The sequence below is a fragment of the Lactuca sativa genome, chromosome 5, assembly GCF_002870075.4.
Source record: "Lactuca sativa cultivar Salinas chromosome 5, Lsat_Salinas_v11, whole genome shotgun sequence".
Lineage (NCBI taxonomy): Eukaryota > Viridiplantae > Streptophyta > Magnoliopsida > Asterales > Asteraceae > Lactuca > Lactuca sativa.
In genome coordinates this window covers 267,737,824-267,809,912 of record NC_056627.2, presented here as the reverse complement: position 1 = coordinate 267,809,912, position 72,089 = coordinate 267,737,824, and the positions used below count along the sequence as shown (strand labels likewise).

The 72,089-nt window shown below is 36.4% G+C and overlaps 2 protein-coding genes and 2 pseudogenes across 2 annotated transcripts; 1 reads left to right on the top strand and 3 right to left on the bottom strand.

Annotated features, from left to right (window-relative positions):
- Positions 1-14,949: 14,949 nt before the first annotated feature.
- Positions 14,950-17,160, bottom strand: LOC111890079 (uncharacterized). The gene is made up of 4 exons (XM_023886262.3): positions 16,462-17,160; positions 16,280-16,372; positions 16,115-16,182; positions 14,950-15,218 (listed from the first exon to the last, which is right to left on the bottom strand). Exons 1-4 carry the CDS (start codon positions 17,101-17,103, stop codon positions 15,092-15,094), a joined length of 930 nt encoding a protein of 309 aa, XP_023742030.1. The 5' UTR covers positions 17,104-17,160; the 3' UTR covers positions 14,950-15,091.
- A 19,496-nt stretch (positions 17,161-36,656) lies between these two features.
- LOC111891356 (uncharacterized) lies at positions 36,657-38,283 on the bottom strand (annotated as a pseudogene).
- Positions 38,284-54,708: 16,425 nt separating this feature from the next.
- Positions 54,709-56,727, top strand: LOC111888238 (DNA mismatch repair protein MLH1-like; annotated as a pseudogene).
- Positions 56,728-66,763: 10,036 nt separating this feature from the next.
- LOC111889991 (uncharacterized) lies at positions 66,764-68,266 on the bottom strand. Its single transcript, XM_023886184.3, has 4 exons — positions 67,583-68,266; positions 67,401-67,493; positions 67,237-67,304; positions 66,764-66,981 (listed from the first exon to the last, which is right to left on the bottom strand). Exons 1-4 carry the CDS (start codon positions 68,222-68,224, stop codon positions 66,855-66,857), a joined length of 930 nt encoding a protein of 309 aa, XP_023741952.1. The 5' UTR covers positions 68,225-68,266; the 3' UTR covers positions 66,764-66,854.
- Between the last annotated feature and the right edge of the window lie 3,823 nt (positions 68,267-72,089).

The following is a 72,089-nucleotide window of genomic DNA, read 5'->3' as shown; positions in this document are numbered from 1 at the left end:
ATAGCTCTCAAAGACGCTATCGAACTCTGATCTTATCAGTAACCTGTCCTTTAGATAAGGGATCGTATAGTCCTCTGTTTTAGATATCGTGCTAACAATCTCATGAAACATTGTCATACTTATTATCCAACAGTTAGTTTCTTGATCTCTGATTCATTTGACATAGAACTTAATTGAACACATCAATTTAGTCCTGACCGGGCCCGACACATAAGTCAAATCAAATCATCGAGGGGCCCTGATATCGTTTTTACTCTCTTAGGATAAAAGAAACAGATAAACTTCGACTTATATGCATTTACTATTCACTAATCAATTATACACAACAATGTGTTTTATGACATCAATTTACTGATGCGGTTTCGCATTATCAATGCACAATTAATTATTAAACAATAAACCATATATCTTGGTTTTAAGACCATATGATATTATCGTCTTGCGATCACTTGAGGCAAATTCCATGAAGTGATTCCAGCAAGCACGGGTTTATTCCAATGCTCAAAAACTTTTCATAAGCACTCATGAATGTTGTAACAAACTTTTTTTATGTCTAATACCTTTCAGACAATCTACATACCAATTCATGACAATCTTCATTCATACCTACTTCCAACATGCAAAGTGAAAAAATAGTTAAACAATTAACATAAGACAAAAACCTTTAAATAATACCCCTTTATTTAATAATCAAATGTCAATTACATTTATCTATTACATGTTTCGAAACTATCTAATCCAAACTAATATCGTCCTTCAGCCCAACGCTCCTAGCGTGCTGCAAGTGCTTAACCCTACTCAGCCCCTTCATAAGCGGATATGCTGGGTTATCCTCTGACGATATCCTCTAAACTATGAGGAGTCCTTCTTCTACTCGATGTCTAATAAAGTGATATTTTTTGTCGATATGTCGACATCTACCATGATCCCTCGGTTCCTTGGTCAAGGCAAACGCTCCCTCATTATCACAGAAAATTTCCATAGGCTCCTTTATGGCAGGTACAACTCCAAGGTCTCCAATGAAGTTCTTTAACCATATCGCCTCCTTTGATGCTTCGCTCGCTGCAATGTACTCGGATTAGCACGTTGAATCAGCTACGGTTTCTTGCTTGGAACTTTTCCAAGTCGCTGCTCCTCCATTGAGGGTAAAGACCCAGCCTGGCTGCGAACGGTAGTTGTCCCTGTCAGTCTGGAAGCGGGCGTCACTATACCCTCACACATTTAAGTCATTACTCCCTCCGAGGACTAAAAACCATTCCTTGGTCCTCCGAAGGTACTTAAGGATATTCTTGACTGCGGTCCAATGTGCTCTGCCAAGGTTCCCTAGATATCTACTGACCATGCTCAAAGAAAAGGCCACATCAGGGCGAGTACAAGTCATAGCATACATGATTGAGCCAACTATGGAAGCGTAAGGTACTCGGCTGATCTCTCCTTTCTCGGCTTCGGTACTCGGACTTTGAGTCTTACTCAACTTGGCATTACTTTGTATCAGTAATTCTCCCTTCTTCGAGTTTTCCATACTAAAACGTTTTAGTACCTCATCCAAGTAAGTATTCTGACTAAGTACTATTAGTCTCTTACTTCGCTCTCTCACTATCCTTATTCCCAAAATATAGGAAGCCTCTCCGAGGTCCTTCATAGTGAAGCACTTCCCAAGCCAGGACTTAACCTCCTGCAGAGTCGGGATGTTGTTTCCTATAAGTAGTATGTCATCGACATAAAAAATGAGGAAGCTAACTATACTCCCACTGGCCTTGACATATACACATGATTCATCTTCACTTCGTACAAATCCAAACTCTTTGACTTTCTCATCGAAGCAAAGATTCCATCTACGAGATGCTTGCTTAAGTCCATAAATGGATTTCTCAAGCTTGCAAACTCTATTGGGATGCTTCGTATCGACAAAACCCTCTGGCTGGGCCATGTAAACATCCTCAACCAACTTCCCATTAAGGAAAGCGGTCTTGACATCCATCTGTTATATTTCATAATCATGAAATGATGTAATGGCTAGCATCACCCTAATAGACTTTATTTTAGCAACTGGCAAAAAGGTCTCATCATAGTCAACTCTGGGAGTTTGAGTAAGGCCCTTCGCAACGAATCGCGCCTTATACGTGTGCACATTCCCATCCATGTTGGTCTTCCTCTTGAAGATCCATTTGCACCCAACCGTCTTACGTCCGGGCACATTGTCAACCAAATTCCAGACTTGGTTGTCATACATGGACTGAATCTCGTTGTCCATCGTTTCTTTCCATTTCGTAGACTCTGGGCCTGCCATGGCTTCCTTATAGCTATTAGGTTCATCTAGATTTACTAGTGTACCATCGCTAATATACGTGTCCCCATTGGTAGTAATATGAAAACCATAAAACTGGGGTTGAACTCTAACTCTTTCGGAACGTCTAAGAGGTAAGGACTCGTCAATTGGTTCAACCGGAGTTTCCTCCTCGGGTTGAGCGCCAGCGATAGAGGTTCCTTCATCACTCGACTCTTGAATCTCTTCAAGATCGATTTGACTCGCATTGTCTCCTTGGCTTATGAGTTCTCGCTCTCGTAGAACCCCTCTCCTCACAACGAAGACAACATTGTCACTCGGTATATAGAAGAGATATCCAAAGGATTTCTACGGGTAGCCGATGAAAATACATTGCTCACTATGAGGTTCGAGCTTGTCGTGAGTCTCTCGTCTTAAAAAAGCCTCGCAACCCCAAACCTTGATATGTGCCAACGAGGGAGCTTTCCTTGTCCACATCTCGTGAGGTGTTTTGGCAACCTTCTTTGTAGGGACTAAGTTAAGGATATGGGCAGCAGTCTCTAAGGCATACCCCCAGAATGAGATAGGTAGTGAAGCACGACTCATCATGGAACAAACCATGTCCAACAGGGTTTGATTACGCCTCTCATCCACACTATTCAACTGTGGTGTCCTAGGTGGCGTCAATTGCATAACTATTCCGCATTCCTTGATATAGTCGTGGAATTCAAGACTTAGGTACTCTCCTCCTCGATCAGATCAAAGCATCTTGATTTTCCTACCCAATTGATTCTCCACTTCTTGTTTGAACTCTTTGAAATTTTCAAACGTTTCTTACTTGTGCTTGATTAAGTAAATATACCCATATCTACTATAATCATCAATGAAAGTCACATAGAAGCGGTTCGCATCCCTTGTGGTGGATCTAAAGGGCCCACACACATCAGTGTGTACGAGATCTAATAAACCCCCACCCCTCTCACAAGTGCCAGTGAAGGGTGACTTGGTCATCTTTCCAAGTAAATAAGACTCGCACGTGTCATCGTCCCTAAGGTCGAATGACTCCAACACTCCATCCATTTGGAGTTGGGCTATGCGTTTATTGTTGACATGTCCAAGACGGCAATGCCACAAGCATGCTTTATCCACACCATTGTAAGAATCCATACACAATACATCATTTCCTAGGTTATCCACAACCATAATAGTTTCATAAATTCCATTACAAGGCAATGCTTCAAAATATAAAACACCATTTAGATAAGCATAAATCGAACCATTCTCATTATTAAATGAATATCTAAATCCTTGTCTAAACAAACCATGAAATGAAATGATGTTTCTTGCCATATCTGGCAAGTAGCAACAATTATTTAAATCTAAACCTAATACATTACTAAGCACTAGAGAATATACTCCAATCTTGGTGACAGACGGCGATCTTCTGTTCCCCATGATTAGATTTATTCTTCCACGCTCCACATCCCTAATTCTTCTTAGTCCCTGCAAATCAGAACATATGTGATAACCACATCCTGTATCAAGAACCCAAGAAATAGCATGCGATGAATCATTAGATTTAATTGTGTAAATACCTACAAAAGATGGATTGATCTTCCCATCCTCGATGGCTTGCAGATATTCCGAGCAGCTTCTCTTCCAATGCCCTATTTTGTGGCAATGGTGGCATTCTGCCTCTTTTGGGTTTGAGTTGGGCTTGGTAGGACCAACTTTGGTCCCACTAGAAGAGGAACCATCTTGGGACTTTCCCTTGTGGTGGCTCTTTGAAGGAGCCTTCCTTTTCTTGCCCCTCCCTTGCCCAATAGTCAAAATTGGAGCAGCGAGTGGAGTGGGAGTTAATGAAACAGACTTGTCCTTGAGGTTGCTCTCAACAGTCCTTAGGAGCCCTTGGAGTTTGCTTAAGGTGACCTCTTCCTTGTTCATGTGGTAGGTCATCCTAAATTGGTTGTAGCACCAGGGCAAGGAGTGAAGAACGATGTCGATTGCCAAATCTTCCCCAAAGTTAACATTTAACTTGCGAAGACGATCAACATACCTTTGCATCTTTTGCAAATGCACGGTTAGAGACTCTCCACTTCCTATCTTAGCGGTGATCATGTTTGTGATGATCTCATAGCGCTCTTGCCTTGCGCTTTGGTGGTATCTCTCCATCAAGTCTTGATGCATTTCATACGGATACATGTCCTCATAGGACTTTTGGAGTTCAAGGTTCATGGCATGTTTAAATGTATTGAGAATTCCTAGATTTCTTTTGAGATTCATTGAACTTTTCAATGGCATGTTTAAATCTCGATATGCCCCTCTCGTTTGTGACTGGGATGTCGAGGATCACAAAGTGGGTGTGAATAACCATGCAAATGTACATGGTGCCCTCATTGTTACAGTCACCTATTCGATGTGTCGGTTAACCACACACGCTCCATCGAACTATGACAAACAATGAGTCACCCTTTGCCACCTTTTCTTATAACCAATTAGTGTGTCGGTTAACCACACACGCTCCACTAACTTCTTAGCAAGGTGTAAAGTGTAATTTCATGGGATTGCATCAATTCAGTTTTGCCTAAAGTAACTAGGATTGGGAATTTGTAAAAGCGTTTAGTTACTTTGTATAGATTCATTATACTTATTAATGAAGAGAGGATTGCCCTATCCTACCCGTTCGGCTAACGACCCTCCACCAATCAAGGAAGCGGTGGGTAAGAGTGGATACCCATTAAATGGCCATTTACAGGCCATAACCTTATACCCCTCTTATAGATCGGCTTCGTGAATGAGGCCTACTAATGGTAAGACTAGCATTTTAGTTATACATACATATATATATATATATATATATATATATATATATATATATATATATATATATATCTTGTAATAATATAGTAGTATAGGGTGTAGTTTGAACATTTCAAAATACTAGGGTTTTAATCTCAATTTAAAATTTTCAAAATTTAAGACCTTTAAATTAAAATTTTAAATATTAAAACTCTTGATTTAATAATTATCTTAAATTAAACTATTAATTTAAATTATTAAATCATAAGGGATTATTAAATCATATAGGATAATTACCAATTAAACAATTAACTTATCCTAATCCCTTTAATCCCTCTAAATTTCGAAAAACATGGGATGGGATAATTCAAAATCTTTAATTACCATATTTAACCATTAAAAGATAATTACAATATATGAGATTATCCAAATCCCTAAAATTTAGGATCTTATCTTGGGGAGGAGGCATATTTCGAAAATCCTAAGGTTTGCAAACCCTAGATTTCGAAATCCTGGGCATTAAGGAAAGGATTTGAAAACCTTTATCAAAATTTCGCAAATTAGGGTTTAGAAACCCTAATCTCGAAAATCCTTGCCTCCTAGGGTTTATTGGCTATAAACCCTAATATGTCAAGTTCATACAATTGTATAATACTAATTGAAAACAAATTAACCTAGCTCTGATACCACTGATGGGTTTTGTACAAATAATCCTATGTGTGCATGCAACCCTAGATTTGGATCTATGTTTTCTCTATTAGATACACAACATTATGAACACATGAAGAATCCTAGCATGCTCCTAGTATTTTTCGAAAATCCTGTAGTAGAATAGATCACATACCTCTTGTTGTTATATTGCAATAACAACACAAATCTTCAGTCTCTAAGTCTTGAAAGCAAGTACCACAAGTGTAGTACCTCTAATGGCTCACAAACACCACAAGCAAATGGAGAGGCAACAGAGAGAGAGAGGAGGAGAGGCAGAAATCGGCTCTAGGAACCCCAGGGATCAAGTGGCTGATTTCCTTAGCCTTAGGGGTCTTTATATAGGGTAGAGATTAGGGTTTCAGTCCTTATCCTTATCTAGTTGCTTGCCTACCAAGTAACCATAAGATAAGCCTTGAAAGCCTTATCCTTGGATGATTTCAAGGATCCTTATCCCTTGAATTCGTCCAACCTATCTCTAGGGTAACCATTGTCCTACTTTGCAACTATCATATAATTACAATTCAGCCCCTATAGTTTAATTAATTACACTTGATCACAAAATTAATTCCTAATTAATTATTAACCAATATTAATTAAACAAATATGATTTCTCCTTTAATGTATTAATCTTATAATATATTAATAAATCATAATAACATCTTTATTTCTCCAGTCAAGTTGCTTTTGTGAAGGCAACCCAAAAGGACCATGCACAACCGATTCAAGTACTTACCAAATATGGTTACGGGATTTGACGCTAATCCAACAGTATCATCAACAGAAAACACAAAATAATATCATAGGAGTGAGCATACATTTGTGTTGGTGGTTCTTTGAGTCTTCCCCAACTAGTTATCCTATTGAACCTAGACCATGGCATCTCCAATGTTGCTAGGTTTGGTTTCCGCTAGGTGGTGACTCATTGTGTTGGCTTTAAGCCCATTCCCCTCGATGTGAAGAGAACTTGCTCTCTACTAAGGCCTTTTTTCAAGGGATTAGCTATATTTTCCTTTGACTTTATGTAACTAATGGAAATGATTCCATTCTTCAGCAAGTCTCGTATTGTAATATGTCTACGCCTAATGTGTCTCGACTTGCCATTGTATATATGACTTTGTGCTCTAGTAAGAGAAGCCATACTATCACAATGTATGGAAATGGAAGTAACAGGTTGAGGCCACAGAGGAATACCCTCTAGGAAGCTTTTAAGCCATTCAGCTTCTTTAACAGCTTTGTCTAAAGCAACAAACTCTGCTTCCATTGTAGAACAAGTATTCACAGTTTGCTTAGATGATTTCCAAGAGATAGCAGCTCTGCCAAGAGTGGACACATATCCACTTGTGTATTTTGCCTCTGAAGTATTGGAAATCCAATTTTCATCACAATATCCTTCAAGAACAGGAGGATATTTCGTGTAATGCAGTCCATAATTCATTGTATGCTTTAAATATTTAAGCACTCTCACCAATGCATACCAATGATCTTTCCTAGGATTGTGGGAGTACCGACTCAATCTACTTACACTATAAGCCAAGTCCGGTCTAGTACAATTCATAATATACATTAAGCTACGAAGAACTTGAGTATATTCTAACTGAGCTACACTATCACATTTATTCTTCTTAAGATGACTTGAAGGATCAAAAGGGGTGACTACCGACTTGTCATCATAGTGTCCAAACTTCTTAAGTACACTTTCAATATAATGGGACTGGGTAAGAGTATAACCATCTGATCTTCTTTGAACTCTTACACCAAGGATCGCATCTACTACTCCCAAGTCCTTCATGGAAAAGGAGGAGTGTAGCATTTTCTTGGTTTGATTGATCACATCCAAATTAGTACCCATTATAAGCATATCATCCACATACAAGCATATGATGACACAAGCATTCTTGTATTGTTTAACATAAACACATTTATCACATTCATTAATTCTAAATCCATTAGAAAGTAATGTGTTGTCAAACTTCTCATGCCATTACTTTGGAGCCTGTTTTAGTCCATAAAGTGATCTAACTAACTTACAAACTTTGTTTTCTTCACCCTTAACCACAAACCCTTCAGGTTGGTTCATATATATTTCTTCATCTAGTTCACCATACAAGAAGGCAGTTTTCACATCCATTTGGTGTATTTCCAAATTGTGAATGGCTGCAATTGCTACTAATGTGCGAATTGATGTAATTCTTGTAACAGATGAATAGGTGTCAAAGAAGTCTTGACCCTCTTTTTGACGATACCCTTTAGCTACTAAACGAGCTTTGTACTTCTCAATGGTACCATCACGTTTAAACTTCTTCTTGAATATCCATTTGTGCCCAATTGGTTTTTGCCCTGGTGGCAAATCTACCAATTTCTAAGTGTTATTCTGCACAATGGAATCAATCTCACTTTTGATAGCCTCTTTCCAAAAGGGAGCTGCAGACGAATCCATAGCATCCTTGTAGGTTTGTGGTTCCTTATTCACTACATAGGTCATGTAATCAGGTCCAAAATCTTTGGCTATTTTGCCCCGTTTGCTTCTTCTAGGTTCTAAATTCTCTTCTTGAACCTTAGAAGAACTCTCTTCATTTGATTGTAAACTTTTGTCTGGAATGGTATCATTTAGTCCATCATCTAGAGGTCTTTTCCTAGAGCATGTAACCTCTTTCCCTTTATCCTTAAAAGGAAAAGTATTTTCAAAGAATTCAGCCTCTGCTAATTCCATGATGGTTTGGTTATGGATATCATCAACATGTGATTTAAACACAAGAAACCTATAGGTTGCACTATTCATGGCAGGGCCTAGATAGATGCAATCTATGGTTTTTGGTCCAAGTTTAGTCCTCTTAGGAAGAGGTACTTGTACCTTAGCAAGGCAACCCCACACTTTCATCCTTTTATAAGAGGGTAACCTCCCTTTCCACAGATGATAGGGTGATTTATCACTCTTTTTATGAGGAATTCTATTAAGTATTGAATTTGCTGTAAGACATGCTTCTCCCTACAGTTTGTGTGGTGCTCCAGAAGTAATTAACATTGAATTAATCATGTTTTTCAATGTTCTATTCTTTCTTTCTGTCACTCCATTTTGTTGAGGAGTATATGGAGCAGTTGTTTGATGTATAATACCATTTAAAGAACAAAATTCAGCAAAGTCTTTGGATTCATATTCTCCTCCTCGATCAGACCTTAGAATTTTGATCTTTTTGTCAAGTTGATTTTCAACTTCAGCCTTGTAATTCTTAAAATAATTCAAGGCTTCATCTTTGGTATTTAACAAATAAATATAACAATACTTGCTGCAATCATCAATAAAAGATATATAATAATTCTTTCCTCCTATTGTAGGTGTTGCTCTAAAATCACATAAATCAGAGTGGATTAAGCCAAGTATTTCATTAGATTTTTCAACTGATTTATGAGGATGTTGTGAAAATTTTGATTCTACACAAACCTCACATTTTATGTTTTTATCTAATGAACATTTTGGTAACATGCCAAGTTTTGCCATTCTTTGAATTGAACGAAAATTGACATGTCCCAAACGAGAATGCCACAAAATTGAAGGATCATGCATATACATAGAAGAGGGGCTAGTAATGCCCATTATTGCATTAGCATTAACATTGGTTACATCATTGCTTGGTGTTTCAACACCATAGTATAGAGGTAAGACACTGACTTTGAAGAGACCCTCACTAAGGTATCCCTTTCCAACATACACCGCACCCTTGGTGAGAAAAAACTTATCAGACTCAAATACAAGTTTGAAACCTTTGTTACTAAGAATAGGACCAGAAATCAAATTCTTAGTAATCTCAGGAACATGCAAAACATCACTTAAAATAAGTTCTTTTTCAGAAGTCAATTACAGCTTCACTTTTCCCTTTCCTTCAACTTTTGAAGTAGAGTTATTCCCCATAAACATTGGTTCAGAATCCGAGACTTTCTGGTATGTAGAAAACATGGTTCGAGAGTTGCAAATGTGCCTTGTGGCTCGAGTATCAATCCATCAATCCACACAATTGCTAACCATGTTGGTTTGAATCACAGCAACAAACTGATTTGATGATTCAACCATGTTGGCTTGACCGGAATTTCCTCCACCAGAATTGCCACCATTGTTTCCATTATTCCCTCCATTGTTCCCTCCATTATTTCCTCCATTGTTTCCTCCTTGACCCCTCCTGAATCTGCAATTTTTGGCCTTGTGTCCAATTTTGCCACAAACATAGCATGGACCAGAATTCTTCTTGTTAGGGCCATGATTTTTGCCATCTTTGGAGGAGTTTTTGGAGCCTTGCTTCCCTTTCTTGTTTTTGTGCTTTGTCCTTGAAGTACTTGCTTCTTCAACAAAGTTTACACTTGGTTCCAAGGAATTTGCATCTGCCTTCTCATTCAATCTGTTATCTTCTTCCACACGAATTCTCAACACAAGTTGCTCAAAACTCATGTCATCAGTTAAGTGTTTAAGATATAGTTTGAAACTCTTCCAAGAAGGAGGAAGTTTTTCAATGATTGAACCAACAAGAAAGTTAGAGTTTATACTCATACCTTCAACTTGAAGATCATGTGCAATGACTTGAATTTTCTCCACTTGTTTGAGGACAGATTTGGTATCCACCATCTTGAAATTCATGAATTTTCCAATCACGAATTTCTTGGAACATGCCACTTCTATTTTGTATTTCTTTTCCAGTGATTCCCATATCTCTCTTGCAGTAGTCATGGTAGAGTAGATATCATAGAGAGAATCATCCAGGACATTCAGAATATAATTTCTGCAATTATATTCATTTGTGTTCCAAGTTTCCACTGCCCTTTGATGTTCTGCCAATTGGGCTTCACTGGGTGGTGTTGTTCCTTCTGCAGTGGTTATACCAATAGGAGGAGAGGGAGAATCATCAGTGAGAACATTGGAAACATGAAGAGTTGTTAAATAAAACAACATCTTCTGTTGCCATCTCCGGAAATCTGAGCCTTTGAATTTCCCAGGCTTTTCCACATGTCTTTTAATGATGGAATTTTGATCCATTCTTCACTCTTTGATTTCTGTCTTAGAATGTTAATTTAGAAGTATACAATCAACAAATTAATTTAAATGAAACACACGAAATTCAAATATATATATATATATATATATATATATATATATATATATATATATATATATATATATATATTATACAAGAATAAGATTATAGAAAAACATACTTGAACGTTGATTACACAGGAAATTAAATCTCGAAATTATACAGATTGAGGTCTGCCTTTGCAGTGTACTAAGACAGAAATTTCCCTGGAATGGGTCTGTCTTGAGGATACAACAATCCAATTCAAGAACAGATCTTGAATCTGTCGAAATTCACCATGATCCCTTTTGACATCAAGAATGATTTTTCAGAGAAAGTGTTTGTGGTTTATTAGCCTCTTAAATTATGTAAGAAATCTTCCATTTATAGGCTTGCAATGGTGGTTATAAACCACCAACCGAAATTACCTTCTAAAAAACTAACTGTAATTAATCTTTTATCTAACATAATTTATTTTATAATTAATAAATATAAATTAATTAATGACTAACAAAATTCGGATTATATATATATATAAATATTATTTAGTCAAGAAGAGCCCTAAGGCCCAAGGCCCATGACCCTATCTTTGACCATTAATATTCAATCATCTAAGCCTACTACTAGCCCAATTTGACTAGTCCAACACCACAACCCACTACTTCATCCATTTGAATAAATGAGTGGGACAAACCTTATAAAGTGGGATAAATTTTTCTCTTCCACCAATGTGGGATAAGTCCCACATTGTAATCTTATAGAGCAAAGTTCCAACAAGTTTGACGGTGAGATGAGTAGCAATAGTGATTTGGGATTGCTTGTTGGTATTTGAAGAACCCTAATCGACCAAGAATGGCGGCTAGAGTGAGAACGATCAGAGAACTCGTGAGAGCAAAGGAAGCTCTGATACCATATAATTAAAGAGTATACATATCGTATATATAAATAATTTATAACATATATAAACGTGTAGTTTATATAGTCAAAGTACTAACAACTATGAGCACTATACTAAGAAAGTACAGAGAAATTACATCTGTTGTCTAACTAATTATTTACATTAGAATAACTACAATTTATAAAAGATATATATATATATATATATATATATATATATATATATATATATATATATATATATATATATATATATATATATATATATATATATATATATATATATATATATATATATATATATATATCTTATTTCTTAATAATCCAATATCCGAAATGTAGACTTTTCAAATTTTATTTATTATATTGAATTGGAAAATGCTACTTACAATTAATCAAAAATCATGTTTATGCCATTCAGAAGTTATTTGATATGTATTAGATCATTTTTTCTTTCTCTCTCTCTCTCTTTTTTTTTTTTTTTTTTTTTTTTTTAAGATTTGGAATGGATAAGCCGTTAATAGACAGGGAGAATTTAATCAACATGTAGCTTTTATGAACTCAATCTTATATTTAGAGAAATTAAATTACCTTCTACCTTTTTTGCCAATTATATATACCATAATTTGATAGATTTGAATTGAAATATGAAATGTTTACGACAATCATTGTACATCAAGAAATTTTGTCATTGTTAACTACACTTCCATATTTTTTCATTATTACATTTTGGTTATTATTCTTTTATAGCTTAAGCCTTATATGAAGCTCCTCTAAGATTAAACAATGTATTTTTTATTATAGTATATAATGGCACAAACAAATAGCTTCATGAATTTCTTTAGTTCCTACGTTTCCTACCCTCTTTCTTGGTTAAAGTTTTTTTTAATGTAAACATTAGTTGTTTAATTGTTGTTTATATTTTTATATTTCTTATGTACGAGTGTTCAAAGATGTGATATCCAAAGTTTATTCAGATGTTTTTTTTTCTTTGTCTTTTTCTCCCTATTAAACCACACCTCATCAAAAAAATTATTGCAAAAAATTTAAAAAAAAAAAATCAAAACAAGTATATTAAAAAAAGTAAAAATAATAAAAAAAAAACTGATAATTTAAAAAAATCTATTTTTTTACTTACTCCTAAATTATTCCTTAAACGAACATATTTTCATGATGAGACTAGAACCATCGACTTTTAAGGATGAAGGGTAATACCGGATACCACTATGCTACACATATTTGACAATATTTTAAAAAAATACTCATTTAATAATTTTTTTTCAATGACATCATTTTGGTCAAAAACTCATCATCAATTTGTCTACTTAGAAAAAGGATGCAACATCAATGTCATATTACCTTCACAACATTATTACTATCATATCATAAACTTACCTTCACAACATTATTACTATCATATCATAAGCTTTTAATACTATACATATTAAATTTAAAAAAAAAATTGAAAAAATATAACATTCTACTATTAAAAAATTACATAATTGAAACCCAAAAGTTACTATCAATTGTAATATCAAATTTGTAAACACGACTTCTTCAAAGTTTTATTGCTTATAATTTTCAATTAAGAATATTTAGTGCCAACGTGGGAATATATAGCCCACTTGGTAGAATTTGATTCTTAGATTGGAAGTCTTGGGTTCTATTTTGGACATTAATAAATAATAAATTTAACTAGTCTGATGATACTAACTTTTAACAACTGACAAACCTTAAAAAAATATTAAAAACATTTAGTATATTATTAGCTTAACCTAATTAATTAAATTATAAAAAAACAACAATAAAGATGAAAAATGGAAAAGGAGAAAACATGTATATTAATTAATTGATAGTTGAGTTGGGAAAATGACTTGGTCCAACCTTCGAATCCGCCACTCCACAAAACATCTACTAGTATTCGGGACGGTGTTCACTAAGATTCTACGTATAAAAAATCCATCATACCACATAATGCCTCTAACATTTGTTATTTGATGTCTATATTAGGATGTGTAGCTTCCAACACTTTGAGTTGCAAACAAATAAATTTTTTTAACCTATCGATGATAGTTGAGACCTGAGAGGTTTTGCGTGCAACATTTTCAACTAAAAAAGCTGACGCTCACGTTTGCTTACAAGATTAGTAGTCAGTAGGGAAGGGGGGGGGGGGGGGGGGGGGGGGATACCACCTACAAATGTATCCACATCGGATGCCGCGGACAACTTATATTGGACATTTGAATATATACAATACTCAAGCTTAGATGAATAAACTGTGGAAATTATCCAGTTAGTTTGTATGTCTTTCTTTGTGTCCGGTGTTTTCCCTTTAGGCCATGGTTTTAATAATATCTGCCGATTAAGAAGAAAAAAAATATAGTAAAACATAATAGTAAAGTAGAGTGGTTGAAGCTGGTGTTCAACACGATTTTTCGTCTTCTATTTATCTATTTCCAAAGATAAGACAGCTGGAAGAGTACTTATTGCTTGATTTGAAGCAACCTTGTTTACAAATTCATGAGAATTCATCATAAGTGGAATAGTGAGCGAATCTTGGTTTTTTGTAGCTTTGCTCTCAAATTCATTCTATAACGTGTGTAAGAAGTATCTCAAGTACAACTTTCCACATGAAAACACCATTATTTATTTGGGAAATGCTGGTTAAAACTAGTCACCTAACATCCAAGCACTTAACATAAGATCAAAAGGCTCAAACCTTAAAAAAAAAAATAAAAAAAAAAATAAAATAAAATAAAAATAGCGGCGATAATTGTCGCCACTAATTAATAACATTGTTTGTCACCGCTAAAGGCAATAACAGCGAAATGTTGTTGTCTCGTCGCCGCTAAAAATATTTGTCATTCCTATAGCTGTAGCAGAGACACCAAATACGGATTGGGAGTTGCTTTTAAAATTCTCTTTTCTTGTATTATGCTGCTCGAGTTATTTTTTTAATTAACTAATCAAATTAATAGTAACATATAATCGATATTTTTATTGATGACATACGCTTAGGATATGAATTTGAGTCATAACCATTAATATTTTAAATCCTACTTCTAAATTGCAACTAGTGAACTTGAGCACTTTTCTTCATGGAGGGAGAAGATCCTATCATACCTCTAGGCCTAATGCATGATGGTTCATAATCTTTTAAATATAATAATTAAGTCTTAATCACATAAATATATTCAGATATATGATAGAACAACACCTATAATGAAATCGGTTTTATTTTATTTAATAATTTTGAATCATTATGAAAATTATGGAAAAAAAAAACAATATACGTAGTTATGAAATTACAAGAGGTCAAAAAACACACTTAAACAAATACATGGTCTACATATTCATCAGTTCATTTATCTTTTCTGACACATTCAATAATACTTTTAAGGCGTTTGTTATATATGAATGGTTTCTCCAACGGTACTAGGTGCCCTGCATCCTTTATCCACTCCAAAGTTGTTTTTTCACCCAAGCGTCTGATACACATTAAAACATATTCAACATATAAGATTTATAACAACTTCAATTCCTAGATAGAATTTATTTTTAACCAACTTGAAACTTATAACACACTAAAACCTCAAATCGAAACGAATTTTAAACGAGCCTGAGTCGAGTTCAAGTTTAATTTAACTCGTTTATTAAACAAGCTCGAGCTCGAGCCTATGTCATTAAGCTTGATTAGGCTCGCAAGCCTCAACAAGCCTATATATAATATAAGTTAGTATTATTTTTATATATTAAAATAAAAAATACTTTGAGAATTAGAGATTTAGGGTATTGGTAAACAAGCTTCTTAAAGAGCTCGAACCGAGCTTGAGCTTATTTAGCATGTTAGACAAAAAACGAGCCGAGCTTGTATATTTCTTTACGAGCTTGAGCCGAGCTCGATACAAGAAACCTCAAATCGAGTCGAGCTTGAGCTCGAGCTCGAATCTCATATAACTTAAACGAGTCCGAGCCGAGTTGGCCAAGCTAGGGCACGACTCGTTCACACCCCTAGTAATCAAGGCTCGACCGTAGCGGCTGGGGGGGATCGCCTAGTGGCCCATGTCAATAAGAAGCTCAAAATTCCTAGAGTATTATGGTATAATTAAATAAAGAAAAAGCTAATTTATCTAAAAATGATATGAGAAGTTTTTTTTTTCTATAAATTAGTTGTTTTTATAATGTTTTCACCATATTTGTGTTTTTTAATATTAATAGAGAATTTTCTTCCGGTATATCTATTTTCGATTGAATTTTCATTATATTATTGGCTCACTATATCTTTGGCTCACTATATCTTTGAACTGCCCTATAGTGATCATACATAATATTGAATTTGATTAAATTGTTCTTTCTTTTTAATGAAGAAAGATATAGGACTTACATTTTCATCGTGTTAGCAAGGTTGAGATCAAAAATATTGTCCTCATCACCCCACAACATATGTATCGGCTGCAAAAAAGTTTAATTCAAACACAATTTATATAACCGAAGGTGTTTCATGCCCAATAATTTCATATTATATTAACTCGCTAAAAGTTTTAATTACGTGCGAGTAGTCGGGATCCGATGTTACATCGGTGTCGGGAACAACCAAGCAATCTAAGAGTTCGTTTCGTTCTTTTCGATTGCTAAACATTGTCTACAAATGTCAAAAAGATAACATCGATCATTACATAATTTGTAATATGATAGAGAGATTGGAGTACATGTAGTTAAGTTATGAGATACCTCAAGAATGTTCCGATAAAAGAAATCGGGAAGCCATGGGAGTTTATGAAACCCAACAGAAAACATCCTCTTCAACCCCTCTACGGTTGAGGGCATCAAAAGGTCCGACCAACTTGACAAACCAAGTCTCTTATACGAGTCAAGGCTAATGGATTCGGTTAACTCTGTAACAGTGGCAGACATAACCATAGACTTGACCAGATTTGGGTACAACTGAGCTATCTTGAATCCAATCATCCCTCCATAACTTAACCCAACTAGTGTCACGTTCTCCACTCTTAGTTTCTTCAACCCTTTAGCCACAAACTCAGCTTGAAAACTTGCAGACCTCTCGTTTCTATCGGTGATTGAGCCACCAAAGAACAAGAAGTCAGGCACATAGACGGAGTATTCACGTGTCAATGCCAAAACTTGTAAGAACCATGTGAAAATACCATCCATGGCGAAAGAGTGGAGGAGTAATACGGTCGGTTTGGTGGGTGGTACGTAGACGATTTTCCCATCATATTTGGTTACGATTTCTTTTGGAACCCATATATTCATTAAGGTCCCTGGCTCTATTTCTATGGTCTGCGGTGTTAATCCAGCTAGCATTACGATTCCATGAATCAAAGGTGTTAGCACGACAAACACATTTCCCATAATTTGTTTACTTCTTGGAATCTATGAGAGGCAAATGTGAAATGTGAGATTGTGACATCTATGATTTGCAATTTGTAACTTACGCTTTTCCTCTTAATTACAATTGAATTTGGTAAGGAAAGGAATTAAATCGCCACCCACATAATAAACACCTGCTACCCCACCCCGTTTCCCGTGATACGTACGTGATTAGTTTTTAAATATTTTACCGATTTTGTTTATCCAAATCCAAATATTTTGACTTGAAAAATCAGAGAATCAGAATTAAAATTAACATCAACATCATTTTTGTCGACCATGATAAATTGATTATCAACTCATGGCTTAAGTTACAATGATTGCCTTAGAAAATAATGAAATACCATCTATCATATTAATTTACTAGTTGTGTAACCTGTGTATGATATGGATTTTTAGAAAAATAAAAAAAATAAATAAATATGAAGATCTAAAAATTTATGAAGTTTGAATTTATAAAGAAAAAATTATTAAGTTATTTAAATGTAATGTTTAATTTGTTATTTTAAAATTTTTTATTTCGTTTTTAAATCTAAATAACCAAACAAATAAAATAACTGAATTCAATTTAGAAATTTAGAAATTAAAAAGAAAGTATCATTAATGTAATTGATATGTATTTATTATACATATATTACATTTGAATATTATGTGTAGGGATGGCAAAAAGCCCCATATATTACATTTTTCTTTTATCTAATTTAAACTCGTATATATATATATATATATATATATATATATATATATATATATATATATATATATATATATATATATATATATATATATATATATATATTCTCTTTGGTTGATCTATTTTACCTTAAATATTAATCTGATAATTTTTTTCTACGTGATTTTTCATGTATGTACTTAAATTTGGTAGAAAATTTATTTATATTTTTTATGCAATTTATGGGTACATATATATTTTATAAAATCTTTAAACTTATGCTGGTAAAATTGAAATATAGAGTTTTTTCTTACGTAAAAGTTTGCATGTTAAAAGAGAAAAAGAAATCCTCATTTCCCCGTTGGGGATCCCCGGTCCCCGTTGGGGGTGGGGATGGGGGTTTATATATATTCCCCGATGGGGATGAGGATTGGAATGAGGATTCGGGGATGGGGATGGGGATTGGGGTCCCCTGTGTTCCCCGCCCCCGTTGCCATCTCTAATTATGTGTAATTTAATAAAATGGAAAAAAAACCTTAAAATGACAAGTGATATATATATATATATATATATATATATATATATATATATATATATATATATATATATATATAGAGAGAGAGAGAGAGAGAGAGAGAGAGAGAGAGCGCTAGGTTCAATTGTTTAAAGTATTTATTGTGTTATTGTATGCATAAATGTGGGGCAATCATTTCAAAACGGTAAATATGTAATCTTACATTTAATTAATTATGGTAAATATATAAATCCATTAATACCCCTTTAATTTAGAAATATCAGTTTTAAACCTCATTTCTAGTATATATCCTCACGTCCGCCTTTTCCCTCTTCTATTCTATTCATCGCCGCCCCTAACCTTTTCCCTCTCATCTCCCTCTCGTACACCATCAGTAACCATCGAGAAACCTTCGTCGGATTTATCATCTTCTTCCTTTAAACACCACCAATTTCAAAAGGGTTATCTTCTTCTTTTAAACACCACCGATTTCAGAATCGGGAAAAACAATTTATCCAATGGAGGTCTTTTAGATCCAGATTATTGCCCACCATAACTCTATGTTTTACCAAAAGAAAAACCATTGCCATCTCCAGAATCAATTGCAAAAATCAACTTTAATTTCTCGGTCTGTTAATGATTTTTAATCATTGAGGATATCCACAAAAGCATATATTTCCTAAGTTGGGAAGAACAAGGATCTCAACTAAGTCTACTAGCGAAAGATTTCGGATCCCTGGATTATTTGGCAACAGTGTTTCTAATCGACGGAAGCACCCTATGTCCGATGGTCTCGGATGACCAAAAAAACGTACAAATATTCTATTACGCACCAAAAGTCTCCGAGAGCTGGAAAGGCCAGAAACTTCTTTCCCGAGCAGAGTTTCACGTCGGGGCCCACGTCACCCAATTTCTACGTTTATAGATGCTTCCAACCTCCAACTCCTCTCCATCAGATAAAACCAACCGTTTTGCACTTTTGTTTGGGACCTTGGATGGGAGCATTGGTTATATTGCACCTCTTGCTGAGCTGACTTTTAGGAGGCTTCAATCTCTACAGAAAAAACTAGTGGATGATGTTCCTCATGTTGCTGGTTTGAATCCCAGATCTTTTCGCCACTTCCATTCCAATGGAAAGGCTCATCGCCCTGGCCCTGATACCATTGTTGATGCTGAACTCATCTGCCAGTAAGTTTCTTTTTTACCATGTTTTTGCTATTTCGTTCAATTAACTGTTTTTTTTCAAGATTTTGTAGTTGTTGGACATGTTATATTATGCATTTTTTTATGTTTTGTTTGTGCAGTTATGATATGCTGCCTTTTGAACATCAGGTTGAGATTGCAAGCCAGATTGGGACAACACGTTCTCAGATTATTTCAAATTTAAGTGACCTGGCTCTTGGTACTAGCTTCTTGTGATTATTATCATGTTTCACAGTTGACTTGTTTGTTCACAGTTGACTTGGTTGCTTATAAGTCAATTGATTTAGTGTATGGATTGGAATTAAATTAATGATGTAGTGGGTTGTGTACTTGGGTTAGATGAGTTTGATTTAACATGCTTTCTGTATGAATTATGAAATGCTATAGGCTGATGCGTCCAAGATTACAGTAGTATCTTGATTGGCTTTTTTACGGTTGAATGTTTATTCCAATTCTATTGGAATGGAATCACGAATTCCAATTCTATTGGAATGGAATCATGAGTTCTAATTATCTTGGAATGGAGTGAATATTTTCTCACTGATTTATGCATGTTCTACGGTTCTTGTTTATTGGTTTTGGTGCAATTCACAAGTCCATATATTTTTCCAAAGGAATTTAGTTTTTAATTTTTCAGAAGTTGATTCTTGAAGAACGGACCACAAAATTGAAAATGATTATAAGCGACATTATTCTTTTAGAATGTATTAGTGTCGTTGTTAGATTTTGATGTTTTCTTTCCCGTTTTGAAAGTATTCTTAGTTTTATTCTTTAACAACAAATGTAATTCGTAATTGAGTTTTATTCTTTAACAACAAATGTAATTCGTAACAATTGTTACCCGTATTCTGTAAGAAATAATGTATTTTTTGTTTTTATTCTTCAATTGATTGTTCAAGAATTTGTTATTCTACAAGAAGTTTTTAAAGTCATGATCAAGAAATCGGATTTTTAAAACAATTATATTCTGTCAGAATGTTCGGAATTAAAAGAATTATAATTCGTAAAATCAGATTTTTAAAATTAATAAAATCTACGATCCCTTAAAATAAGCAATTTTCCTTTATTAAATCTATATTAATTACCTAAAATACCCTTGTAATTAAATTACATGATATTTTTCAATTACATTTAATTCAATAATATATATTAATCACTTTCTTAAAATATGTAAAATTGATTGGCCCACAATTATGCATACAATAACACAATAATTACTTCGAATAAAATAACCTAGGCTTATATATATATATATATATATATATATATATATATATATATATATATATATACACACACACACACACACACTCACACACATATTCTCTACTTTGATAAATAAAGATTTTTTTTTTCAAATATCATTATTTCCTTAATTTGAATACATGTTATTTTCTGGTATTTTTTTTAATAAATGTTTTTCTATGTCATTTTCTCACTTTTTTTTCTTTTGTTAATTAACACATGACATTTACACCTCAGTTAATAATTGTCTTAACCGAAAATAGTCAATAAATTACAATGTTACTACTCATATTGTATTTAATGTTTTTCCTTTTAAATTCAAATTTAAAATTTAAAAATTAAATAAAATTTTGTTTAAACCTTTATATTTAATTTTTGTTTTTCTAACCCGTATAATATATATGGGTCTCACAACTAATATATTTTTAAATGATATAGTTGATTAGTAGTTAAATATGTAAATACAAAGGAGTGATGGGTAATTATAATTTCTTAAATAAATTTTTGACTTTTAAGTCCGAATAATGACGATGAGAAATAAGCAGAGAAAATTCTCAAAAGGTTGAAAAGTCGCTCAATATTGGAAAATTTGATAAACCTGAGTTTGAGTTTTAAGATTGTGCGTTGTGGTAGGAGTTTAAGTAATAATTTGTATTGAAAGTACATTTCTATACACATAAAAACCCCATTAATTGTAGCATTGGCTTTTTCGATTTACTTGTTTTTCATAAAATCACATTGTACTTTACATTATAGTATTGTACTTAACGCATATATTGTTTATTGCATTATAGCATTGTACCTTCAAAGTACGATGCTTAAATCTTTAAAAAGCTAATTAATAATAAATAAGACATTGAAATTAAAGTACGATGTTGTATCAAAAAAAATAAATGAAAGTATATCATTATTGCTTGCATTTAGCATCCTATTTTCATTGTTTCTATTATATTTCTGTAATTACAAAAAAAGTACATTGCATGAATCAGTAGAAAGAGTAACGTACGTTGATGTTCTTTTTCATTTGACCTTTTTCCTTAATCACTATTCCATTTCACCTGTATTTAGATTTAACTATCAACAATTTATGAAACCATTATTTTATTGTAAAAAGAGAAGCAATGTCCAATGCCTCCTTTTTTTCAAAAAATGGAAATTACATAGTTATTTCTTGCATTAGGCCTCCAATTGTACTTCCATTGATGAATTTTGCATTGTAACACACACATACAATGAGAGCCACATAGACATACAAACATAACCATATTTATACACCAAATATACACACACAACTACCACCTAATCACACATAGATACACACTGTTTCGGCTTGTATTGAATATCTTCATAACCACTCACACATAATAGTTATCTATTTACAATTTTTACCCATAATAGTCACACTTAGGTTTTTACCCAGAATGGTAACGTACTTATGATTTTTTTACCTAAATATTAATTAACTTTGCTTTTAGAGAAAATAGCAATGTACTTACAATACCTAACATATAATAGCAATACATTTATAACTTGTTACCCACGATAGCATTGTACTTTCAGAGTTTAGAATAAGAAATGAAAGTAGAATGTTATATTAGACAATGAAATGAAAATACATTGCTATTTCTTGCATTCCGATTCGGCTAAGTGCAAGAAAATGCTTCATTGCATCGACAAATATAACATCTTGCTTTCATTTCATATTTTTAATCATTTAAAAAAAATACTTTAATGTCTAATAAAGCAATCTACTATGCTAGAATGGGTACATTGCTATTAGCCCATTATACTTTGAAAGTACAATGCCGAAAATAGGATAATGTTAGGATTTTATTTTATTTTTAAATTTACTTTTATTTCTATTTCTATAATTTTATTTTAATTTTTGCTTATTAAAAGAATTATACTTTGAAAGTACAATGCTATATGCCGGCATCAGAACACAAAGCCAATGACGCAACTGTTGGGTCCTACTTGACACTATTAACTTCACCTTGAAACTGAAAAAAAAAAGTTCAAATACCAAAAATAGTAACACAAATATGATTAACAAACTCATAACCCTAAATAAATATAACAAACCGTATCCCAGAAAAGATTTTCACAAATTTTAAAAGGGTGATTTTCACCGCTCTTGCAAACATGAATCATGTGAGCTCGGGTAAAATAAGACATAATTCCACTAATAGCAGACCAGTTGGGTCCTATCGTTTGATACATTGTCATCTTTTCTCGTACTTCAAGAATCTTACTTGTTGGGAGCTTGGTAAATATGTGACTCCACCCCTTATAAATATGTATTTCATTTTTTTTTAAATTATAATTTTCGATATTTATAGGAACAAACAAAACACTTTCTCCATTTTATGGTTGCTTATCAACAAATCTTTATGGAGTGTTTTATGGAGCTGGGATATGGTGCAACCTCTTTGTTTTAGACTTTCAGTAAGTATAATACCAATGAATTCATTTTTAGTTCTTGTTGAAGTATTTTAATCTTAAAAAGTTTGTATCATTAAACATCATGATACATGGTAGAGGCTAATGCAAGAAGATATGCAAATGGTTATAGTGGGTCTACATGATTGTTAAACAATACATTGTTATACATTTTAGAAGAGCATGAAAGAAAATGATTTATGATTTAGAATTTTTAAAAGAAAATGATCAATCTGATGTAGTAATAGAGCCAACAACCTTAATCGCCATAATTAACAGCAAACAATAAATAGAAAAGACCATAAAAAAATCAAAACCAATATGATAACACACAAATAAGACTTTTTTGAGTTTATCAACAATAAGCATGTAACACCCAAAGTCTTGAAAGTCCAGAAAGTAAAGGAAACCCTAGATTTAAGGGGGACTCGCCGAGTCCAAGGAGGAACTCGGCGAGTCGGAGCGGGATCTGGGTCGAGGAGTAAGTGACCAACTCGGCGAGTCGGCCAAGTGGACTCGGTGAGTCTGGTCTGTGCGAGGAAAACCCTAAATCCGGAGCTTGGAGCCTATTTAAACGTCTCAATCTTCTTCCTAGGGCTCCTTTACTGTCTCTCACACCCAAAACGCCGCACCCTAAGCCTCCATTGTGTTCATTCAAGCTTTTAGCCATTTTTGAGTGGTTTTAAGGAAGAAGAAGGAGTGGGAATCTCTGAAGCATCAAGGAGTGGCCTTGGATCCGAAGTTTGGGGAGCATTTCGGAGCGTTTGAAGGTATTAAGTCGTTTCTCTCCTCCAGGTTTTCCTTGGTTATGAGTTTTGGGGCTTTTAGGCCATGTTTAAGATCAATCTTGAGCTTGAGGTCCAGATCTGAGGTTGCTACCTCAGATCCATGCTTGTTTTGGTTTAGAATCCCGTAAAGTATCAGTCATTGAGTGGATTATGGAGCCTCTTGGTCTTAAACCCTAGTTTTTGGTGCTTTTTGCCTAGATCTCCCTCTCTACGCGTAAAGTTTGCAACTTTACGTGGGGGATGGGCTTGGGAAGGGTAGATCTACAGTTTGGAGTCCATGCATGACTCGAAAGTCCTCTGCATGTATGTAGATCTGAATGGACTCGGCGAGTCCTTCGAGTGGACTCGGCGAGTAGCTTGAAGATGAGGAGGAACTCGATGAGTGGGATGAACAGCTCGTCGAGTCGGATGAAGATAGGCATGAACTCGGCGAGTTGGATGAAGATTGTCGTGTGCTCGGCGAGTCTGTTATTGGACTCGACGAGTCAGGTCGCGTGGTCCCAAACCCTTCGATTTAAGTCTCGAGTCAGCGAGTCGAGCCAGGACTTAGTGAGTTGATCAGGTCAGGATTCGGGAATCAGTAGACTCGGCGAGTTAGGGGCTGACTCAGGCGAGTCAAGTCGCGATTAGATGGACGTTGAGCATAGGAACTCGGCGAGTCAGTAAGTGGACTCGGCGAGTAGGGTTGACTTGGAAGGTTGACTTTAACCAGGACTTTGACTTGACCAGAGTTGACTTGGTTCTCTGTCAGGGTCAGTATGACTCAGTGTTGTATTGATATTGGTAGCTCGGGGAGCTAGTGGAGCAGCAGTTCGGAGTCAGTGGTCAGGTAGCGGCCAAAAGGGATTAGCAGCAGCAGTTCAGTAGTATCAGGTGAGTTTCCCTTTGTATGAATGGGTCTACGGCTACAATGCCGGCCCATGTAGTTATGAGTAGAAGACCCGGGGGTTAGCCCTAGGCACAGTATGCTAGTATGATATTCGGACGAGGTCCAATGATAGAGGGCGGGTGCCCAAGGAATAGTTTATGCGATAGTTTATACTTGTTGTCTGTGTGATACTTGTATGTGCCTGGTAGGGAGGTGAGGGTGGGCGAGGTCCCGTATCTCACCAATACCAGAGTGTGGATGGTGTTCCACATCTCAGTAGCAGCAGCCCAGGGGCGAGGCCCAAGTTAGGAAAGGAGTGAGGGTGGGTTGGGCCCGTATCTCACTATCAGTAGGAGTATGGATGAGGTTCCATGACTCATCAGTAGCAGGACACGGGCGGGGCCCAGAGATAGGCGAGGCCTTAGAGCAAGAGCTGTTAGTATATGTTTAGCTTATGTGATGTTATGTGATATGTTTATGTGCTATTATATGTTAGTGGGCGAGGCCCTGTGACAGGCGAGGCCTAAGTGAAACAGATCTGTATCCGAGCGGGGCTCGAAGCCAGGCGGGGCCTGGAGCGGCGGGGCCGTTGTAGCGGGCGAGGCCCGCAGTAGAGGGCGGGGCCCAGGATAGCGGGCGTGGCCCAGTACTTGCAGTATGTGTTAGTTGCAGCTAGTTAGAGGGCGTGGCCCAGTATGTGCAGTGCGCAGTTATGCGCATGGTATGTGGTAGGGTGGGAAACTCACTAAGCTTCATGCTTACGGTTTTCAGTTTTGTTTTCAGGTACTTCCGGTAGCGGAGGGAGGAGCTCGGGGTGATCGCATGGCACACACCGTAGATTAGTCAGCCTGGGAATGTTTACTCTGATAATAAACATGTGTTTTGAAAACTTATACTCAGATTATGTTTTGGAATGATGTCTTTGCTTAAGGAAATGTTTTATTAAAAAGAAATTTTTGGTCTTGAATTTTGGGACGTTACAAGTTGGTATCAGAGCCTTGGTTTGAGGGATTCAGACATGCTCTCGGGTGTGTCTGAACTCAAACTGAGGAATTGGTATAAAAGTTTTCAAAATAGAAAGATAGTTTTGTAAAAAGAGAGTTTTGAGAAAGAAAACAGTTTTAGAAAAGCAAAAAGAATTCAGAAAGAAAAGAACTTTGAAAAGAGAAAAGAGGTGTGGTGCATGCAATCAACCGAGCTCAAGTAAGTACCCCAAAATACCCATACAAGTTTATGTTATGATTATCAGTTGATAGAACAGCATGCTAGAATAGGACTAGGGATCTAGGGATGATGCCTTATGTGCCTGTTATTTGTGATTTTGAGTTGTATAGTAGTGCTGAGTAGACAGTAATAGGATAGCCTGTTTAGGTTATGCCTGAGTTGTGAGTTTGTGTTGCATGCTAGTTCAGATTCTTGCTATGTGGATATGATTGCTTGAGTATGTTATGGTTAGATTTTTCCCTTGTTCGAATGCTGCTTGCTTTGTGCATTGTGGGATTCTGAGTGATGGGAGTTAGCCATTAGGTGGATACAACACGTCACATGCGATCAGGATTGAATAATCTCAGAGTGTTGGATTTGGTCCTATTGCGCAGACCGTTGTAGGGACGAGTCTTTTACTTGAAGGATTATCTGAGCCTCGTCACATGTGATGGTATCCAGGTGATGGCTAATTGGCATCACAAGGAGACCTTCAGCAGCTGAGGACTGGTTTGAGTTGAGTCAGAGGTTTCCCTAGGGTAAGCCTAGGATGAGATAGTGTTGGGAGCAGTATTAGTGGATAAGGGACCTGGTGGAGTCAAAGCAATTCCTGAGGAAAGTACGGATAGATGTGGAAGGTAGTATGGGCCCGTACTACTGAAAGCAGAGGATCCGTACTCGATTCGGGAAGGGCAGAGACAAGACCGGGAACCTGGTAGGGCATGTTTGGTCTCACATCAGTGATGAGTATTCTGATAGTGGTTGTGGTATATTTTCAGCATGGTGACATTGCGAGAGAGACCAGCGGGCGGATCAGGCGCCAGAGAGGGATCAGGCTCGGGTTTAGGGACCGAGCAGCTCGAGGAGCGGATGAGATAGTTGATATCAGCTGAGGTTACGCACAGTATTCTAGCTCAGACTCCTGTGATCTTTGGCACGGTCAAGGAGGGGATACTGGAGATTTTGGATGAGAGGCTGGGAGCCTTCTGTACTGAGATGATGGCATTGATGGGAGCGCGTACCTTGACATTTCGAGAGTTCAGAGCCTGCGGGGCACCAGATTATCATGGGGCTAGGGACCCCATTGCTAGCAGCAGATGGTTGGCGGATGTAGCCAACGCTTTTCGTACGAGCAAGTGTCCCGAGGGGGACAAGGTTGGACTCGCTTCCTGTCTTCTGAAGGACAGAGCGAGGGATTGGTGGGAGGAGATTGGTCATGCTTTGGGGGATGATGTCGCGTTGGACGCGATGACTTGGAGCGATTTCTCGGCCAGGTTCAGGGTGGAGTTTTCGCCAATTATTGAGGTGCAGCAGCTGGCACGAGAGTTTTAGGATTTGACGCAGACTACTGAGACTGTGGCGGAGATCACCGCCAAGTTCAAGGAGAGGGCTCTTCTTGTACCGCAGTATGTCGCGGATGAGGAGATGAAGAAGGCCCGATACCATGAGATGTTGAGAGCCGACATCAGGGAGTTCGTGAGCAGGTCCGGCTGTAAGACGCTGGAAGATATGATTTCTCGGGCTAGAGAGAGGGAAATTGATTTGGAGCAGATCCGGAAGAGGAAGCCGGACGAGGTTCAGGTAGCTACAGGTTCGGGCAAAAGGCCCAAGGGATCGGATTCGAGATCGAGGGACTATCAGGACCGCAGTTGATGCGGGAAGTGTGGCAGGACGCACGGGGGCGCGTGCAGGAGTGGTAGCGGTGGTGAGTCTGGCTGTTTCAGGTGCGGTCGGACTGGTCATTTCAGTAGGTATTGTACTGCTACCACCGCACTGGGATCCGATTTGTTATGTTTTCACTGCAACCAGCGGGGCCACAAGAAGGCCCAGTGCCCCAGTTTGTTTTCAGCAGGACAGGTGGTGGCACCCGCCCCTGCAACCTTGAGGATCATGGATGGCCGTCAGGGCCGGGTAGAGGCACCTGCAGCAAGGAGCAGGGCTTTTCAGATGACGACCTTGGAGACGCGAGCATCGCTGGACATTGCAGGTATGCAATTTCCATTTTCAGTTCTTTATTTGTGCATGATTATATTGTTATGGTTCCGCATCATTTTGGTATGAGTATTTGTTTTGAGTGGTTGATTTTGATCGAGTTATATGCCATCTGCATACCTTGGATATTTGTATGGTAGTAGGGGATGTGCTCTATTGAAGAAGGTTTCAAAGGAAGCAGTAAATGTAGCATGCGTGGAAGGGATTTGGTGCGTCTTGTTAGTTCGGAATGGTTCAGTGATAGAGATGGATTGGTGAAATCCCTAGATATGGCTGGCTTGGGTTCCTCAGTAGATGGATTATGGAATGGTAGCAAAGATCGAGGTCTTTTTTGAGTTTTGAGCAGCAAGGGGTAAGCAGGATCGAAGTGGGGGAGAATCCTTCGAGCAAGCCAGGGGAGGAGCACACAGACCCAGATTGAGTGCGTGACCTCCGAGAAGGAAAAGAAGTAGCTCAGCGTTTGATGGTTTGAGAATTCAGGGTTGGGAGTTTGAGAAACTCCCCATCAGTTAGTGCGTGTGTTGGTAATGGTTAATGCGTGATTTGGAATTCAGGTTGTGGATCGCCTGAAGGACTCGAGGGAGTCGGAGTAAGGATTTCGAGAGCTGATGGCACATGGGTGCCTTTGTATTAGCAGTCAGTGGTAGGAAGTGTTGTAAGACTACGGGGCAGCCGTAGCATTCACTAGCAGTCGACAATGGTTGGTGATGTAAGACTATGGGTAAGCCGTAACATTCCTTAGTAGTTTCGTTAGCGGAGTTGGGGCGAGGCCCTTATCTCCTAGTGATCAGGTAGGGATCAGGAATGGGTAGTGGATGAGAATGATAGGGAGTTGCCTGTATAGCCCTAGAAAGGTGAGACCTTGGGAGCAGGGTTGCTCAGTAATATTGTTGGGTGGGACCCGTGGGCGAGGCCCAAGCGAGAGTGAATAGACCAGAGGGTCTAGAAGGATAGAGGCGAGTGGGACCCGTGGGAGAGGCCCGTAAGTTTTAGCAGCGCAGGTGGGACCTGGTAGGGACCTTAGTGTCAAGTTGGGGGATCGGAGATCCCAGGTTTGTAGTGCCTGAATGGCAGAATTGATTGAGCAGTTATAGGTGGTCGAGGTTTCTTTGGAATTCACTGAGAGCGGCCAGGGATAGTGTTGGGACTAGCTACCGGTGGGAGCCGGTAATCCAGATATTGATAGGTTGGTAGGGACCAGAGTGGTCTCAGATCATCCGGAAGGCAGATGAGGAATGGCAGGAATATCCGGTCAGTGGTAGTGTGGGAAGGCGGGTTATTGTGGAATTCATTTGGTTGATTCGAGGGGTGCTCGGCACCAAGTTTTGGTAGAAAAGGGTGTCAGTGAGTACTAACGGTGATGACCCGTTCTGGGAATAGCAGGGGTGATGGAGTTAGTGAAGGATAGGACCTTCACAATGTCAGGGGAAAAAGTCGGTTATGAGGCTTTGCCTTGGGAAGGCAAGGAAATTGCGCAAGGAAAGAAGTGGAGAACCTCTACGGGTTCAGTGCAGTACTCGGTGAGTACCATAAGGAATGTCGGTTGAGTAAGTCATGTTGTCAGAATGTTCAGGGTCAGGGTTAACTCGAGAAGATTATCCGCAAGGTTTGATGCTAGTCAGAATGATCAGGCGGTGGGCCATAGCAAACTTCGAGGACGAAGTTTAGTTTAAGTGGGGGAGAGTTGTAACACCCAAAGTCTTGAAAGTCCAGAAAGTAAAGGAAACCCTAGATTTTAGGGGGACTCGGCGAGTCCAAGGAGGAACTCGGCGAGTCGGAGCGGGATTCGGGTCGAGGAGTAAGTGACCAACTCGGCGAGTCAGCCAAGTGGACTCGGCGAGTCTGGTCTGTGCGAGGGAAACCCTAAATCCGGGGCTTGGAGCCTATTTCAATGTCTCAATCTTCTTCGTAGGGCTCCTTTACTGTCTCTCACACCCAGAACGCCGCACCCTAAGCCTCCATTGTGTTCATTCAAGCTTTTAGCCATTTTTGAATGGTTTTAAGGAAGAAGAAGGAGTGGGAATCTCTGAAGCATCAAGGAGTGGCCTTGGATCCGAAGTTTGGGGAGCATTTCGGAGCGTTTGAAGGTATTAAGTCGTTTCTCTCCTCCAGGTTTTCCTTGGTTATGAGTTTTGGGCCTTTTAGGCCATGTTTAAGATCAATCTTGAGCTTGAGGTCCAGATCTGAGGTTGCTACCTCAGATCCATGCTTGTTTTGGTTTAGAATCCCGTAAAGTATCAGTCATTGAGTGGATTATGGAGCCTCTTGGTCTTAAACCCTAGTTTTTGGTGCTTTTTGCCTAGATCTCCCTCTCTACACGTAAAGTTTGCAACTTTACGTGGGGGATGGGCTTGGGAAGGGTAGATCTACAGTTTGGAGTCCATGCATGACTCGAAAGTCCTCTGCATGTATGTAGATCTGAATGGACTTGGCGAGTCCTTCGAGTGGACTCGGCGAGTAGCTTGAAGATGAGGAGGAACTCGACGAGTGGGATGAACAGCTCGTCGAGTCGGATGAAGATAGGCATGAACTCGGCGAGTTGGATGAACAACTCGGCGAGTTGGATGAAGATTGCCGTGTGTTTGGCGAGTCTGTTATTGGACTCGACGAGTCAGGTCGCGTGGTCCCAAACCCTTCGAGTTAAGTCTCGAGTCAGCGAGTCGAGCAAGGACTCAGTGAGTTGATCAGGCCAGGATTCGGGAATCAGTAGACTCGGCGAGTCAAATCGCGATTAGATGGACGTTGAGCATAGGAACTCGGCGAGTCAGTAAGTGGACTCGGCGGGTAGGGTTGACTTGGAAGGTTGAATTTGACCAGGACTTTGACTTGACCAGAGTTGACTTGGTTGTCTGTCAGGGGTCAGTATGACTCAGTGTTGTATTGATATTTGTAGCTCGGGGAGCTAGTGGAGCAGCAGTTCGGAGTCAGTGGTCAGGTAGCGGCCAAAAGGGATTAGCAGCAGCAGTTCAATAGTATCAGGTGAGTTTCCCTTTGTATGAATGGGTCTACGGCCACAATGCCGGCCCATGTAGTTATGAGTAGAAGACCCGGGGGTTAGCCCTAGGCACAGTATGCTAGTATGATATTCGGACGAGGTCCAATGATAGAGGGCGGGTGCCCAAGGAATAGTTTATGCGATAGTTTATACTTGTTGTCTATGTGATACTTGTATGTGCCTGGTAGGGAGGTGAGGGTGGGCGAGGTCCCGTATCTCACCAATAGCAGAGTGTGGATGGTGTTCCACATCTCAGTAGCAGCAGCCCAGGGGCGAGACCCAAGTTAGGAAAGGAGTGAGGGTGGGCTGGGCCCGTATCTCACTATCAGTAGGAGTATGGACGAGGTTCCATGACTCATCAGTAGCAGGACACGGGCGGGGCCCAGAGATAGGCGAGGCCTTAGAGCAAGAGTTGTTAGTATATGTTTAGCTTATGTGATGTTATGTGATATGTTTATGTGCTATTATATGTTAGTGGGCGAGGCCCTGTGACAGAAGAGGCCTAAGTGAAACAGATATGTATCCGAGCGGGGCTCGAAGCCAGGCGGGGCCTGGAGCGGCGGGGCCGTTGTAGCGAGCGAGGCCCGAGGTAGAGGGCGGGGCCAGGATAGCAGGCGTGGCCCAGTACTTGCAGTATGTGTTAGTTGCAGCTAGTTAGAGGGCGTGGCCCAGTATGTGCAGTGCGCAGTTATGCACATGGTATGTGGTAGGGTGGGGAACTCACTAAGCTTCGTGCTTACGGTTTTCAGTTTTCTTTTCAGGTACTTCCGGTAGCGGAGGGAGGAGCTCGGGGTGATCGCATGGCACACACCATAGATTAGTCAGCTTGGGAATGTTTACTCTGATAATAAACATGTGTTTTGAAAACTTATACTCAGATTATGTTTTGGAATGATGTCTTTGCTTAAGGAAATGTTTTATTAAAAAGAAATTTTTGGTCTTGAATTTTGGGACGTTACAAAGCAATTAATTAATAAATATGTAGAGTATTTACGTGATGAAAAAAAAACACAAAGAGCCAAAAACCACCCATTACATAGGTTTCAAAACATAGATTTAGGATGATTTCAACCTCCTTCCAGGCTCTCTCCACACTCCAGAAATTAGAAAAATGACTGGATAAATAAAATGTTTTCCAACATTTTTTACTCTCATGTTTTACTCAAAAGTCATTTTTTTCATAGAGATGTGTATGGTTCATTTTATCCATTAATGGATTAAATAGATAGAACCTTTTCTAAATTTTACAACTAAGTAGATACCCTGTCTGTATTACTAGTGTATTTTCCATCAAAAAAAATTGTGTTCTATAGTAATGTAGTAACTTTTTTGATAATGACTTAAGATTGTAACGAACTTCTAATTTTGTTCATATTTAGTCACTGAATTTTTTCGTTCTTGATTTACCCTTGAATTATTTGAAATTTTCACATTTTAACCTTATAACCGGTCATAAGGGTAAAATGTGACCAATTTCAAATAATTTTGGGGTAAATCAAGCACAAAAAAAAGTTTAATGACTAAATGTGAATAAAATTGAAAGTTTGTTACCCTTTCAAGTCATTATCGTGTAAATGATTCTAAATGTTATTAACAATGTGCACAAGCTAAATATGAATGTCACAAATGTGAGGATGTTTTAAGAATCTTGTGATATACCTTTATTGTGTAAGGTACTAGAAACAATACGTAGAAATACAATATGAGCGTCTTTAATCACATAGAATTGAAGAAACAAATATTTTTGTGGTTTTAAAAATATACTTTGGACATATGCAAAGATTTTGACTCCAGAGAGTGGAGACGGTCGTTACAAATCATGCGAGGACGAGATAACATATGATAAATAAGTGTGAAGATAATGTAGTGTTAAATTTGAATGAGATTTTTCTCTTTACAAAGAAACGAGCTTTGATTAGAGAGTGTGTATGCATAAGATCAAGGTTGTGGAGTAGTACATGATTAGTCTAGGTCCTAGTTACCTTTACATGGATTGTGTATTTTTCCCTAGTTTTCATTGTTTTAACTTTGAACTTGTTTTGTCGATATTTTTCTTCCAAGTTACTACTTGTATCTATCTTTTCTATTTGTATCTTGGTTCTGTGCGTACCTTCTCACCATGATCCTTTTGATTTTCGATCTGTTTTTCGTTTTATTGCTCACATATGTGTATTTTTGCCTTTTTGAAACTCTACTGATTATTTCTTTTCTGTGGGTTGGCATTTCAATTATACGTGAATAAAGAAACTCTGGTTAAAAGTTTATCTCATTGACTAGGATGAAAGTAATGAGTTAGAACATGGTTATGTGATATGCATTCTATTTTGTTGTACAGAGCAAAAACCACACCGCAACTAAAATTAACCGCAAAAACCGCAACCACAATAAAAACCGATGGTGAGGTTTTCTGTTTTTCAAAAACCGCAAATTTGTGGTGCAGTTCGGTTATTAGTTTTCAAAAACCGCAAAAAAACCGCACCGCACCACATATATTATATACAACTTTTTTTTTATCAATTATTAATATATTAAATATTAAAAAAAAAAGACATGTTTTATGAATGAAAGATGAATAAAATACTAGAAGACAAAAATATGGTTGTTGCTATGTTTAATTTTGAAAAATGGTGAAATTAGACAATTTTAAGGAATTTATTGTTAATTACTATTGATTTGACATTTTTAATATATTAATTGTTTGTGATTTAAGTTAATTTTCTTATACATTATGGTTTTTTTTATTATTACAAGTAATATGTTTGAACTTTTAAAACCGTTTGAGCTTTAAACTGTGATTAAAAACCACAAAAAATAACCACACCAAATCCATGCGGATAATAACCGCAACACAGAAAAAAAAACAAAACCGCACCGCAAAAGTAACCGCCTAACCGCACCGCAAAAATAACCGCACCAAGCGGTTTTGAAAATGGATTAACCGCATTTGCGATTAGTGGTGATTAGGGTGTAAACGAGCCAAGCCCAAGCCTGACCAAGCTCGAGCTCGGCTCGTTTAATTTAAGGAAGCTCGAGCTCGATTCGAGCCATAAAATGAAGCTCGGGCTCGGCTCGTGAGCAATTCAGTGGGTTCGCGAGCCTAATCGAGCCTAAACGAGCCTCCATATATATATATATATATATATATATATATATATATATATATATATATATATATATATATATATATATATATATATATATATATAGGCTCGTTTAAGCTCGTTTAGGCTCGCGAGCCCACTAACTGAAGCTCGGCTATAGCTCGTTTAATAAACGAGCCTCATATTTAGGCTCGAACTTGGCTCAGACTCGTTTAATTCGATCTCGAGTCGAGCTTTTAACGAGTCGATCCCGAGTAGCTCACGAGTAGCTCGGCTCACTTACACCCCTAGTGGTGATGTTTTAGCTAATAACTGCACCGAACCGCACCACGCTCACCCCTATTTGTACTCCTTACAAACACAACACAAAATAAATCGTAGTGACTGAAATCAAAATTATTAATCAAAGTAATTGCTACCGATAAGCAAAATAAACTAAGGCGTGATTACAAAAATAGATAATGACTTGAAAGGGTAACAAACTTTCAACTTAGTTCATATTTAGTCACTAAACATCTTTTTGCTACTTAATTTACCTATGAATTATTTGAAAACCTCACAGATGGTCCCTATGGTTTCAAAACTTTAATGTTTGAAAACCTCGCCTTGTTGTTTATGAGTTGCAAAACTCTTTTTCTTAGGGAATTTGTTTTTTACCCTTTTTTTAGGGGTTTTATTATATTTTTGTGGGTGTTCAAGAACATAGAAGAAGAAGAAGATTTAAACAACTTCTTTTTCGGGTATTGATGAGACTATGTTAAAGATAAAGATCTGAGCCGCAGAAAGGGTTGAAAAAAATGGTGGGAACGACTTATGGTAGTAGAACACTAGCTACACCACAATAAGATTTTTCGGTCATCAATGGCGGTCAAGATTCTGGTACCCAGTCCGGACTCGGAAGCATTTTTGGGTCGGATTATGGAGGGATTGAGTTTACAAGAGAAAAAGTTGAAGTAATATTAAATATGAAGATCAGACCTAAAGATAAATTCAATCTCAATGTTCTTTTTTGTTCTTGTTTTTATCATATGAAGTGTGTGTTTTATCTCATTAGTATTAATTAGGTCTGTAAACGGACCGAACAAACACAAACGTTGGGGCTTGTTCATGCCCGTTTGTTTAAGTTAGCCAGACAAATAAACGAACACGAACGGAAGAAATGAACGAGCTTTCTTGTTCATGTTCGTTTGTTTAAAAAATTAAATTTTCCTGCTCGTTCGTTTATGTTCAATAACATTTTAAACGAACATAAACGAACGAACATAAATGAACGAAGATAAACAAACACAATTGAACATATATAAACATAAATGAATATATAATATAGTAATGTAACAAACACAATTAATCATATATAAACATAAAATGAACTTATATGAACGGACATAAAGGAACAACATAAACGAATGTGATGAACATAATAAAACGAACGAGAGCATTATTCATGTTTGTTCGTTTAACTTAACGAACAAAAGTTTGTGTTCATGTTCATTCGTTTATTAAATAAACAAACACAAATCAACTTCCCGCCGAACCGTTCATAAACATTTCGTTGAACGTTCGATTCATTTACAACCCTAGTATCAGTATTATTTTTGTGGATTTTCAAGGAAAGGAGCGGCATAATGAAGAAGTATATAAAGAAGCTCGGGATGTGTGTAAGATGGTTTCCAGTATTTGAGGGGACCTTTCAAAAGAGCACGAAACCCCCAAAAAGATGTTTGAATTAGCAGAAAAGAAATCCAACAATATAGGTATTAGATTTAACCTTAATCTTTTTGTTTTTCATACTTAATTTTACCTAATTTGATTCATCTTTTATCTATATGGTTTTAGATATGCTAACACAAACGCAAAGGAAGAACTAAATTTCATAATCATGGAATTACAAACAAATTACACCATTTTACAAGGCAAATTCATGAAAGAAGAACCAACAAATTGGTTTGATCCAAATCTACACCATAAAATCATTTCAGGTATGATTTTTTGGGGACTACGATTTTAAAAGAAGGGGAACTACCCATTCCCTGTTCTTCGGTTTCTGTGGGGTAAAACACACGTCATCATAAACGCATTTATTTCAGGAGTTTTTGATAAAAACAAACAAACCCCAAAATATTTCACGGGCGTCGTTTTGTCTCACGCTTTTTTTTATAGAGTAAAAACGATCCCTGGTCCTAAGTCTAGAAGCGATTCCGGAAGTACCGTTAATTAGAGCTTCAGTTGGTTTAGAGAGAGAGAGAGAGAGAGACCCTTTCATATTAAATAATTATATATATATATATATATATATATATATATATATATATATATATATATATATATATATATATATATATAATAAAGGAAAACTTTATAAATAATCTTTCTGACAGTGAAATCACGAAAATGTTTTTCAGTAACTAAAAAGCGAATAGAATGAGGCTTAAGTAACAAACAACAAAAGTTTTGAAACCACGTAGATCATCTGTAAAGTATTTAAAACTTAGAAACTAAACTTCATTTTGGAATACCATAGGAACCATTTATGAAGTTTTTTTCTTTTATTTAATAGTTTTGGATCATAATGAAAATTATGAAAAGGAAATATATGAAGTTATGAAATTACAAGAGATAAAAAAAAACACACTTAAACAAATACATAGTCTACATATTCACTAATTCATTGATTGACACATTCAATAATACTTTTAAGGCGTTTGTTATATGTGAATGGTTTCTCCAACGATACTAAGTGCCCTACATCCTTTATCCAGTCCAAAGTTGCTTTTTCACCCAAGCGTCTGATACATATTAAAACATATTCACTATATAAGATTTATAACAACTTCAATTCCTAGCTAGAATTTATTTTTAACCAACTTTAAACATATAACACCCTAAAACATAGTCACTATATAAGATTTATAACAACTTCAATTCCTAGCTAGAATTTATTTTTAACCAACTTTAAACATATAACACGCTAAGTGATCATACATAATTGAATTTGATTAAACTATTCTGTCTTTTTAATGAAGAAAGATACAGGACTTACATTTTCGTCGTGTTAGCAAGGTCGAGATCAAAAATCTTGTCGTCATCACCCCACAACATATGTATCGCCTGCAAAAAGTTTAATTCAAACGCAAATTATATAACCGAAGGCGTTTAATGCCCAATAATTTCATATTATATTAACTCGCTAAAAGTTTTAATTACCTGCGAGTAGTCGGGATCCGATGTTACATCAGTGTCGGGAACAACCAAGCAATCTAGGAGTTCGTTTCGTTCTTTTCGATTGCTAAACATTGTCTACAAATGTCAAAAAGATAACATCGATCATTACATAATTTGTAATATGATAGAGACATTGGAGTAGTACATGTAGTTAAGTTATGAGATACCTCAAGAATGTACAGATAAAAGAAATCGGGAAGCCATGGAAGTTTATGAAACCCAACAGAAAACATCCTCTTCAACCCCTCTACGGTTGAGGGCATCAAAAGGTCCGACCAACTTGACAAACCAAGTCATACGAGTCAAGGCTAATGGATTCGGTTAACTCTGTAACAGTGGCAGACATAACCATAGACTTGACCAGATTTGGGTACAACTGAGCTATCTTGAATCCAACCATCCCTCCATAACTTAACCCAACTAGTGTCACGTTCTCCACTCTTAGTTTCTTCAACCCTTTAGCCACAAACTCAGCTTGAAAACTTGCAGACCTCTCGTTTCTATCGGTGATTGAGCCACCAAAGAACAAGAAGTCAGGCACATAGACTGAGTATTCACGTGTCAATGCCAATACTTGTAATAACCATGTGAAAATACCATCCATGGCGAAAGAGTGGAGGAGTAATACGGCCGGTTTGGTGGGTGGTACGTAGACGATTTTCCCATCATATTTGGTTACGATTTCTTTTGGAACCCATATATTCATTAAGGTCCCTGGCTCTATTTCTATGGTCTGTGGTGTTAATCCAGCAAGCTTTACGATTCCATGAATCAAAGGTGTTAGAACGATAAACACATTTCCCATAATTTGTTTACTTCTTGGAATCTATGAGAGGCAAATGTGAAATGTGAGATTGTGACATTTATGATTTACAATTTGTAACTTACGCTTTCCTCTTAATTACAATTGAATTTGGTAAGGAAAGGAATTAAATCGCCACCCACATAATAAACACCTGCCTACCCCACCCCGTTCCCCGTGAGAAGTACGTGATTAATTTTTAAATTTGTTTTTCCAAATCTTTTTTTTTTTTTTTTGAAAAGGCAGAATTATATTAAAAAAAAAAAAAAAAAAAACAGCGCAAAGCTGTAAGTAATACAACAAAAGACTTCAAAACAAACACAAAAACAGAAAGAAAAGGAAACTTGAGCTACAGATATCGGCTCTACTATACTTACGCCAGAATTGAGAGGCCCCGATGCACCAGACAAGCACTAAGGCTAGTACCAGATTTGTAAATAACCCAAAGACCCTATCTGCACTGAATTCCACCTCCTGGAAACTGAACTATTTGACTTGAAATCAGAGAATCTGAATTAAATTTAACATCAACATCAATTCTGTCAACCATGATAAACTGCTTATCAACTCATGGATTAAGTACAGTGATTGCCTTAGAAAATAATGAAACACGATCTACCATATTAATTTACTTGCTGTGTAACCTTTGTACCATACGGATTTTTAAAAAAAATAAAATAAATAAATAAGTATGAAGATTTAAAAATTTACGAAATTTGAATTTATAATGAAAAAAAAAATAATGAATAATTTAAATTTAATGTTTAATTTGTTATTTTTAACTTTTTTATTTCTTTTTTAAATTTAAATAAATAAACAAATAAAATAATAGAATTAAATTTAGAAATTTAGAAATTAAAAAGAAATTAGCATTAATGGAATTAATATGCATTTAATATACATTTATTACATTTGAATATTATGTGGAATTTAATAAAATGGGAAAAACACAAGTGGAAAAAAATATAGAATTTGTTTTAAAAAAAAGAACACATGTCAAATGCAATGAGAGCATGACATTTGGCAAACAAATCTTTATTTATTATATTAGACTTGTATAAAATATAATACAAATTCGTTAATTGTTATGCTAGACGACCGTGGGTTTGGACACATGTTATTTCTGGTATTTTTTTTAATAAATGTTTTTCTTTTTGTCATTTTCTCACTTTTTTTGTTATGGGTGTTGCCTAAATTGACACTTGTTAGACACCATATGAATACTTTTATTAAAAATCAATCAATAATAAACTATTTATAATTAATTTTTCCGGAAAACAATGAAAATCTAACCAATAAAAATATCTTAAAATTCAAATAGGGTGTCTATATAAAAAATAAGGTGTCTTTTTAGCCAATCTCTTTGTCAATTAACACATGACATTTACACCTCAATTAATAATTACTTTAATTGAAAATAGTCAAACAATTTAAATCATTAACTAATACAAAGTGTTTTCAAAATAGTTCCATGTCAGAGTATCCCATAAATCAAAATCATAAAAAGTGAGGAGTTGTACGATCACGCGTTCGCCTTCCCGTGATCATCTAATGTACGTGAAAACAAAATTGAAACTGTAAGCCCGAAACCTAGTGAGTTCCGCCAATATACTATGGGTCCAATCATCCTCAGGATGGAATACCTCAGGCCCACAGCTATCAGTTTGGAATGCCTACATACTATGAGTCCAATCATCCTCAAGATGGAATCCTCACGACCCACAACCATCGGGTTGGAATGCCTAAATCTGTTGGCTATCGCACAAAGCAGATAAGCCTCAATCACCAATCAAACATGTGTACACATACCAGATAATCACATAACTGTCTATAGACAGAAAAACCGATCTAACAGATCATAACAGCATATAACATCCTATCTACAAGGATACTGATCATACAATACTCAAGCATATAACATATCAGGATAACAATCCAAAAAGGGCAAGCCTTGGTACCTTAGACCCTTGAGTATAGTGAGGAAAACTCACCTCATAAATGTAACATCCGGATTCCCAGGTACCCTATGTTAAGTATTTATATTGATTTTATGAGAGGGACTTGGCGAGTTAGCGCTCAGACTCGCCAAGTGGGATCGCGCATCTTTTAGTCTGATTTAATGAGGGGCTCGACGAGTCCATGAGTGGACTCGGCGAGTCCACGTTGTTTAAGAAACCCTAATTCTCGGGGCCTGAGCCCTATTTAAGGACTCTTATAGCTACCATTTGCGGCTACCAGACCCTTGAGAGAAACCCTAAGAGTGCTTGAGTGTTTGTGAGAGAGAAGAAGCCATTATTTGACCTTTGTAGGTTGGTTTTGCAAGAAGAAGTTGATTCCAGCTTAGAGGAGGCCAAGGAGGTTGCATATTTGCAGATTTCAAGCTTAGGGCATCATCTTTGAGGTAGCATATCGATCATTTCTCTGTTTTGTTAAGGAATACATGGATCTAGGGTTTTCTATACCCTTTATTGGGTTGATTTGTTGGGAATATGGTCCCTTACCATGTTTAGATATCAGATCTGGGTCCATAGTGGTCCAGAGAACTCTTTCATCTTGCTTTATGAGGAGTCATGGACGAAATGGACTTAGGTTGTTGTATTTGGGGCTAAATCATCAAGTAGTGTCATTTGGACATTGCATGAGTATCAAGTTCGAACCTTTGCGTGATTATTGAGCTTGGAAAAGTTAGATCTATGGATTAGAGGAACAGATCTGACCTCAGAAGGTCATTTGAGTGTGAGCATGGAATGAACTCGCCAAGTCCATGAGCGGACTCGACGAGTCGAGTCGAGGTTGCCCCTCGTTTTATGTCAGGTGTAACTCATCGAGTGGAAGAATGACCCAATGAGCTGAGAGAGCCTGTAAGGATTCAGAGGACCCGTATGGACTCGCCGAGTCGCCCATGTGCACTCGACGAGTCGGGTCAAAGTTTGACCATTGACTTTCGTTGACTTTAGGATTCTGGTCAAGACTGATTCAGGAGAGTTCAAGGAAGGGTAGAATGGCCTTTTACCCAGTCCGTAGAGATGAGATCATGAGAGTGTATTGATCAGGAATGTTATTTGAAAAATAGGAGGAGGCTGAGTCGGGACGTTGAGCACAAGAGTTAATCCGACTTCATTACGGTGAGTCTTCTCAATAAACTGTACCTGGAAGGGTACCTATGTGTGACTGGAAGGTCTTGTATGCTATGATGTATATGCTATATGCGGTTATGTGATATGTATGTGTTATGTATGTTATGTAAGATAAGAACCGGAAGGTCAAGATGATATATATGTATGTGTTATGTATGTTACGTTGGTAAGGACCGGAAGGTCAAGAGGTTATGGACCGAAAGGTCGATATGGGTAGGACCGGAAAGGTCTGCCGGGATTTGGGACGGAAGTCCCCTGGGACACATGGATCAGAAGATCCTACAGAGTTAGGGTCTGGAAAGGCGTATGTGGGGTATGTGGTATTTTGGGGAACTCACTAAGCATTTATGCTTACAGTTGTTGTGTGATGTGTTTCAGGTACTAGCAAGGATCGCGGGAAGGCGCCAGCATGATTCGTACACAATCATGGAGTTTATGATATTGAGATACTGGGACATGTTTTGTTATGTTACAGTGGAAACATTATGTTTTTATGATTTTCGTGTGAATGAAAGTATGTTTTAAAATGAAAAATTGTTTGAAAAATTCACGTCGTTACAAGTTGGTATCAGAGCCTTGGTTTGAGGGATTCGGGCGCATCTTCGGATAAACCTGAACTCAAACTGAGGAATTGAGAAATTTTTTCAAAAAATGAACAATTTTTCTAAGAAAGTAAATGATTTTGAGAAAAACAGAAGAAAGCAGTGTGTACGATCAGCCAGCGCCCGAACAGTAATTTCCCAAAATACCCTTACATTATATGCTATGAGATATGATATGGTATGCATGATAGAGTTGGCTAGGTATTCATATTAGGACTAGAGTGGCCTTATTTTATGATGCCTTAGCCTAGGAAGGATTTTGCTGCTATGTGATGCTTGAGAGCGAGTATGTAGCAGTGAGGAGCTGATGAGAGGTCTATCAAAGGGTAGCCTATGCCAATGAGATGTAAAGCACTTGTGATCTGGAATCCAAGGAGGAGGACTTAGGGTGAATACGGATGCGGTGTGGACGATAGTATTGTTGGCTTTTGAGCATTCTAACACTCCTAAGTGTACATGCAACCCTAAATACCTTGGATCTATGTTTTCTCTATTATACATGCAAATAAGAAAATCCAAGGTATTATCCTAATCTAGCATACAAAAACAATGAGTGTAACAAGATAGAATACATACCTCTTTGATGTAGAAAGTCTTCATGAAGCTTGAGTGCCTAGCCCCAATAGTGTGGAAGCCTCAAATGGAATCACAATCACCAAAACACTTAGAATAACTTGAGAGAATTCTACAACTCATGAAATCGGCTAGCCCTTTCTTACTCTCACACTAGTGGCCGATTTGGTCAAGAATAAGATGCTTATATAGTTAGGGTTACACCATGTAAACCCTAATTGACATGGCCTTTCATTTCCATGATCCATGGGTACAAATACACCATGGAGCATCCATGGACCATCCTATGGGTTTTAGCCCAACTTGATTATCCATGGAGCATTAGCCCACTATACAAGTATGGATGATTTACACAATCAACCCACATATTTAATTAGTCTTCTTTTGATCACTTAATTAATCCTAGATTAATTCTTGATCAATACTAATTAAATAATCTTATTATTCTTATTATTAATATACTAGAACTTATAATATATTAATAACCATAAGTGTCTTATTTCTCTCATTATAGTCTATCCAAGTGCATGATGGTATGCAACCCAAATGGACCATGCCGGGTCGGGTCAAGTCTTACCAATTATAGTTATGGACTTAGACATTAATCCAATAGTCTCCCACTTGGATAAGTCTAAAACTATTATTGCGTATGACTTCAGGAACCAACTGGTAATCGTAGCTCTCAAAAGCTTCTGTCGAACTCTGACCTTGTAGATGAACTCTGACCTTTGTCAATGACTTGTCCATTAGATAAGGGATCATATATTCCTCCATTCTAGATATCATATGGACTGAGACATGGATTATAATCATTCTCTCTGTCCATTTGTTGTTTCCTGATTTCCGATTTATGACGACTGACTAATTGAACAAATCAAATCAATCCTGGCCCAGCCGAGCACTTCCATTTGTCATCATCAAATCATCGAGGGGCCCACATATATCGCTTTTATCCCGAAGGTAAAAGGAATGGATAAACTTCGACTCATATGGCTTGTTCTACTACCTGTTGAATCATACACAAAGGCACGTTTTATAGCACCGAGTTACCAAATGCGTTTTCGTGCAATCAATGTACTATCAACTCATAGTAACAACTCATATCTCTAGGTTTGAAGAATATAAGATATTATCGTCTCATGATCACTCGTGATAAAATCCATGAAGTGATTCCAATGAGCGCGGGTTGAATCCAATACTCAGAACTTATGAGCACTCATGAGTGTTGTAGCCTTTTGTCCAACACCTTATACCTCTACAAGCCAACCCATGACAGTCTTAATTCATATCTACTTCCAACATATGACCGACTGTGGATGGTTTGAATAACTTAGTCATTCCGGAAGAATAACCTAGTTTATTCGGGAAGTCAAAACATGCAAAATGAAACACAATAATAATTGAATCCAATATGGTATCACAACCTATGAACATAAATAAAACACCTTTTATTTATCACCATATGATTACACATTATTCATTGTATACTGTTTCAGCTATCAACTTTATTCTTGAATTTAAAACAATAGTTGTCCCATGCTCCAAGCATGTACACTATGTTTTCTAAACACTAGTCATGCCACACACCAAGTATGCATACTATGTTTGTCTATGATCTTTACTTTGTGATATAAATCAATTGAACATAACTCCAATGATTCTCTTTTCACACCCCCAAATCCTTACTGCAAATGCAAGAATTCCAAATTCATGCCATTTACTGATATCTGTTAGATTCTAAACTTGTATGCATTGATCCTCTTGTAATGATTATGCACAAAGTCAGAAAGACTTGACAACAATCATTACATAGTATTCCAAAGGAGATCAGCTCCTTGGAAACATCCTTCTTGCATTAAGTTTCCTAATCTTACACAGATTGAATAATTCTACCTTTGAAACATTTCCATATTCCATTTTGACTATCACTTCTGAACAGGAGTTGCCTCCTTACAGATTATGTCAATATGGTCCTTTCAAAATTATCACTATACTTCCAACTGTCCTTGAGCACCCAATCTTTGGTAAACCTTAGATTGTCCTTGATAATTGTTTAATCCTTTTAGTCATATCCAGTTCTAAACCTTTTCCCTTCTTAATGCCCCAGGCATTTGGAAATTTTCAGAAAGGATGAATATAGCACATGTAATCGATCCTATATCCGAAGTATATGGGAATCAATTCATGATGTCTCACATAAAGACTAAACCAGTCTTTTGCTATAACATTTCCATTTCAATTTGCCAAGTTCTCATAATTCAGATTATAAAAAGGGATGCCGTAATCATAATAGAATTTTAGAATGCAAATAATGGACTCATATACAAAATTTCCTTATGTTGAGCCATTCCAACATGAAATTAATATATATCCTTGACTAAATGATTAAAACCTCACGATCTAAGCTTATAGATTTGAGATGAAGTATAATTTCCTCTCCCTTAATTATAGCAAAACAACTCTTTCCCAATTGAAACTTTTGTTTTCTATAATTAACATTGCTAACTTGCAACCTTTATCATAATTATCATGCTCCCACTAACATGATGATTATTAGCATAACACTTATGCTCCCACTAGCTTTGACATGTACTCAGAAATCAGCTGGAGGTGATACGAGGATGTGTACTCGAGATCTTTGGTGTTGAGTTCCCGATAGATCTGGTCCCGATAGCAATGGGGGATGTGTGTGTCATAGCGGGCATGGATTGATTGAGCCGATTTGGGGATGGGATAGACTATGAGCGGCAGTTGGTGACAATACGAGACCCTAGTGGGGGAGTACTTACGGTGTACGACGAGGGTACCCGATGTGGGTCGGCATTCTGTTCGACTGCTAGAGCGAGACAGAGTTTACAGTAGGGCTGCAGTGGGTTTGTAGCCTATGTGATAGACACACGAGAGGCTGCTGGGAGGCCCAGTTCGATTGATGACGGTGCGATAGTGCGTGAGTTCACGGATGTTTTTCCCGAGGAGTTGTCGGGTGTTCCTCCCAAGAGGCAGGTAGAGTTCTGCATTGATTTGGTACCGTGGGCAGCACCTATTGCCAAGGCGCCTTATCGTCTTGCGCCGCCAGAGATGCAAGAGTTATCCTCGCAGCTTCAGGAGCTGCTGGGGAAGGGGTTTATTAGACCAAGTAGTTCCCCTTGGGGAGCGCCGATCCCTTTTGTTAAGAAAAAAGGATGGTTCACACCAGATGTGTATTGATTACCGGGAGTTGAACAAGCTAACGGTCAAGAACCGTTATCCATTACCGAGGATCGACGATTTGTTCGATCAGTTGCAGGGAGCGTCTTGGTTTTCCAAGATTGATCTGAGGTCTAGATATCATCAGATGAGAGTACGTGATGAGGATATCCAGAAGACTGTATTCAGGACTCGTTATGGACATTACGAGTTCGTGGTGATGCCTTTCGGGCTCACCAATGCACCGGCGGCAATCATGGATCTCATGAAAAGGGTGTGTAGGTCAATGTTGGATCATTCGGTGATTGTGTTCATTGATGATATATTGGTGTATTCGAGATCCAGAGAGCAGCATGAGGAGCATTTGAGGGAGATCCTCGGAGTTCTGAGATCGGAGAGGCTTTATGCCAAATTCTCCAAGTTCAAGTTCTGGTTACGAGAGGTCCAGTTCTTGGGGCACCTCGTTAACTAGAATGGGATTTTGGTTGATCCGGCCAAGATTGAGGCAGTCATGAGGAGGGAGGTGCCGACATCGCCCACCGAGATCAGGAGCTTTCTAGGATTTGCCGGCTACTATCGGAGATTTATCATGGATTTCTCCAAGATTGTCGTGCCACTCACCAGGTTGACCCGGAAGGGTGTTTCTTTTTCATGGGGTCCGGAGCAGCAGACCTCGTTTGATACACTTCGCCAGAAATTATGCGAAGCCCTTGTATTAGCCCTCTCGGAAGGGTTGGAGTATTTTGTGGTATATTGTGACGCATCGATATCTGCGTTGGGTTTGATGCTTATGCAGAGGGGGCATGTGATAGCGTATGCATCGAGGCAGCTGAAGCTCATGAGGCGAGATATACCACCCACGATCTGGAGTTGGGGGCAGTGGTGTTTGCCCTCAAGATTTGGCGTCATTATTTATATGGGGTTCAGTGTACCATATAGAAGGACCATAAGAGTTTGAAGTATCTGATGGATCAGCCCAACCTGAATATGCGACAGAGGAGATGGTTGGATGTGGTAAAGGATTATGATTGTAAAATCCTGTACCACCCGGAAAAGGATAATGTGGTAGCCGATGCGCTGAGCCGTAGGGCGAAGAGTACCCCAATTCGAGGCACTTGTATGAGATTGATAGTGATGACCCCGGTGTTGGACACCATTCGGGAGGCCCAGGCAGAGGCCTTGATACCGGAGAACCGCAAGAGGGAGCGGGTGATCGGGCAGGTGTCCGAGTTTGTTATCGACAGTCGAGGGTTGATTACCTTTCAAGGTCGGATTTGGGTGCCGTATGCAGGCGGGGCACGTACCCTTTTGATGGAGGAGGCGTATAGATCAAGATTCTCGATCCATCCCGGGGCCACAAAGATGTATTTGGACCTAAAGAAAGATTATTGGCAGCCCTGTATGAAGAGGGATGTTGCGTGGTTTGTCGAGAGGTGCTTGACTTGTCGCAAGGTTAAGGCCGAGCACCAGCGTCCGCATGGCAAGTTGCAGCCGCTTGAGGTTCCCCAGTGGAAGTGGGAACACATTTCCATGGACTTCATCACCAAATTGCTAAGGACCGCAAGGGGTGTAGATGCAATTTGGGTGATCGTCGACCGGCTGACGAAGATCGCGCATTTTCTTGCTATCAGTGAGAGCTCTTCCGCCGAGAGATTGGCAGAGTTGTATGTGAAGGAGGTGGTATCACATCATGGAGTATCGATCTCGATGGTGTCAGATTGAGATGTATGTTTCACTTCCAGGTTCTGGAGGAAGTTCCACGAGGAGTTGGGTACGAGGTTGCATTTCAGTACCGCTTACCACCCCCAGACGGACGGACAGAGTGAGCGGAGGATTCAGACGCTCGAGGACATGCTCGAGCATGTGTGTTGGACTTCGGAGGAAGTTGGGACACATATCTGCCGTTGGCTGAGTTTTCGTATAACAACAGCCACCATTCTAGTATTGGTATGCCTCCCTTTGAGTTGTTGTATGGGAGGAGGTGTCGAACTCCCATTTGCTGGGGAGAGGTAAGGCAGCGTGTGATGGGTAGCACTAAGATAGTACTTCACACAGAAGAGCAGATACAGCGGGTTAGACAGAGGTTACTGAAGGCTCAGAGTCGTCATAAGAGTTATGCAGATCGGTGACGATCCGAGCTGGAGTTCAAGGTGGGGGACTTCGTGCTCCTGAAAGTATCTCCTTGCAAAGGAGTGATCTGATTCAGGAAGAGGGGCAAGCTGGGGCCCCGGTTCATCGGTCCATTCAGGGCGACCACAAGGGTGGGAAAGGTAGCATATCGGTTAGAGCTACCTGCGGAGTTGATCCAGATTCATGATACCTTCCACGTGTCACAATTGAGGAAATGTATAGCCAATGAGTCGGCGGTGGTACCATTGGAGGATATTCAGGTGGATGCGAGCCTGAATTATGCGGAAAGGCCAATCACGATACAAGATCGGAAGATCAAAGTTCTGAGGAACAAGGCGGTGTCACTGGTGTAGGTCCAGTGGCAACATCGGAAAGGGTCCGAGCTGACCTTGGAGCCGGAGTTGGAGACGCGGGAGCAGCATCCAGAGTTGTTTGTCAAGCAGGACTTCGAGGGCGAAGTCTGATTCTAATAGGGGAGAATTGTAACGTCCGGATTCCTAGGTACCCTATGTTAAGTATTTATATTGATTTTATGAGAGGGACTCGGCAAGTTCGCGCTCAGACTCGCCGAGTGTGATCGCACATCTTTTGGTCTGATTTAATGAGGGACTCGACGAGTCCATGAGGGGACTCAGCGACTCCACGCTGTTTAATGAAACCCTAATTATCGGGGCTTGAGCCCTATTTAAGGACTCTTATAGCCACCATTTGCAGCTACCAGACCCTTGAGAGAAACCCTAAGAGTGCTTGAGCGTTTGTGAGAGAGAAGAAGCCTATATTTGACCTTTGTGGGTTGGTTTTGCAAGAAGAAGTTGATTCCAGCTTAGAGGAGGCCAAGGAGGTTGCATATTTGCGGATCTCAAGCTTAGGGCATCATCTTTGAGGTAGCATATCGATCCTTTCTCTGTTTTGTTAAGGAATACATGGATCTAGGGTTTTCTATACCCTTTATTGGGTTGATTTGTTGGGAATATGGTCCCTTACCATGTTTAGATATTAGATCTGGATCCATAGTGGTCCAGAGAACACTTTCCATCTTGCTTTATGAGGAGTCATGGAAGAAATGGACTTAGGTTGTTGTATTTGGGGCTAAATCAGCAAGTAGTGTCATTTGGACGTTGCATGAGTATCAAGTTCGAACCTTTGCGTGATTATTGAGCTTGGGAAAGTTAGATCTATGGATTAAAGGAACAGATCTAACCTCAGAAGGTCATTTGAGTGTGAGCATGGAATGAACTCGCCAAGTCCATGAGCAGACTCGACGAGTCGAGTCGGGGTTTCCCCCCGTTTTGTGTCAGGTGTAACTCGTTGTGTGGAAGAATGACCCGACGAGCCAAGAGAGTCTGTAAGGATTCAAAGGACCCGTATGGACTCGCCGAGTCGCCCATGTGCACTCGACGAGTCGGGTCAAAGTTTGACCGTTGACTTTCGTTGACTTTAGGATTCTGGTCAAGACTTATTCAGGAGAGTTTGGGGAAGGGTAGAATGGCCTTCTACCCAGTCTGTAGAGATGAGATCATGAGAGTGTATTGATCAGGAATGTTATTTGAATAATAGGAGGAGGCTGAGTCGGGACGTTGAGCACGAGAGTTCATCCGACTTCATTAAGGCGAGTCTTCTCAATAAACTGTACCTGGAAGGGTACCTATGTGTGACTGGAAGGTCTTGTATGCTATGATGTATGTGCTATATGCGGTTATGTGATATGTATGTGCTATGTGTGTTGTGTATGATAAGGACCGGAAAGTCAAGAGGTTACGGACCGGAAGGTCGATATGGGTAGGACTGGAAAGGTCTGTCGGGATTTGGGACGGAAGTCCCCTGGGACACATGGATCGGAAGATCCTACAGATTTAGGGCCTGGAAAGGCGTATGTGGGGTATGTGGTATTTTGGGGAACTCACCAAGCATTTATGCTTACAGTTGTTGTGTGATGTGTTTCAGGTACTAGCAAGGATCGCGGGAAGGCGCCGGCATGATTCATACACACTCATGGAGTTTATGATATTAAGATCTTGGGACATGTTTTGTTATGTTACAGTGGACACATTATGTTTTTATGATTTTCGTGTGACTGAAAGTATGTTTTAAAACGAAAAATTGTTTGAAAAATTCACGTCGTTACAACAAATGTCGAACTGAAGTGATAAGCTCAAACTCTCAAATCACAGCAACGAACTCCACTACCTATTTTCATCATAAAACCTCCTATATAAATTCCTCGTTTACTAAAATACCCCCAGAAGTCAAACTGGTCAACCCTTGGTCAAGGTCACAGTCCACGGTCATGGTCAACAGTCCATGTTGACCCAACTCGTCGAGTGCAACTTACTGACTCGTCGAGTCCTTCCGGAACATGAGAAATGTTGAAAACCCTAGTTGACTCGCCGAGTTTCCTGATAACTCGTCGAGTCCATGCGTGTCCAATGTTGGGAAAACCCTAACTGACTCGTCGAGTCATCTCACTGACTCATCGAGTCCATGCAGAAACCAAAAACGAGAAACCCTCTTTAGACTCGTCGAGTTGACTCATGAACTCGTTTAGTCCCTTCAGTCTTTTTCTTTTATAGACGTTTTTAAGCCACCCTAAAGCCCCAAAATGCAGATCTAACCTCCTAGGGCATGGTTTCCACGTAAAGTTGCAAACTTTACGTGCATGGATGGTCCTAAATGTCAAAACCAAGTGAAAGGGGGGTTTAACCCAAAAAGAAAATCCCAAGCTTGCTAAATCAGATAACTTTATGGCTATTAGGACCAAGAGGAGTCCAAATCTAAAGTTACAACTTCAGATCATGCCTAATACCCGGAATGACTTCCAAATATACTAAAGATTGCCTTAAACCTAAGCATGAAGAGATCTAACTAAAGATAAGCCAACGTAACGACTTGTTACCTTGAAAATGATGCCAAGATGAAATAAAGTCGGATCCACAAGATCCTCTTTGTCCAAGCTTCTTATACTTCACACCTTCTTCACAAAATGCACCAAAAACACTCTTTAAGCTTGACAAAAACTCAAGAACAAGGTTAATATCGATTAGGGTTTCTTCTGGCTGTCAAGAGGTGGTAAGGGACTAGAGGTAAGGACTTAAGGTTCTTTAAATAAGGTGCAAACCCTAAACATTAGGGTTTCATCTTCCATCTCCTACTCTTCGATTTCGGGTCCTCCGACTCGTCGAGTAGGTCCAATAATCCACGCGGGGCTATCCTGCCTCTACCTGACAAATTGGGGCAACCAACTCGTCGAGTATGTCTATAAACATGTACAAAATGCTTTTAAACTTATATCTGGGAGTCGGGGTATCACAAACATCTTGCTTTCATTTCTTATTTTTACTCATTTAAAAAAAAATACCTTAATGTCTAATAAAGCAATCTACTATGCTAGAATGGGTACATTGCTATTAACCCATTCTACTTTGAAAGTACAATGCCAAAATTAGGATAATGTTAGAATTTTATTTTATTTTAATTTTTTCTTATTAAAATAATTATTCTTTGAAATTTCAACGCTAGATGTGGGAATCAGAACACAAATCCAATGGTGCAACTGTTGGGTCCTTCTTGACACTATTAACTTCACCCTAAAACTGAAAAAAAAAAAAATCAAATACCCAAAATAGTAACGCCAATATGATTAACAAAATCAAAACCCTAAAAAAATTATAGTAAACCTTATGCCCAGAAAAGATTTAAACAAATTTTAAAAGGGTGATTTTCACGGATCTTGCAAACATGAATCATGTGATCAGTTGAGCTCGAGGAAAATAAGAGATTATTCCACTAATAGCGGACCAGTTGGGTCCTATTGTTTGACACATTGTTATCTTTTCTTGTACTTCAAGAATCTTACTTGTTGGGAGCTTGGTAAATATGCGACTCCACTCCTAATTAATATGTGTTTCATTTTTCTTTTTACATTCTAATTTTCAATATTTATAGGAACAGGCGAAACACTTTCTCCATTTTATGGTTGCTTATCAGCAAATCTTTATGGTGTATTTTATTGAACTGGGATATGGTGTTTGTTACCTCTTTGTTTCAGACTTTCAGTAGGTATAATATCAATAAATCCATTTTTGGTTCTTGTTGAAGTATTTTAATCTTAAAAAATTTCTATCATTGAACATCATGATACATGGTAGAGGCTAATGCAATAAGGTATGCAAATGGTTATAATGGTTCTACATGATTGTTAAACAATACATTGTTATAGGTTTCAGAAGAGCATGAAAGAAAATGATCAATCTGATGTAGTAATAGAGGCAACAACCTGAATGGCCATAATTAACATGTACACGGTAAATAATAAAGACCATAAAACAATCAAAACTAATATGATAGCACACAAATAAGGTTTTTTTTAGTTTATCAACAATAGGCAATTAATTAATAAATATGTAGATTATTTACCTGATGAAAAAAAATGCAAAGAGCCAAAAACCACCCGTTACTCCAGTTTCAAAACATAGATTTCGGATGATTTCTACCTCCTTCCAGGCTCTCTCCACACTCCAGAAATCATAAAAATTACTAGATAAATAATCTTATTCAAAGTGAGAGAGAAGTAATGTTTTCAAACATTTTTTACTCTCATTTTTTAATCACCAGTCATGTTTTTTTTACAGAAATGTATGCGTCGTTTTATCCATTAATGGATTAAATATATAGAACCTTTCATAATATTTACAACGAACTAGATACTCCGTTTGTATTACATATGTATTTTCCATAAAAATATATTGTGTTCTCTAGTAATGTAGTAATTTTTTTATAATGACTTAAGATGGTACCAAACTTCTAATTTTGTTCATATTTACTCATTGAATTTTTTTGTGCTTGATATACCTTTGAATTAGTTGAAAATTTTCACATTTTACGCTTATGACCGGTTATAAGGGTAAAATATGACCAATTTCAAATATTTTAGGGGTAAATAAAGCACAAAAAAAAAAAACTAATGACTAAATGTGAGAAAAATTGAATGTTTGTTACCCTTTCAAGCCATTATCTTGTAAATGGTTCTAAATCTTATTAAGAATGAGCACAAGCTCAATATGAAGCTCACAAAAGTGAGGATGCTGTAAGAATTGTCTGATATACCTTTATTGTGTAAGGTATTAGAAACAACACTTAAAAATACAATAGGAGCATCTTTAATCAAAGAGAAATTGAAGAAGCAAATATTTTTGTGGTTTTAAAAATATACTTAGGACATGGGCAAAGATTTTAACTCTAGTGGTAGAGCCGGTCGTTACAAATCATGCGAGGACGAGAGAACATATGATAAATAAGTGTGAAGGTACAGCAATGTTAAATTTGAATGAGATTTTTCTCTTTACAAAGACACTAACTTTGATTAGAGAGTGTGGATGCGTAAGATCAAGATAGTAGAGTGGTACATGAGTAGTCTAGGTGCTAGTTGCCTTTACATTGTTTGTGTATTTTGCCTAGTTTTCATTGTTTTTACTTTGAACTTGTTTTGTCGATATTTTTCTTCCAAATTTATTTTTCTTCCAAATTATTACTTGTATCTACCTTTTTCTATTTCTATGTTGGTTTTGTATGTACCTTCTCACCATGCTCCTTTTGATTTTCGATCTATTTTTCATTTTATTGCTCATATATGTGTATTTTTTTCCTTTGTGAAACTCTACATATTATTTCTTCTTTGTGGGTTGGCGTTTCAAATATATATGAATAAAGAAAATCTAGTTAAAAGTTTATCTTATTGACTATGATTAAAGCAATGAATTAGAACATGGTTATGTGATATGCATTCTATTCTGTAGTACTCCTTACAAACATAACACAAAATAAATTGTAGTGACTGAAATCAAAATTATTAATCTAAGTAATTGCTACCAATAAGCAAAATAAACTAAGGGATTATTACATAAATATATAATGACTTGAAAGGGTAACAAACTTTCAACTAGTTCATATTTAGTCACTAAACTTCTTTTTGTGCTTGATTTACCCATGCATTATTTGAAATGTTTACATTTTACCCTTATGATTGGTCGCGGTCATAAGGGTAAAATGTGGAAATTTTCAAATAATTCATGGGTAAATCAATCACAAAAAAAATTAGTGACTAAACATGAGCACAGTTATATATTCGTTACCTTCTCAAGTCATTATCCCTTTTGATTATTATAACTTCAACCGGAAAACCGTCCATTAACACTATCCCACATGGTATTTTTGAGACGCATCCAAACAGTCCTGAAATTAATTTGATTCTACTCAAAATAAACATACAGGCCATCAATACAACTATGGGATAGTTTTGCAAAACCAAGGAAAAATTGATCAACTAAACCATCAAATCATGACTTGATAACTATATTGGGTGCTAGATGAAGCCAATATTAAACTTGATTCTAGAAAAGTTGGTTACAACAAACCACCAGACATCCGGTTAACATAAGATCAACATCTCGTTAATATAAGATCAAACAACTGCCTTACACCACTATATATATATATATATATATATATATATATATATATATATATATATATATATATATAGCAATGATCATTTGAGAACTTAAAGGTTTCCAGAGAACCCGAGAACCAAACCAGGGCCGTTAGATCAAAATAATAAAAGGCTAGGATCATTTGTGGCATTTTTGTAAATACTTGAGAAAAAAACAACACTGTGGCATGATAATTAAAGTATTATGGGGCATTTTAGTGATGAATTACCTTGAATTAGGTAAACCCTTTCCATCTCTCTCTCTCTCATCCGACCTCCTATCATCACATCGCCTCCGAAGACGACCCTTCGCTCATGTTCTTCCTCATCGTCGTTATCTTTGGTCATCGTTGATCTGGAAATTTGAATCGATTTCTCGCATGGATCTTATGAGTATCATCAGGAAACGCTTGATAATCTCCAAACTGACATGGATAACACCGGTATTCTCTGTGCAGTTACGCTCGATACCAAAGTAAGTCGTCTCTATTCTCTACTAGATCTCCACTAATCGACCGATTGTTTGCAATTTACTTTTTTGCATCATCTACACAGCAATGTCTAATTCTTCTAAGTGTTTATGCATCTGATATGGATCTAATTTTGACTTCTATGGTAAAATTGACTACTTATGATATTGATTCTATCATTAAATGGTGTTCAAAAGTATAATCTAGTTCCCAATTATGTTGGGAGGTTGAATTTTTCATTATCGTTTGATGCTATGGTTCGTTGATCTCATATAATTAGAACTATAAGCTCGTCCTTATTGGTCATGGCTGCACCATTTGTTTTCCGTTCAGCCATGGCATTGGTTTTTGATATGATAAAAACTAAATTATCAGTCAACGATCTCTCTCGCTCTCGTGTTCTTCATCGATTATCTCCTCTCTACTCACCACACCCCGCTTATTAACAATCAGAAAACCTAATCGCTAGATTTAAAGGAAGTCGGTAATCTGATTTATTGCCCTAAAACTGCAACTGTACGGCCATGGGATGCCCGCTTCTCATATAACCTCATTTATTTCCAGCTCCACCTCAGGTTTTGCCATTACTTATCTAATTTATTTCCATAGAACACTATAATCTCACATGTTGTGTACATATTTGTTTCTCGTTTTGGGTTTCATTATAATCTGATTTAATTGACATGCATTAGCCCAAAAATAATGTTCCTATGTTAATGTACTAAATTTTAATAGGCAGTGGATTGCTCTCCTGTGAGTTCAGTAGCTGCAAACAAAGCTTCTTTTGTAAATACATCAACTTCTGGCATGCAACTATGCAAGTGAAGTGATGCTCTTTCTTTTGCTTTCACTTGAAATATCTCTTCATGTTCTAACTTGTTTTCTTATATTCTCAAGGGTCACAAAAAATACCTGTAAATAAGATGGTGCGGACAGATTTATAGGATCCTTTTGGGAGGATGCATGCTTATTTGCAGGCTAAGCCTTCTAGACACCATGAAAGCAATTCTGGTTTGAATTCTTTGAGGTAAGAATAGGATCTCTCTCTATATTTCCATATAAATAATCGGTAACACTCCTCATGAAGTTGGACTATAGTATTCATGCCTTACTACTTGTTACAATCAAAGGTGTCTGCAATGCAGGTCTTCCATCAGATAGAGAAGGAATCCTAAGGAAACTACTGATCTTACAAGTGTTTAGGAACTTATTGATGAATTTGAACGTGGTTGTCACTCTGGTAGCCTTCATCACCACATTCATTATGAACAACATATGCATAATCTTCTTGTGTTGTTGATGTCTGATCACTGATGTGGTTCTTTCTGCTAGGTCTTTTGGACACTATAAGGAACTATACATATGTTAGTATGGTTGATGATGATTTTTCTCTCCTTCAACATAATACTCATTTATATCTTGCCAAAGTTGTAAATTTGAGGTAATATACTACATACTACCTCTCCTTTCTGATCTGTTCCCGCTAAGTACTTGATATATATATATATATATATATATATATATATATATATATATATATATATATATATATATACTGTTAGCTTTGCAGAGTTTCTATAGGTTTGGCATAAAATTCCTTTTTTTTTTCTTTTTGTAGCAAGGAGCTCATGTATCAACTAGTTTTGCAAGGATTTGGTTACTTCAAAGCAATACAGTTAAGTGAGCCTGCTAGCACTAACTAAAGAAGATCTAGATTCACAAGGCATTAATTACATATGCATACAAATGAATGCTAAGCTACTAAGCGAGAAATTTGAATTGTTGGATGAATATTTTGGCATTCATGTGGTTCCACAAGCCAATTTGTCAAGGCTTCTTGTCATACTTGACCGGTACACACCTGACATGGACCGTGCTCCAAAATTTCTTCTTTGTTTTGGAAATGATGTAAGCTACACACCAAAATGTATATAATACAATTATGCACAAATATAAATACATAATAATATCTTGTTTAAGTGACATGGAATGATGAGAAAGTTTGCTTTCAAACAATTGTTTCTGCTCTTGGAAACTTCTATGCTATGCATCCACCTCTATTGCCAAATCCATGAGGTGAAGGAGTTTCAGATGTTTATAAAAGACAAGGGAAAGGAAATGCTTCATGAGGTACATTTTTTTCACTCTTAGTTCCTTTAACTTGTTTGATCTGTCTATATTACATCCATTTTTGAGTTAAAAGACCTTAGAAGGGATATTTGAGAAAATGCAACTACAAAACTAAATACCCCTCAACATTTCCCATTCAAGGTTTATCTCCCTCGTTTTAGTGGAAGTAAGGATTTCACAGGGGGATTTTCGGCACAAATACAAAAGACAGGGATATATTTTAGAGAGGGCCATTTTTTTCTATTTTTGCGTTGTACTTAAAATCAGTTTGAAAATACCAAAAGTAATCGATATATTTGAAACCTTGTGTAGAACAATATAATGCGATTTCTACACAAAAATATTAATGCTAGAAAATATTGGTGCTTTATTTTTGAGTTTGAAAAAGAATAGGTTACACTTCAAAGAGTGTCTGTTATGAATTTTTCACATGGAAACTCTTATGTATATTAAATCAACTCTACTTTTATGGAACAACAGTTTCAAACCATCAATTGCTACTCCGTTCCCTGGAAGAATGCAAGTTTTCAACAAATTCAACATCTGTTATTGGTGCTTTATTTTTGAGTTTGAAAAAGAATAGGTCCCATTTTTCTAAATAGATATCTATTATTTATGTGTTGGAAGTGATGAATTTAATGTGAATCATAAATATACTAATGCATATTTGATTCATATAAAAGTATAGTGCAGTGCTTAAACTGGTTCTCATAGTTGACATATATATGTTTTAATTGGTATGATCTAGTTAATTAGTTGTTATGATTGGCTAATCTGGTTCTGAACTCTATGTGATATTGTGAAGAACTTAGATCTGTTAAGTACTAACTCTTGTTAGATAATGTTTTGACCTTCTTCATGTTGAGTGGTCTGGATGTCATTAGTCTTGGAAATGACGTAGAAGATGGATTTATTGTTGTCGATCCTAACCTTTCATCTTTAGTTTTATGTGGTAATGATTTTTGTGATGCAAATGGTGTAAAAAAACAATCACAAGTAAATGACATATGAATTACATGTGATTCACATGTAGTTCACAAGTAAATCACATATGAATTACATGTGATTCACATGTAAATCACAAGTGAATCACATATGAATTACATGTCATTCACATATGAATTACATGTAAATCACAAATGAATCACATATGAATTACAAGTAATTCACATATGATTCACATGTAATTCCCATATGATCCATTTGTGATTCACATGTAAATCACAAGTGAATTACAAGTGAATCACATATGAAGTACATGTGATTCACATATAAATTACACGTGATTCACATGTAAATCACAAGTGAATCACATACGAATTACATGTGATTCACATATGAATTACATGTGATTTACATGTAAATCACAAGTGAATCACATATGAATTACTAGTAATTCACATATGATTCACATGTAATTCACATATGATCCATTTGTGATTCACATGTAAATCACAAGTGAATCGCTTATGAATTACATGTGATTCATATGTAAATCACAAGTGAATTACGTATGAGTTACATGTGATTTATATGTAATTTACATATTAATCACATTTAATTCACAAGTAATTCACATATAAATTACATGTGATTCACGTGTAAATCACATGTAATTCATATGTAAATCACAAGTGAATCACATATGAGTTACATGTGATTCATATGTAATTTACATATGAGTTACATGTGATTCATATGTAATTTACATATGAATAACATGTAATTCACAAATAAATCACAAGTGATTCACATATGAATTACATATGATTCACATGTGATTTATATATGATGTCATATGTAAATGTGATTCACATGTGAATCACATGTAATTCATATGTTATTGATTTTTAAAAATTTAGTTTTAAAAAAAATACAATTTTTTTGAAAAATTTGTAGTTTTTTTTGAAAAAAAAAAAAGCAGCTTTCTTTAAAAAACTTGCAGTTTTTTTTGAAAAAAATAAAAAAAAAAATTGGAAAAAATGATGTTTTTTTTTTTGGAAAAAATGCAGTCTTTTTTTCAAATAAGGCAGTTTTTTTTTTTAAATTACAGTTTTTTTGAAAAAATTGTAGTTTTTGAATAAATTGCAATCTTTTTGAAAAAAAAAAATGAAGCTTTTTTGAAAAAAAATGCAGTTTTTTCGAAAAAAAATGCAGTTTTTTATTTTTGAAAATAAATACAGGTTTTTGAAAAAAAATTATTTTTTTCAATTTTTTTCATAAATTCAGGTATTCTATAAAAAAATAAAAAATATGCACTTTTTTAAAAAAATATCAAAAAATTAAATTTTTAAAAAATCCGAAAATTTAATTTATTATGTAGCTTTTTAAACATTTATATTAATATGATTAATAACAAAAAAAATTAACATTAAATGAGATTGGTAAAATGACGATCATATCGTCAATAAATTAATTTTTATCCAACGCTGCACTTTTAGTTTTCGAGTTCTCGGGAAATTATAAGTTCTCAACCAATTTCACACACACACACACACACACACACACACATATATATATATATATATATATATATATATATATATATATATATATATATATATATATATATATATAGGGTAAGACTCAGTAGAGAACCATAAGTAACCAAAGAACCAACGATCCAATCTTTTTTTCAACTTTTACAACTTATTTTTTATAAAAAAAATAAAAAAAAACTAAAAATACAAAAATTCATAACTTTTTATCCTTTTTCCAATGATATCAAATTCGATAAACAAATTTTTTTTCGTCAAATTCACATTGTGAATATTTAAAAATTCACAATGTGAATCTAAATTCACACGGTGAATCCGAAAAATATATTTAACATTCACAATGTTAAGTTTTGAATTTTGATATTTTTAGTTTTTTTTTTTTTTTTGATTAAGTATAAGCACTAGAACTTGAAAAAAATATTTTGCTCCTAGGAAACCAATAATTATGGTTCTCTATTGAATTTATATATATATATATATATATATATATATATATATATATATATATATATATATATATATATATGTCGTTGATATGGTTGTAGCAGTGACACGTACCAAATGCGGACTGACGTTGCTTCTGAAACTCTATTCTTGTAGTGTCGTGTACCCGGCCAAGATTAAAGTATCTTGTTACTTAAGTTATTTATGTAATTATCTGATCAAATTAATAGTAACATATAATCAATATTTTTATTGATGACCTACGCTTAGGATATGAATTTGAGTCGTAACCTTTATATTTTTTTAAATTGTACTCCTATATTGCAACCAGTGTCTGAGAGGAAACTTGAACCATTTTTTTCATTGAGGGAGAACAACTTCTTATGATACCTCTAGGCTAAATGCATGTTGGTTCATAATCTTTTAAATATCATAATAAAGTCTTCGTAACTTAAATATATTCATGTGTATAATGAAACAATACCTATATGATGAAATGAAATCAAGTTTATTTTATTTAGAAGGAACTTTATAAATGCTCCCTTTGATATCCTGAAATTTAATGTTTAGTCCCTAAGTTTCAAAAACCTCATTGATGGTCCATTTGGTTTCAAAACTTTTAATGTTTGGTCCTTAAACTTCACTCCGCCAGCTTTCTACCTTTAACTAAATAACATTTTCGTCGTTTCACTACCACAAAGACCATTTATGAAGTTTTCCCTTATTTAAAATATATATATATATATATATATATATATATATATATATATATATATATATATATATATATATATATATATTTAATATGAAAAGTTCTCACCTCTCTCTCTCACACACACACACTCTCAAAATCACACACACACATACCCTTCTATAAACTAAAGCAACAACTCTGATTGCAAACTGAGGATAGCTTTGATTCCAATTCACAAACCTACCACAACAAGCATAAGCACAAGCTCCCCTTATTTTTTCTGACTTACAAAACTCATTTTCTTTGTTTGGAATTTGTTTTTTACCCTTTCTTTTTAGGGGTTTTATTATAGGGAAAATGACACAAACGCCCTACAAACTTTTTAGGGTCTACTTGTTGAGTCCCTAAAGTTTTTGTCGGGCTTTATGGGTCCTTAAACTAATATATGACTTGCTCTTTTAGTCCCTGTCAACCTCTAATAGCCGGTTCAGTGACCTTTTAGACAAAAAAAAAACTCAAATTGTGCCCCTATAAAGCCAAAAAAATAAGTTCGGGGATCAATACGAATTGAGTGTGAATTGGCTTCAGAAGAAAATGGGAGGTTTTTTTTTGTACGAGTTGATCCCTGAACTTAATTTTTTGGCTTTATAGGGGCACAATGTGAGTTTTTTTGTCTAAAATGTCACTAAACCGGCTATTACAGGTTGACAGGGACTAAAAGAGCAGGTCATATCCTATTTTAGGGACCCATAAAGTCGGACAAAAACTTTAGGGACTCAACGGGTAAACCCCAGAAAGTTTATAGGGCATTTGTGTCATTTTCCCTTTATTATATTTTTCCGGGTGTTCAAGAACATAGAAGAAGAAGAAGAAGCAGATCTAAACAACTTCTTTTTTGGGTTTTGATGAGACTGTGTTAAAGATAAAGATCTGAGCAACAGAAAAGTGTTGAAAAAATGTTGGGAATGGTCAATGGTAGTAGAACACCAGCTACACAACGACAAGATTTTTCGGCCGTCAATGGCGATCAAGATCTTGGTACCCGGTTCGGACTTGGAAGAATTGTTGGGTCGGATTATGGAGGGATTGAGTTTACAACAGAAGAAGTTGAAGCAATATTAAATATGAAGATCAGAACTAAAGATAAATTCAATCTCAAGGTTCTTTCTTGTTTTCGTTCTTATTGTATGAAGTGTGTGTTTTTTCTCATTAGTATCAATTCGGGCTGTAAATGAACCGAACGAACACAAACATGGGTTTTTTTATGTTCTTTCGTTTAAGTTAGCCGAACAAATAAATGAACATGAATGGATAAATAAACGAGTTTTCTTGTCCATGTTTGTTCGTAAAAAAAATTACATTTTTCATGTTCGTTCGTTTATGTTCATGGACATGTTAAACGAACATTAATGAACAAAGATAAACAAACACAATTGAACATATATAAACATAAATGAACATATAATATAGTATGTCATCAAACACAATTAATCATATATGAATATAAAAGGAACTTATATGAACGGACATAAACGAATGTAAACGAACAACATAAACGAATGTTCATGAACATAATTGAACGAACGAGAGCATTGTTCATGTTCGTTCATTTAACTAAATGAACAAGAATTTGTGTTCATGTTCGTTCGTTTATTAAATAAAGAATCATAAATGAACTTCTCATCGAACCGTCCACAAAAATTTCGTTAAACGTTCAATTCGTTTACAGCCTTAGTATCAATATTATTTTTGAGCAACCCTAGTATCAATATTATTTTTATGGATTTTCAGGAAAGGGGCACGATAATGATGGAGTATATAAGGAAGCTTGAGATGTGTGTAAGATGATTTTAAGAATTTGAAGGGGGGGCTTTCAAAAGAGCACGAAAACCCTAAATAGACGTTCGAATCAGCAGAAAAGAAATCCAACGATATGGTTATTAGATTTAACCTTAATCTTTCTATTTTTCATATTTAATTTTACCTAATTTGATTAATCTTTTATCTAACTGGTTTCCAGATATGCTAATGAACGTGAAGGAAGAACTAAATTCCATAATCATGGAATTACAGACAAATTACACCATTTTACAAGGCAAATTCATGAAAGAGCAAACCGACAAATTTATTTGATCCAAATCTACAGCATAAAATCATTTCAGGTATGATTTTTTTGGGGGCTACGATTTTAAAGGGGGAACTACACATCCCATGTTCTTCGGTTTCTTATGGGGTAAAACACAGAGCATCATAAACGCATTTATTTTTTTGGAGATTTGGTCAAAACCCCGACTTTTTTGGATTGGCGGTCCTTTGAGCTACTTTGTTTTTGGTTTTAGTCCCTCGTAAAATTAAAAAGAAAAAAAATACCCTTTTGATATATTTTCTATGTTTTTTATATTTAATATAAAGTTTTATTAATAAAAATTATGGGACCCACCTCTTTCTCTCTCTCTCTCGTTAAAGGAAAGAAAGCACCGGTGATTGTAACACCGGTCTAGGCTGCTCACCAGCATGACTGCCGCCATAGACCACAACAACCCCACCAGAAACCACCGTCGTTTGTCTTGGTCGAGCCCCACCACAATTCACTTACTGTTTCTGTCGAGCAAGCTGCCAAGCACCACCCTACACCACCGTGTTCTTCCCCTTCTTGCTACTGATCAGAGCAAACTGCCACCAGCATCTTAATCCACCTAATTTTTCGAACACCTCCTCCACCTCCCCATGTCGTGACCCACCGCCTGCAAATACCTTTCCCAAACACCTTCGAGCCATATCCTTACTCCGCCCTACCCTCTCTCTCATCGAGCTCACCTAAAAAGAAAGGAAACGAAGGCAGTAAGGCTGCCACCATAGCTCTGTCACCACCCATCGTTGGCAAAATCCACTTTACCACCCAGCACCGTTGTGACTGTTGGCAAAACCCACTTCACCACCCACCAAATGTCTCCATCCTGTCGTAACCCACCACCACCAAACGTCATCGTTGCTGTTGCTTCATCTTGGTCCCTCGTCGAGCATCTGCCAATAAAAATGAAGCAGCAAGGCCACCCACAGCCACCCATCATCGTCATTGCCCTTTCCACCGTAGTTGCAGTCCACCACCGTCGCTGCAGTCCACCACCGATGACCCACCATTCCTCCGAGTTTCAAGTTGGGGTTAAGAATGTTATTCAAAGAGGTGGAAAGATGGATGGTGGCAGCGGTGTTTCTTGGTGGCCGGAAAACTACTCCACCTCCGGTGGGGTGTTCTTGATTGTAAATGAAGAAGGTGGGGGGGAGAAGTTGGTCTGGTGAATGAGAGAGAGAGAGAGAGAGAGAAAGAGAGGGAAACTATTTTTATTTAATATATAAAAATACTTTTACAAAAAGAAAATGGAAAATAAATCTAATAAGAGCAATTTAGTCATTTCAATTTTACGAGGGATCAAATCTACATACAAACATGGCCAAGAGGACCACAAATCCAAAAAAGTCGGGATTTGCATCAAAACCCCCAAAAAATACATACAATAGGGACCATTTTTGTAATTTTATCTTCTAGATAAAAAAAAAAACAAACCCCAAAATATTTCAGGGGTGTCGAGTAAAAAACAATCCCTATGTTTGGTCCTAAGTATAGAAGTGATCCCATAATTACCGTAACTTAGAGCTTCAGTTGGTTCTTTGCATCCAGGAGAGAGAGAGAGAGAGAGAGAGAGAGAGAGAGGCTTTCATATTAAATAAATATATTTATTTTAAATAAGGGAAAACTTCATAAATAATTCTTGTGATAGTGAAATGACGAAAATATCCTTTAGTTAACATTAGAAAACTAACAGAATGAGGCTTAAGGAACAAACATCAAAAGTTTTCAAATCATATGGACCATCCGCAAGGTTTTTAAAACTTATGAACTAAACTTCAAAATTCGGGATACCATAACGACCATTTATGAAGTTTTTTCTTTTATTTAATAGTTTTGGATCTTTATGAAAAGCAAATATAAGAAGTTATGAAATTACAAGAGGTCAAAAACACACACTTAAACGAATACATAGTCTACATAGTCATTGATTATGAAATTACAAGAGGTCAAAAAAAACACAATTAAACGAATACATAGGTGCTGTTTGTTTTTTTGAAACAATAATTTATAAAGTCTGCCGACCACCTCTGCAACCCTCTGCAGTAGAAGAGGTGGACCAAACGGCTGTTGACTGTAATAAGAAGCGTGTTTGTTTTTTTAACATCTGCATGTTGTTGTAGATATTAAAAAATTAAAGTAAACTGATTTTATAATCCGCAAAAAGTTTTTAATACCGAAAATTTAATAATGTATGACATTTCGGCAAAAATTTATGATATTTTAGCAAAAAAATAATGATATATTAACAAAAAATAAATATATTTTAGCATAAAATAATCACATTCAATCGACAAATTATTATTATTCGATATAACAAAAAAAGAAAAAAAAATTCAACAAGAATAAACAAAAAAAAAACGAAAAAAAAAATGTGAAATAGGATTTCAACAATATATAATCAATATTTTAGTAAGAAAAGAAGAAGAAAAAGAAGAAGAAGAAGAAGAGGTTGGAAGAGGTAGGAAGAGGCAAAACAAGTGTTGTGCCAAGAAGAACACGCGCAACAGTTTTTTAATCTGAAAACTTTTGAAAAACAAACAGCTGCGAGATAAAAATATTGTGCGTGTGTTACGCCCCACAACAATAAGAGGTCTAAAGAGATTTTTTCCATAAAACAAATAGCATCATAGTCTACATATTCATTGATTCATTGATCTTTTGTGACACATTCAAGAATACTTTTAAGATGTTTGTTACATGTGAATGGTTTCTCCAACGGTACTAGGTGCCCTGCATCCTTTATCCAGTCCAAAGTTGCTTTTTCACCCAAGCGTCTGATACATATTAAAACATATTCACTATATAAGATTTATAACAACTTCAATTCCTAGCTAGAATTTATTTTTAACCAACTTTAAACATATAACACGCTAAAACATAGTCACTATATAAGATTTATAACAACTTCAATTCCTAGCTAGAATTTATTTTTAACCAACTTTAAACATATAACACGCTAAGTGATCATACATAATTGAATTTGATTAAACTATTCTGTCTTTTTAATGAAGAAAGATACAGGACTTACATTTTCATCGTGTTAGCAAGGTTGAGATCAAAAATCTTGTCGTCATTACCGTAACTTAGAGCTTCAGTTGGTTCTGTGCATCCAGGAGAGAGAGAGAGAGAGAGAGAGAGAGAGAGAGAGAGAGAGAGAGAGAGAGAGAGAGAGAGAGAGAGGCTTTCATATTAAATAATATATTTATTTTAAATAAGGGAAAACTTGATAAATATTCCTTGTGACAGTGAAATGACGAAAATATCATTTAGTTAACATTAGAAAGCTAACAGAATAAGGCTTAAGGACCAAACATCAAAAGTTTTCAAACCATATGGACCATCCGCAAGTTTTTTAAAACTTATGAACTAAACTTCAAAATTCGGGATACGATAAGGACCATTTTATGAAGTTTTTTCTTTTATTTAATAGTTTTGGATCTTTATGAAAAGCAAATATAAGAAGTTATGAAATTACAAGAGGTCAAAAACACACACTTAAATGAATACATAGTCTACATATTCATTGATTATGAAATTACAAGAGGTCAAAAAAACACACTTAAACGAATACATAGATGCTGTTGGTTTTTTTGAAACAATAATTCATAAAGTCTGCGGACAACCTCTGCAGTAGAAGAGGTGGACCAAACGGCTGTTGACTGTAATAAGAAGCGTGTTTGTTTTTTTAACATCTGCATGTTGTTGTAGATATTAAAAAATTAAAGTAAATTGATTTTATAATCCGCAAAAAGTTTTATAATACCGAAAATTTAATAATGTATGACCTTTCGGCAAAAATTTATGATATTTTAGCAAAAAATAATGATATATTAACAAAAAGTAAATATATTTTAGCATAAAATAATGATATTCAATCGACAAATTATTATTATTCAATACAAAAAAAAAAAAAAAAAAAAAAAAAAAAATTCAACAAGAATAAACAAAAAAAAATGTGAAATAGGATTTCAACAATATATAATCAATATTTTAGTAAGAAAAGAAGAAGAAGAAGAGGTTGGAAAAGATAAGAAGAGGCAAAACAAGTGTTGTGCCAAGAAGAACACGCGCAACAGTTTTTTAATCCGAAAACTTTTGAAAAACAAACAGCTGCGAGATAAAAAATGTTGTGCGCGTGCTGCGTCCCACAACAATAAGAGGTCTAAAGAGATTTTTTCCATAAAACAAATAGCATCATAGTCTACATATTCATTGATCTTTTGTGACACATTCAAGAATACTTTTAAGGCGTTTGTTATATGTGAATGGTTTCTCCAACGGTACTAGGTGCCCTGCATCCTTTATCCAGTCCAAAGTTGCTTTTTCACCCAAGCGTCTGATACATATTAAAACATATTCACTATATAAGATTTATAACAACTTCAATTCCTAGCTAGAATTTATTTTTAACCAACTTTTAAACATATAACACGCTAAAACATAGTCACTATATAAGATTTATAACAACTTCAATTCCTAGCTAGAATTTATTTTTAACCAACTTTAAACATATAACACGCTAAGTGATCAAACATAATTGAATTTGATTAAACTATTTTGTCTTTTTAACGAAGAAAGATACAGGACTTACATTTTCATCGTGTTAGCAAGGTCGAGATCAAAAATCTTGTCGTCATCACCCCACAACATATGTATCGCCTGCAAAAAGATTAATTCAAACGCAAATTATATAATCGAAGGTGTTTAATGCCCAATAATTTCATATTATATTAACTCGCTAAAAGTTTTAATTACCTGCGAGTAGTCGGGATCCGATGTTACATCAGTGTCGGGAACAACCGAGCAATCTAAGAGTTCGTTTCTTTCTTTTCGATTGCTAAACATTGTCTACAAATGTCAAAAAGATAACATCGATCATTACATAATTTGTAATGTGATAGAGAGATTGGAGTACATGTAGTTAAGTTATGAGATACCTCAAGAATGTTCCGATAAAAGAAATCGGGAAGCCATGGGAGTTTATGAAACCCAACAGAAAACATCCTCTTCAACCCCTCTACGGTTGAGGGCATCAAAAGGTCCGACCAACTTGACAAACCAAGTCTCTTATACGAGTCAAGGCTAATGGATTCGGTTAACTCTGTAACAGTGGCAGACATAACCATAGACTTGACCAGATTTGGGTACAACTGAGCTATCTTGAATCCAACCATCCCTCCATAACTTAACCCAACTAGTGTGACGTTCTCCACTCTTAGTTTCTTCAACCCTTTAGCCACAAACTCAGCTTGAAAACTTGCAGACCTCTCGTTTCTATCGGTGATTGAGCCACCAAAGAACAAGAAGTCAGGCACATAGACTGAGTATTCACGTGTCAATGCCAAAACTTGTAAGAACCATGTGAAAATACCATCCATGGCGAAAGAGTGGAGGAGTAATACGGCCGGTTTGGTGGGTGGTACGTAGACGATTTTCCCATCATATTTGGTTACGATTTCTTTTGGAACCCATATATTCATTAAGGTCCCTGGCTCTATTTCTATGGTCTGTGGTGTTAATCCAGCAAGCTTTACGATTCCATGAATCAAAGGTGTTAGAACGATAAACACATTTCCCATAATTTGTTTACTTCTTGGAATCTATGAGAGGCAAATGTGAAATGTGAGATTGTGACATTTATGATTTACAATTTGTAACTTACGCTTTGCTCTTAATTACAATTGAATTTGGTAAGGAAAGGAATTAAATCGCCACCCACATAATAAACACCTGCCTACCCCACCCCGTTCCCCGTGACAAGTACGTGATTAATTTTTAAATTTGTTTATCCAAATCTTTTTTTTTTTTTTTGAAAAGGCAGAATTATATTAAAAAAAAAACAGCGCAAAGCTGTAAGTAATACAACAAAAACTTCAAAACAAACACAAAAACATAAAGAAAAGTAAATAACCCAAAGACCCTATCCGCACTGAATTCCACCTCCTGGAAACTGAACAATTTGACTTGAAATCAGAGAATCTGAATTAAATTTAACATCAACATCAATTCTGTCAACCATGATAAACTGCTTATCAACTCATGGATTAAGTACAGTGATTGCCTTAGAAAATAATGAAACACGATCTACCATATTAATTTACTTGCTGTGTAACCGTTGTACTATACAGATTTTAAAAATAAATAAAATAAATAAATAAGTATGAAGATCTAAAAATTTAAGAAGTTTGAATTTATAATGAAAAAAAATAAAGAATTATTTAAATTTAATGTTTAATTTGTTATTTTTAACTTTTTTATTTCTCTTTTAAATTTAAATAAATAAACAAATAAAATAATAGAATTAAATTTAGAAATTTAGAAATTAAAAAGAAAGTAGCATTAATGGAATTACTATGCATTTAATATACATTTATTACATTTGAATATTATGTGGAATTTAATAAAATGAGAAAAACCATAAAATGACAAGTAGAAAAAAATATAGAATTTGTTTTAAAAAAAAGAACACATGTCAAATGCAATGAGAGCATGACATTTTGCAAACAAATCTTTATTTATTATATTAGACTTGTATAAAATATAATACAAATTCGTTAATCGTTATGCTAGACGTCCGTGGGTTTGGACACATGTTATTTCTGGTATTTTTTTAATAAATGTTTCTCTTTTTGTCATTTTCTCACTTTTTTTGTTATGGGTGTTGCCTAAATTGACACTTGTTAGACACCATATGAATACTTTTATTAAAAATCAATCAATAATAAACTATTTATAATTTATTTTTCCGGAAAAGAATGAAAATCTAACCAATAAAAATATCTTAAAATTCAAATAGGGTGTCTATATAAAAAATAAGGTGTCTTTTTAGCCAATCTCTTTGTCAATTAACACATGACATTTACACCTCAATTAATAATTACTTTAATTGAAAATAGTCAAACAATTTAAATCATTAACTAATACAAAGTTTTTTCAAAATAGTTCCATGTCAGAGTATCCCATAAATCAAAATCATAAAAAGTGAGGAGTTGTACGATCACGCGTTTGCCTTCCCGCGATCATCTAATGTACCTGAAAACAAAATTGAAACTGTAAGCCCGAAGCCTAGTGAGTTCCGCCAAAATACTCATACACACAACAATATACATATAATCACAAACAACATACTATGGGTCCAATCAACCATCGGGCTGGTATACCCCAGACCCTCAACCATCGGGTTGAAATGCCAATATACTATGGGTCCAATCATCCTCAGGATGGAATACCTCAGGCCCACAACCATCAGTTTGGAATGCCTACATACTACAAGTCCAATCATCCTCAAGATGGAATCCTCACGACCCACAACCATCGGGTTGGAATGCCTAAATCTGTTGGCTATCGCACAAAGCAGATAAGCCTCAATCACCAATCAAACATGTGTACACATACCAGATAATCACATAACTGTCTATAGACAGAAAAACCGATCTAACAGATCATAACATCATATAACATCCTATCTACAAGGATACTGATCATACAATACTCAAGCATATAACATATCAGGATAACAATCCAAAAAGGGCAAGCCTTGGTACCTTAGACCCTTGAGTATAGTGAGGAAAACTCACCTCATAAATGTAACATCCGGATTCCCAGGTACCCTATGTTAAGTATTTATATTGATTTTATGAGAGGGACTTGGCGAGTTGGCGCTCAGACTCGCCGAGTGGGATCGCGCATCTTTTAGTCTGATTTAATGAGGGACTCAACGAGTCCATGAGTGGACTCAGCGAGTCCACGCTGTTTAATGAAACCCTAATTCTCGGGGCCTGAGCCCTATTTAAGGACTCTTATAGCTACCATTTGCGGCTACCAGACCCTTGAGAGAAACCCTAAGAGTGCTTGAGCATTTGTGAGAGAGAAGAAGCCATTATTTGACCTTTGTGGGTTGGTTTTGCAAGAAGAAGTTGATTCCAGCTTAGAGGAGGCCAAGGAGGTTGCATATTTGCATATTTCAAGCTTAGGGCATCATCTTTGAGGTAGCATTTCGATCCTTTCTCTGTTTTGTTAAAGAATCCATGGATCTAGGGTTTTCTATACCCTTTATTGGGTTGATTTGTTGGGAATATGGTCCCTTACCATGTTTAGATATCAGATCTGGATCCATAGTGGTCCAGAGAACTCTTTCCATCTTGCTTTATGAGGAGTCATGGAAGAAATGGACTTAGGTTGTTGTATTTGGAGCTAAATCATCAAGTAGTGTCATTTGGACGTTGCATGAGTATCAAGTTCGAACCTTTGCATGATTATTGAGCTTGGGAAAGTTAGATCTATGGATTAGAGGAACAGATCTAACCTCAGAAGGTCATTTGAGTGTGAGCATGGAATGAACTCGCCAAGTCCATGATTGGACTCGACGAGTCGAGTCGAGGTTGCCCTGCGTTTTGTGTCAGGTGTAACTCGTCAAGTGGAAGAATGACCCGATGAGCCAAGAGAGTCTGTAAGGATTCAGAGGACCCGTATGGACTCGCCAAGTCACCCATGTGCACTCGACGAGTCGGGTCAAAGTTTGACCATTGACTTCCGTTGACTTTCGTTGACTTTAGGAATCTGGTCAAGACTGATTCAGGAGAGTTCAGGGAAGGGTAGAATGGCCTTCTACCCAGTCTGTAGAGATGAGATCATGAGAGTGTATTGATCAGGAATGTTATTTGAATAATAGGAGGAGGCTGAGTCGGGACGTTGAGCACGAGAGTTAATCCGACTTCATTAAGGTGAGTCTTCTCAATAAACTGTATCTGGAAGGGTACCTATGTGTGACTAAAAGGTCTTGTATGCTATGATGTATGTGCTATATGTGGTTATGTGATATGTATGTGCTATGATTGTTATGTATGATATAGACCGAAAGGTCAAGATGATATATATATATATATATATATATATATATATATATATATATATATATATGTATGTGCTATGTATGTTACGTTGGTAAGGACTGGAAGGTCAAGAGGTTACGAACCGAAAGGTCGATATGAGTAGGACCGGAAAGGTCTGCCGGGATTTGGAACGGAAGTCCCCTGGGACACATGGATCGGAAGATCCTACAGAGTTAGGGCCTGGAAAGGTGTATGTGGGGTATGTGGTATTTTGGGGAACTTACTAAGCATTTATGCTTACAGTTGTTGTGTGATGTGTTTCAGGTACTAGCGATGATCGCGGGAAGCCGCTGACATGATTCGTACACACTCATGGAGTTTATGATATTGAGATCTTCGGACATGCTTTGTTATGTTACAGTGGACACATTATGTTTTTATGATTTTTGTGTGAATGAAAGTATGTTTAAAAATGAAAAATTGTTTGAAAAATTCACGTCGTTACAAGTTGGTATCAGAGCCTTGGTTTGAGGGATTCGGGCGTATCTTTGGATAAACCTGAACTCAAACTGAGGAAATGAGAAAGTTTTTCATAAAATAAACAATTTTTCTA

Bases quoted from the DNA above. Each gene is read 5' to 3' on its own strand.
- LOC111889991 (XM_023886184.3), bottom strand. From the start codon at position 68,224: ATGGGAAATGTGTTTATCGTTCTAACACCTTTGATTCATGGAATCGTA. The intron at 67,494-67,582 runs GTATCTCATAAC...TGACATTTGTAG, and splicing joins TTTATCGGAACATTCTTGAG to ACAATGTTTAGCAATCGAAA. The intron at 67,305-67,400 runs GTAATTAAAACT...ATCTTTTTGCAG, and splicing joins CGGATCCCGACTACTCGCAG to GCGATACATATGTTGTGGGG.
- LOC111890079 (XM_023886262.3), bottom strand. From the start codon at position 17,103: ATGGGAAATGTGTTTGTCGTGCTAACACCTTTGATTCATGGAATCGTA. The intron at 16,183-16,279 runs GTAATTAAAACT...ACTTTTTTGCAG, and splicing joins CGGATCCCGACTACTCGCAC to CCGATACATATGTTGTGGGG. The intron at 15,219-16,114 runs GTAAGTCCTATA...AATGTGTATCAG, and splicing joins CTTGCTAACACGATGAAAAT to ACGCTTGGGTGAAAAAACAA.